This window comes from Budorcas taxicolor, chromosome 13 (assembly GCF_023091745.1).
Source record: "Budorcas taxicolor isolate Tak-1 chromosome 13, Takin1.1, whole genome shotgun sequence".
NCBI lineage: Eukaryota > Metazoa > Chordata > Mammalia > Artiodactyla > Bovidae > Budorcas > Budorcas taxicolor.
The window spans coordinates 21,558,467-21,630,555 of NC_068922.1; positions in this window are offsets into that span (position 1 = coordinate 21,558,467).

Consider the following 72,089-nt stretch of genomic DNA (forward strand, 5'->3'; position numbering starts at 1 on the left):
ACACTACCACGTGCAAAACAAACAGCAAGTGGGAAGCCGCTGTATAGTGCAAAAAGCTCAGCTTGGTGCTCTGTGGTACCTAGAGTGGTGGGGTGGGGGCAAGTGGGGAAGTCCAAGAGGAAATATATGTGTACATATAGCTGACTCATGTCGTTGTACAGCAGAAAGCAACACAGCACTGTAAAACAGCTATGCTGCAATTAAAAAAAGAAAAAATCCTGGAATCAAAGAAAACAAAGTAAGTAAAAAGGACTACTCTCCCCTTTTTTGCCCCCAAACTTTAATTCCTATGAAGGGAGTCATAAGCATCTGAGCCATCCACAGCAGACAGAAAATGAATAAAAGATTGCCAACTTGTATCCCTATTTTCAAACTGATTAGAATGGCAGAGACAAAAATGATAGGGATTATTTCCCCCCACATTACAATACTCTGCTGTGATTATGGTTTATTTTGCATAATGAAAGGATAGCATCTACTTGAGTGGTCTAAATTTACACTTGCATGTTTCAAATATCAGCATTCATAATTTATGGTCAACTGATTTATACTTCTTCATTTGAGGAGACAGAAAATGCTTCTCATAAAAAATAAATTCCTACACATGAAAATTTTATCTTTTCTTTTTCCATGTTTTTTTCATAGTCATTGGCTAAATGTTGCCACAAAATCTAATTTTAAATTGATACATTTTTATGTCTTTATATTAAATTTTGAAAATATATCCTATATCTGGGAATATTATGGTGGAAACAAAAAACTGAAATACAAAATGAAGCTATTGCAGATGCCTAACAAGAAAATATGGACACAGAAATACCCTCATAAATCTCAGTAAAGTATAATTCAATTTTGCTCCAGATTAAAAAATCTTGCTTGCTGGTTTGAGCTGAAGTTATACTGGCCCCACCTTGCACTACTCACTTTCCATGGAAAGCAATCCTGTTGTCTGTCTTTTTTGACCCCTTGGTATGCACAGCTGCGGTGGGGCCACTACCAACTTGTCACTTCAGACAATGCTTCCTTCTGCACTTTCTTAGTTTATCCCCCGTAGACCATGGGCATGCAATCCAAGGCTTTGCAACATCCCCTGGCTTCCAGGAAGATACGGACTAACCAGGATTTAACCATCCCAGGATTTTTCTGGTTTGCTGGGAGGGGATTCTAAGAGTCAGGATATCATCACAGGCAAGCAGAACTGTTGGTTTTAATTCAGTTCAGTTCAGTTCAATCGTTCAGTCATGTCCGACTCTTTGCGACCCCATGGATCGCAGCACACCAGGCCTCCCTGTCCATCACCATCTCCCGGAGTTCACTCAGACTCATGTCCATCGAGTCAGTGATGCCATCCAGCCATCTCATCCTCGGTCGTCCCCTTCTCCTCCTGCCCCCAATCCCTCCCAGCATCAGAGCCTTTTCCAATGAGTCAACACTCCACATGAGGTGGCCAAAGTACTGAAGTTTCAGCTTTAGCATCATTCCTTCCAAAGAAATCCCAGGGCTGATCTCCTTCAGAATGGACTGGTTGGATCTCCTTGCAGTCCAAGGGACTCTCAAGAGTCTTCTCCAACACCACAGTTCAAAAGCATCAATTCTTTAGCACTCAGCTTTCTTCACAGTCCCCCAACTCTCACATCCATACATGACTACTGGAAAAACCATAGCCTTGACTAGACAGACCTTTGTTGACAAAGTAATGTCTCTGCTTTTCAATATGCTATCGAGGTTGGTCATAACTTTTCTTCCAAGGAGTAAGCGTCTTTTAATTTCATGGCTGCAGTCACCATCTGCAGTGATTTTGGAGCCCAAAAAATAAGGTCTGACACTGTTTCCACTGTTTCCCCATCTATTTCCCATGAAGTGATGGGACCAGATGCCATGATCTTAGTTTTCTGAATGTTGAGCTTTAAGCCAACTTTTTCACTCTCCTCTTTCACTTTATCAAGAGGCTTTTTAGCTCTTCTTCACTTTCTGCCATAAGGGTGGTGTCATCTGTATATCTGAGGTTATTGATATATCTCCTGGCAATCTTGATTCCAGCCTGTGTTTCCTCCAGCCCAGCATTTCTCATTATGTACTCTGCATATAAGTTAAATAACCACTTTCAATTAGATCACCTTTAATTTTATGTCTTTATCTGAGAGTTCCAGATACCATCTCATTTGAATATGAGGTTCTCCCTTTTCTGCCATTATTATTTGTTTTAAATTGTCATTTTGCTTTTATATTTATTTACTTATTTTAGGCTGTGCCAGGTCTTAGGTGCAGCATGATGGGTTCTCTCCAGTTGTGGAGTGCAGGATCAGTCTTTGCAACACACAGGCATGTGGGATCTTAGTTCTCTGACCAGGCGCTGAACGCAAATCCCCCTGCCTTGGAAGGTGGATTCTTTTTTTTTAAACTTTGTTTTAAATATAAATTCATTTATTTTAATTGGACTGCCAGGGAAGTCCCTTCTCTTCCTAAAGTTCCTTATAAGCACAGCGTTATAACCAATTCAGAAAATAGGAGGCAATGATGATATTCTTTGATGTGCTTTTCATTGAATCGTAGGAAAGCTTACTTTCCAGATCTATCTGTATATATCTACCTACAACCTTCCATTTTTAATGTAGTTGCACACACACACACACATGCATATATATAGGGAGTGCTCAGTGACCTGCCAGCAATCACTCTGTGTCTTTCTTGAGTCAAATTGTTTATTGCAGAAATTTTGTAAGAGATTAATTGGTGATTGAAGAGATCACATCATTTCATCTGTTATTGTCTACCCATCAACTCACCCCTCAGCCTTCCATGCACTTTTGATCAGAACTATTTTGTCACTAATGCTGATGGGCATCTCACAGATGTAGGGAAAGATACTGCAACTGCCTTTTCTTCCTCATGTTTGTACCTTTATGAGCCTTCATCTAATATTAGGAGGCATTAATTTGTACACATTGGTGGTATCCAAGGACATACTTAATCATTGTTCTTTAAAATTCTCTGTAAAAAGAAAGCCTCCTCTATTGCAGCACACAAAGGAAGGCAAGAAGTAAAAGTATCTTCTATTTTTTGGAGATCTTGATCTCTTAAAGAGGTTTTATGTTGGTTAATTTATGTAACAGTCACAAACACTTTGGTATGAATAGCATGCATGCTAAATCACTTTCAGTCATGTCCGACTCTTTGCTACACTACGGACTCTAGCCCGCCAGGCTCCTCTGCCCATGGGATTCTCCAGGCAAGAATACTAGAGTAGGTTTCTGTTTCCTTCTCCAGGAAATCTTCTGGACCCAAGGATTGAACCCACATCTTCCTGACCCAGGGATGGAACCCACATCTTTTTCGTCTCCTGCATTGGCAGGGTGGGTCTTTAGCACTAGAGCTACCTGGGAAGCCCCTTTGGTATGAAGCCGCTATGCTACTAAAACAAAGGAAATGATTAAACTATGAAAAGAACTTTTTTTTTTTTTAACAGCAGATAACTCTAAGAATCACCCTTTCTATGTTTTGACCACCTCGTTGTTGGAAGGTGAAGTCTTAACAATTGGACCACTAGGGAAGTCCCTTGAGAAGATTTTAGATAAGTTGTGAGTCAAATAAAATGCTCTCTTTTTTACTTGTTGTCCTTCACGTAAGTTGAAGTTGCCATAGCTGAATTGGTTGAATCTCTAAATTCCCCTGTGACCTTTTCATTTGCTCTTTAAAGTTAGCTTTGTGGTTTAATTTCTAGAGCATTATTGTCAATTATTAAGCCTTTACTGCTCACCCTTCAGGTCTCAGCCTAAATATCACTTCCCCACAAAACATTCCTGAACTCTTTTGCCTGCCTTTGGTCACCTGGCAACATGCACATGCAGAGAGTGGCAGGTTTCTTTTAACCCATGTTTTGCAGCTTTTTAAGTGACCTATTCCTTTCTTCTCTAATAAAGTGCAACTTCCAGGAGTGGGGAGTATGCCGCATTCACTAGCCACAACCTCAGACCTAAGATAACAGCCAGTGGATACCAGAGGCAACATAAATTTGGATAAATGTCAATGAATGCAGGATGGCATGGTGGCCACTGAGGATGCCAAACTCTGGAAGCATCTCAGGGATTCATTGTCTAGTCAGGCATGCAGGACAGGTAAATGTAAATACAAACAATATGAAGCTAAAATGAAGAATAATCAAAAGTGTAACAGAATTTTTTTAAAGCTACATCTTCAGTGAAGTTGACAAGGATTTAGGGGAATGAAGACTGTGGCTTGGGACGACCAAACAACCAGAGGATAAAGCAATTTAGCTCTTGTGGAGAGGGTGTCGCCTTGACCACAGTGAAAAGACTCAGGCCTACTGGACTCTGAGGATGTATCTGCAGGTTTTCATTTGCTTCTGTAGGATATGGAATATCATATTCTCTCTCTCATTCTCTTTTTAAAACTTTTTTAAACTGGTTGAGGGTATTCCAAAGTAGTCATGTATGAATGTGAGTGTTGGACCATAAAGGAGGCTGAGTGCCAGAAAAGTTGACGCTTTCAAATTGGGGAGCTAGAGAAGACTCGAGAATCCCTTGGACAGCACAGAAATCAAACCAGTCAGTCCTAAAGGAAATCAGCCCTAAATATACACTGGAAGGATTCATGCTGGAGCTGAAGCTCCAATACTTTGGCCAACTGATGTGAAAAAAGCAACTCATTGGAAAGGACCCTATGCTGGGAAAGATGGAAGGCAAAAGGAAAAGAGTAGTGGGGCAGAGGATGAGATGTTTAGGTAGTGTCACTGACTCAAGGGACAATAGTTTGAGCACACTTTGGGAGACAGTGGAAGACAGGGAAGCCTGGCGTGCTGTAGTCCATGGCGGTTACAAAGAGTCGGACATAACTTAGCAACTGAACAAGTTATTACAAAATCAAACCATTGAGGAACATTTAACGTGAAATTATGTAGAGGTAAAAAAAAAAAAAAATGGGAAGGAAAGGAGTTCACTTTTGTAACAAAGGCATAAGAGGGAAAAGAGTAGCCGGAGAGAAAAGCCTTCCTTCTGTCCTCTTGCGTTCTGTGGCTGAGCCTAAGAATTACACTGCGGTAAGACAGATTACAGGAAAAAGCCTTATACGTGTTATTTAATATAGTCTGCACTTAAACAAAGCAGGTCTGAACTTCATGGCTGCACCTATAAGCAGATTTTTTTTCAACATAGATGTGATTGGACTACAGGTTCTTCAGGTGGTAGATGTGGAAGCACAGATATGAAGGGTGGACTCTAAGGTGATTTTTGTTTTTGTTTGTTGGCTGAGCCCCATGACATGCAGCATGTGGGATCCCCAAGGACCCCCAGCCCCTGCAACAGAAGCTCGGAGTCCTAACCACTGGGCTGCCAGGGAATTAGGGTAGACTGTAAATTATCAGAGGATTTGCTACTGCACAGAGGGTAGCACTCCTAACCCCTGCACTGTTCAGGGTCAGCTGTATTTTTACAAGCACACTGAGTGTTGATAAGGAAAACGAAGATCTGAAGAAGCAGGTAGGACCAAGCCCTTAGAAGTTTTCTAAGCAAAGAAACAATATATTTGGAGAGTGACAAGACAAAAAGGCTTGAACTGGGACAGTGAATTGTGGGTGAGTGACCAGGAAATAAATGGGGAAAACGAGTGGAAGATCAGGGTTGTTTAGGTTGTTTGTACCTATTCAGTTTGGGGATGACTCCCAGTCTCCAGTGATAAGAAAGAGCTTCTCTTACTGGTGCCTTGAGGGCAGATTTCTCAGCGGAAATCATACGACCTGCTCTTAGGGAGAGAGGAGCAGGGCCAGGAGAGCCTCTTGCATCAGTAGTTTCTCAAGTGACTTGGGCTCAAAATAATATCCCCAAATGGCAATATTTATGGGGTGGCATGTCTGAACCCCTTTGGTGGGAAGGAAGAGACAAGGACCAGACCATCAGGATCTGATGCTGGATTGGATGGAAAAGCAGAGGGGAGTATCTTAGAGGATGCCCAGATTTTAAAGGGATGTGAAGAACAACAGTAGGGTATGAGAGAGTGAAAGAGAGAGAGAGATAGGTGAGGAAGGTTGGCTACTTTTTGTCTGAAGTGACAACAGCACAGCCCAGCTAGGAGAAACAGCTTGCAGAGGGTGCGATTTGTTCTGCCAGCCTGGAGAGCTTAGAAAGAGAGTCTTTAATTGGAGAAGAAAAATGTTAATGTACTGGCTTTGCTTTTCAATCTCAAAGACAATAATAAAAGTCGTTCTCTCGTGGAGACACAGAAAGTGATACTGATCTTTCCTGTTCAAAATTTGCACACACCATCAGTGACTTCTAATTGTCATAAAAAATTGGAACTATGAGTATAGTTTAAATCTTTGGCTATATTCATTACTACCGACCTCAGATGTTAAAGGTAAAAATCCAGTGATAAACATGATGAATGTTAAAACCAAACAGATCACCAAGGCCAGTGTAATGACATCATAAATATGAAAATTCCATGCAATCGTTTACCATAAAAGAAGGGCTTCTTATAAGAAGTGAACTTTTGTAGCATGAACTACTCTGCACAGAAGAAAAATTGGCTTTGGTTTTTCAAACTGAAGAGCTAAATGTGCAAAAAATGAGCCAAAATAGCTGCAAAGTGTCAGGACTGTAAAAAGAGTTCTGCAACTTTTCCCAGTAGTGTGGCCTTCAAGTCATCTGGGATGTACAGCGTTGTAGTGGTTGGGTGGGTTTGTACTTGGATGGGTTGCCGATTCTTTAAGAAATTAACAGATAGTCAGCAACCACAGGGCCAGCTATTAAATTACACCAATTTTTATTGCTGAAAAGTTGACCCTTCTGTGAATGTGCCAGAAGCAATGATGAGACTGCAGGTCAAAACTGGACTGCCAAGTCCCACCTCATTAGGCTCCCATCTGACTTTCACATATTCTCTGCAGCCTGCCTTTATCCAACACAGGAAGCCCTCCTGACACTTGGCTATAGGTATTGGGAGCCATATTGAGAAAGCCAAGAGTGTGACCAGATGGTAGCTCTCTCTTGGACTTCTTCAGAGATTTATTTTTTTTCCTATGAAGCAGAGGGAATTGGGCCAGTCTGCCAAGCACATGGCCTTTTTTGTACTTTCATTATATGAGGAAGCCCTGGCTAGTCTTTTGGCAGCTGAGAATTTGGCAGGCTGGCAATCTTGGCAAAGCTACACAGCTCACGGACTCAGGGGCCCTTCAGACTACAAAGCAATTCTTGCAATTTGCAAAGTTCCTAGATGAAAGGTGGGGGTGGGGGGTGGGCTGGATATCATTCACTGCAGGCACCTAAAAACATTCTGGAAATATGACCAGCTCTGCCAAGATTGAGAGTGAAGAGATTGTACTTAATAATTATTTCCAAAAGAAGCCTTATTTTGAAAGTTTTTAAATGCATAAATGATGATGGGCATTATAGAAGGCCATCTATGTACTGATTTTCCCACATTTTCCAGAATCATCTCAGACTTCATGAAATTTATAGCGAGGATGCAAACTTGTCATTTTGTAATTATTATTAGTTCCATATTTTAAGAAAAAGTTAACAAGGACACTAGAGGGTTGTATGTGTCCACCCTCTAATCTTTAACTGTTTTTTAGAGAGAAGCAGCGTTAAGGACTTCCCTGGTGGTCCAGTGGTTAAGACTGCACATTCCATTGCAGGAGGTGTGGGTTCAATCCCAGATAGGGAAGCTAAGATTCCACATGCCTCGGGCCCAAAAACCCCAAACATAGACGAAAGAAACAATGTTGTAATGAATTCAATAAAGACCTTAAAAATGGTCCACATCAAAAAAATCTTAAAAAAAAAAAAAGGAAAACAGCTTTATTGAGATACAATTCATGTGCCATCTAACTCACCCATTTAAAATAAAAAATCACAGTTTTTATTACATTGAATTATTAATTTAGTTAAACTGGTAAGATATATATAACATAATTTGCTATTTTGACTCTTTATAAATGTATGATTCAGTGCCATGAATTATATTCACAATGTTGTACAAACATCACTACTATTTCCAAAACATTTTCATTACCCCAAATTGAAACTCTGTAATGAGTACGCAAAACCTCCCCATTCCCCTCCTCTCACAAGCCCTTGGGAATCTCTAATCTACTTTCTATCTTAATGAATCTGCCTATTCTAAATATTTAATATAAATAGAATTATTCAATATTTCTCCTTTTCTTCATGAATTATTTCAATTAACACAATGTTCTTCTGGTTCATACATATTGTAGTATGTGTCAGAATTTCATTCCTTTTTATGGCTAAGTAATATTTCATTGCACATATGTATCACATTTGTTTATTTATCTGATGAATGGACACCCAGGTTTTTTCGACTTTTTGGCTAGTGTGTTCAACTGATTTTGTCAATTGAATGACATTTCTATAGTGATTATGTGTCCCAGATGCATGTAGGAATGAGCAGCACATATGCTTTTAATACCTTGCAACAGTAAATACTCTAAGGACAGCCATCCCATAATGGGCATCCCCGTGTCCAGTACCAGAGAAGATTGGCTGGAATGAATTGCATTGATATAGAAATAAAGAGCAGATCACTAAACATTTTTCTGAACATAATCTATTTGGAAAAAGTAATGTGATTCTCTTAAGCATAAATCATGCCTGACTAATCCAATAGACTTCTTGGAGGTGATACATATTTATGTGGAAAAACAGACACAGAGAATACAATTTGTTTAAACTTTCAAAATGTCTTGGAGAAAGTTGTTCAGCAAGGCTATTATGTTTTAAGAAAATCAACATAGAACTGTTTTACCATTATAGAAAATTGACATTTAATTTGATGAATATTTATTACATGCTTAGTTAGGAACTATGGAAAATACAAAGTAGTATATACTCTACCAAATCCACAACCCAACAAGAAAGGAAGTACAAAGAATAAAATAAAATGTGTGTGACATAAAAGGTCACACTTACATAAGAAAATATGTAAACAATGGAATTTCATAGAGAATCAGATCTAAGATCAGTTCTATTTGAAACATATTTCACATAAAAAGTGGTGGAGACTGTATATGAGAAAATACCCAGGTTTGCATATGCCAATAAATTTTTCCAGGATAGAAAGTCATGGATGAATTTATGCTTCATGAATGAAAAACAATAAGAAAAAATGACTAATACTTCCCAATTGAATATTGAATAATATTATTTAATTTAATATAAATTCATCCTAAAATTAATTTTACTTGTCAATTATGCTCCATCAAATGTGAACTGGGATAAGTGACTAAATATGTTTACCCAAATCAAAATTATTATATTGAATCCACATGATTTAAAAAAAACAGCATAAGGAAATAATAGCAAGATTATTCTAGAACAAGCCAGAAAACATCTCATAATCTAATTATAATCTTGGAAGAGTCACACCTAGTCTGGGAATTAGATGTTTAAAGTTATCAAATTACAGAAGGTATATAACCCTGCAGTTTCAAAAGGTCCATTTCATTGAAAACATCAACTTTATAAGATAATACAAATCTCACTACTAAAAGAAGCAGAACTCTGTGTGTGTGTGTGTTTTTTTAAAGAAAAGCATCCCTTAGATTCACATTTTGCACAAGACATGAACAATAGTGTGGTAGGAATTATTAAAATAGTTTTGTTTAAATTATGTTAAACAGCATTTCAAGCAAAAACTCAAAAACTCAAAAAAACACATCAAAATTGATCCGAATGATGAGAAACAGGCATTCCGCTTTTAGCAAATGTCATTTTCATTGTCAACAGCTTCCAGCGTATTACCAGATGGTAAAGTCTGAGTTACCTAGTGGTAGAAATTGTATAAAATAATATAAGAACATCATTAAATTAAAGAGAGTTGAAAACATGTCAGAATACTCAACAAATGCCAAACTTTAAAAGTTTATGCCACATAACAATCATTGATCTAAATTAATGATGGGGCTTGTTACATATCCAGCTCTCCCTCTTTTTTTTTCTTGCTTAAGATCACAAAGTTAATAGATCTATTATTGTAATGGATAGAATAAAACTGACCTGGAAAAGATCCAGAGAAAACAAGTAGAATGATATCAGAGTTGTGGTGAGAGATCTCAAGGAAGACAAATGAAAAAGTTTAGAATTGCAGTTGGAAAGATAAAGACTGAGTGAGGTTATTTTTTATGTTAAAAATTGCAAAAGCTGAAGATGTGAATGAAGAACATCAGCTAGTTCATCAGATCCTGGGATGTTAGTGCAAGAAGGCAAGCTCTTCAGTCTTTCAGGAGGAGTTTCAGGTTAATATCAAGAACATAACACTTCACCATGCCATGTGAGCTAAGGTTCCAAAGTCTAAACGTGAAAAGAAAATGATTTAAGTCAACTCAAAAATTACCGAGTTTGATGAAAGTTAAAGAGGAGAGTGAAAAAGTTGGCTTAAGGCTCAACATTCAGAAAACTAAGATCATGGCATCCAGTCCCATCACTTCATGGCAAATAGATAGGGAAACAGTGGAAACAGTGGCTGACTTTATTTTTCTGGGCTCCAAGATTGCTGCAGATGGTGATTGAAGCCATGAAATTAAAAGATGCTTACTCCTTGGAAGGAAAGTTATGACTAGCCTAGACAGCATATTAAAAAGCAAAGACATTACTTTGCCAACAACAAAGGTCCATCTAGCCAAGGATATGATTTTTCCAGTGGTCATGTATGGATGTGAGAGTTGGACTATTAAGAAAGCTGAGCACTGAAGAATTAATGCTTTTGAATTGTGGTGTTGGAGAAGAGTCTTGAGAGTTCCTTGGTCTGCAAGGAGATCCAACCAGTCCATCCTAAAGGAGATCAGTCCTGGGTGTTCATTGGAAGGACTGATGTTGAAGCTGAAACTCCAATACTTTGGCCACCTGATGTGAAGAGCTGATTCATTTGAAAAGACCATGATGCTGGGAAGGATTGAGGGCAGGAGGAGAAGGGGACGACAGAGAATGAGGTGGTTGGATGGCATCACCGACTCAATGGACATGGGTTTGGGTGGACTCCAGGAGGTTGATGATGGACAGGGAGGCCTGGTGTGCTGCAGTTCATGGGGTCACACAGAGTCAGACACAACTGAGTGACTGAACTGAACTGAATGTAAGAGAACAATTAGAAGATAGTAGAACCTAACTTTATAGCCAATGACTATGCAGTCAAACCATCCATCTTCCAGAAATACATCGCTGCTAAGCTGGATGTATACAATAACTTCAATCCATTCTTTTGATTCAAGCTCTAGAGATGAGATCAGAGTGTGCTTTAATGAAAAATTAAGCAGACTGCATAATCTAAAAAGATAGGGACTTTCTCCCTGGGAGCCTGGGAGCCTAGAGCCATGCCTAATTTGGAGCCATTATACAAAAAGCTACTACACTACACTGTCCTTATTCTTTCACTCCAAGAGAAGAGGTAAAGAAATCTACACACTTTAGAGAAACAATGGGGAGAAAATTCTGAAACAATGAAAATTTTGAAAATATACAAATGTGACATCATTATACCAAAGTTGCTAGAATTGACTCGTGAGATTCTTTCCTTTTTCATCTGGAATGCCCGGCAGTGAGCAGACCAACATGTGTCTTAAATTGCACTTGCTCCTGAGAATGCTCTTTATGTAAGATTAAGTCATATTTTCTTTTTTTCTATTTCCAAGAGTATTTTTTTTCTGGAAAACTATTAAAGAATCTTACAATTTACATTTATTGTTAAAGTATTATTGTTACAATCACAATATTTATCTAACTTCACACCTTTGCTTGCCTGTGAAATGAGCTGACCTGTAGATCTTGCCATTTCTAAGTCCTTTTTTTTTTCAATTACAACTAAACCCAAGTTGAAGAAACATAGTCTCAATAAAAATAGGCTAATCTGTCTTTGGCAAAACAGATATTAGTTCACATGTAATTTGGATCAGGATTCACCTGGTTTCATGAACATTCCAATAACTGCACCTAAAACAGGGGAAATAAGCCAGGAATTTATCAGGACAATAAATAAATTATATCAGTAAAATGATAATTCTTTACCTTGTAAGGAAGTCACCTCTAATCCTAAAATGTTCCAGCTGGAGCTAGAACGATAAACAGATGACTACAGGAATTTAGTGATAAAATAATGGTTAACTTAATTCAATTCAGAAACTATTGCCATTTATCTGTTTAGGAACAGATGCACTAGGAACTTCCAATTATGGAACTAGGATCAGAACTCATTCTTCCCTCCAGTAAAAAAATTTGAAAGTAAAAACAATGTCTCTCTTCTCTAGTTGCAAATGTCTCTAGGTACTTTTTCTGTGGGGTAATGTATTGGTGAAAAATGCTAAGTATGCTTCAGTTGAACTGCTGTATCAGAAAGCATCACCACAAGATCCATTATTCAACAGCTTCACACCCGGATCATGTGGGAACACCGGCTGCTCACAGACCAAATGCCAGAAGCTTCAGGAAATCTACAATGACACAGGAAAAGAGTACTCTCCACCCCCACCCCCACCCCCCATGAGCATACAGTAGTTGATATGTAAATGTTTTGTCATCTGGAGAAGTCTGTAAGGGAGCTAGGGACGGTGTCAATGCTGTGTCAATATGAGGGCAACACTCTTGATGAAAATTTATTGAAGTCAAATCGCCAAATTTCTTGAAGGTGGACCAGATGTCTAGAATTGAGTGTCTCTGCATGACTCGTGAGATTCTTTCCTTTTTCATCTGGAATGCCCTGCAGTGAGCAGACCAACATGTGTCTTAAATTGCACTTGCTCCTGAGAATGCTCTTTATGTAAGATTAAGCTTTCCTGTTTTCCCTTACAAGTGATTTAGCTATGTAAACTGACTTAGAGAGGGTAACAGGCAGAAAGACTAGCTGCGAGTGTCAGACATTTTTTTCTCTTATGCGGCAGAAGGAAACAAACTACAAATGTCAGAATTTTTTTTTTTTCCTTCTCTATACAAAATTAAAAGGAGGCTTCTCTTAAAATTCTCTATTGCCATGACAACACCTGGCACCACCTGAACTTAACTTTTGTCAAACCTTGAGCTAACCAATGCGTTTTTCTTATGGAAATGTTTTTCTTAAGCTATATTAGTGAACTATGTATTTACCCTAGACTCTGTCTTTCTTTAAGTCGGTTCCACTTAAGACTCAGAACCAATAAGGGCTCAACAAACTTGTATGTTTTACTCATGCATTGTTCTTCTAATCTATGTTAATGAAACTATATATTTACTTGGAAGCCTGCCTTTCTTCAAGATTCATGTCAATCATTTTATGGCCCAGGATGACTCACTTGGTGCCAATGTTATCTCACAATTCATGTTGTAAGTGAGGGGCCTGGTGCCACTCTGAGTTTTGAGATATCTTCTTTCTTTAATTAACAGTTACTGATAGGTATACAACATATTGCTAAAGGCTAGCAGGGAGCACTCTTTCTGCCCCCTTCTGATGTCTATGTCAGAAACTTTCTCTATCTCTTTTATACTTTAATAAAAATTTACTACACAAATGCTCTGAGTGACCAAACTTTGTTACTGGCCCCAGATTGAATTCCTCTCCTCCAGAGGCCAACAATCCTGGCGTCTTTCACAGCTCAGCAACAACCTTTCAACTTCACTGACAAATTGTGGCTTTCATAAAAATGTTTTAACTGCCTGTGTTTAACCCTTCACAAAATTCACCATTTGATTTGTCTGAATTTTCACCTTTTGAATCTGGGAGTTGAGAAAGCCAGTGTTGCTCAAAATTAAATTCTGATTCAGTTATCTAATGTAGGCCTTGATGGTCTGCATTTCTGACAAGCTCCCAAAACAGGCTGTTACTGGTGGTCTGAAAAAATGCAAAATGGGATTCCCTGGTGGCTCAGCTGGTAAAGAATCCACCTTTAATATGGGAGACCTGGGTTTGATCCCTGGGTTGGGAAGATCCCCTGGAGAAGGGAAAGGCAACCCACTCCAGTATTCTGGCCTGGAGAATTCCATGGACTCTATAGTCCATGGGGTCACAGAGAGTTGGACACGACTGAGCGACTTAACATTTTTTTTTTTTTTTTTTTTTGCACTGGTGGTCTGACGATCACACTTAAGACAGCAGAGTTAAGCAATTATTACTTAAGCCATTAGTGAAAACACTTGGGTGTATTCTGAAGATACTGTATTCTGAAGATACTGTATTCTGACAGTGCCATTGAAATTCCATTTTTACATTCCAAAAATAGCCACATTTCCACTCAGGAACTGATTCTAAGTCTGCCTGGATCATTCATCATGTAGTTCCTATCTTGAATTTACAAAATCAAATCACACTTTCAAAGGACCATGCATAACTCAAATAAGGTCACCCAAAAATTGAGAAGAGCTTCTGAGTTAATAAAAGTTATTTTTTTCATTCCAGAAACTTTGCATATAAAGAGTGAAAGCTGTTTTCCACTCTTAAAAGCTTCTTATCAAAAGGAGTGACAGTGACAATAGTTTTGAAAGGTCAAGAGATTTGCTTCGGATTTCTACAGCTGAAGGCTTTCATTACTTTTTCTGTGGGGTGTTGAGCTGTTTGGACTTTGAAATGAAATATCTACTGTTTCAAAAATTGATCTCAAGTATTTCAGTTGTTCACAGGTAAGTTTCTAGCTAGGAAAGGTCGTGAAATGCTGGATGACTCATTGGACATTGCCACAGGCTATGGAAGGATTCAGGCAAAACCTTTAGAAGCATAAATAATGACATAAAACATAATACATAAGACACTGCCTTAACAAAATAGGTTGAAAACATATATAATTTAATAAATGTAACAAGTTGCTTTATGAAAGTAAATTATAGATTTCTTAGGAAAAGACACATATCAGTTGAAATTCCAATCAAATAACACATTTTAGTAGTAAACATGTAGGAAATAGGTAAGGGACAATCGAAGAAATGTAAGTGAACATCAGTCAGACATAACTTGCAGAGATTCAAGTGAAATAAATCTTGAAACCTCCCACCTTCTGTCATACTCAGCCCCCCAGATTATATGGTTATGGTTTCCTTTACATTCAGTTCAATTTAGTCACTCAGTCATGTCTGACTCTTCATGACCCCACGGACTGCAGCATGCCGGGCTTCCCTGTCCATCACCAACTCTCAGAGCTTGCTCGAACTCAAGTCCATGAAGTCGGTGATAACATCCAACCATCTCATCCTCTGTCATCCCCTTCTCCTCCTGCCTTCAGTCTTTCCCAGCATCAAGGTCTTTTCCAGTGAGTCAGTTCTTTGCATCAGGTAGCCAATATATCTGAGTTTCAGCTTTAGCATCAGTCCTTCCAAAGAACACTCAGGACTGATCTCCTTTAGAATGGACTGGTTGGATCTCCTTGCAGTCCAAGGGACTCTCAACAGTCTTATCTAACACCACACAATTCAAAAGCATCAGTTTTTCAGTGCTCAGCTTTCTTTATAGTCCAACTCTCATATCCATACATGACTACTGAAAAAACCATAGCTTTGACTAGATGGACTTTTGTCAGTAAATCAGTGTCTCTGCTTTTTAATATGCTGTCTCAGTTTGTCATAGCTTTTCTTCCAAGGAGCAAGTGTCTTTTAATTTTAAGGCTTCAGTCTCCGTCTGTAGTGATTTTGGAGCTCCCTAAAAAAATAGTCTGTCACTGTTTCCATTGTTTCCCCATCTATTTGCCATGAAGTGATGGAACCTGATGCCATGATCTTCATTTTTTGAATGTTGAGTTTTAAGCCAGCTTTTTCACTCTCCTCTTTCACTTTCATAAGAGGCTCTTTAGTTCCTCTTTGCTTTCTGCCATAAGGGTGATGTCATCTGCAGATCTGAGGTTATTGATATTTCTCTCTGTAATCTTGATTCCAGCTTATGCTTCATTCAACCCAGCACTTTGCATGATATACTCTGCATATAAGTTAAATAAGCAAGTTGACAGTATACAGCCTTGACATATTCCTTTCCCAATTTGGAACCGGTCCCTTGTTCCATGTCCAGTTGCTTCCTGACTTGCATATAGATTTCTCAGGAGGCAGGTAAGGTGGGCTGGTATTCCCATCTCTTTAAGAATTTTCCACAGTTTGTTGTGATCCACACAGTCAAAGGCTTTGGAGTGGTCAATGAAGCCGATTTTTTTTTTGGAATTCTCTTGCTTTTTCTATGATCCAATGGATGTTGGCAATTTGATCTTTAAAATTCCAAAGTTCTTAATGTATAGACTGCTGAAAGATAAAAACTGATAAATAGATAAAGGAAAAATATGTAGTTAAATGCATATTACACTGATTTCACAGGCTCCATTCAAAATTGGAAACCAATGAATTAACTGTAGATATTAAAATATCTTATTTTTTAGGCTAAAGTGCTTCTATAGGTAGAAAAGTATTAATTTTAAATATCTTATAGTATATTTTTATTTTGTTGAATTGGCTTATTAATTTGGAAGGCAAATAAACTGTTCTCTTCATATAGATCAACATAAATGAATGGTTCCAATAAGTGAAGGTGACAAATAATATTTAGTAGTACCTGACGTGAATAGCTGACTCATTGAAAAAGACCCTGATGCTGGGAAAGATTGAAGGCAGGAGGAAAAGGGGATGACAGAGGAAGAGATCACTGCATGGCATCACCAACTCAATGGACATGAGTCCGGGAGATAGTGAAGGACAGGGAAGCCTAGCATGCTGCCGTCCATAGGGTCGCAAAGCGTTGGACATGACTAAGCGACCGAACAACAGCAACAGAAAATTTTAAAATAACGGAAAACATATACAAACATTCACTACACCTTAAGAATTAGATTTTAAAGTTAAAATAGCAACTTCCCTGGAAGTCCAGTGGTTAAGACTTTCTATGCCTCCAGTGCAGGTTTCGAGGGTTTGATCCCAAGTCAGGGAACTGAGATCCCAAGTACTGCTTAGTACCACCAAAAAAAAAGGTTAAAATAAATGTGGCTACAGAGTCTGCTCTCTCAGCATAACAATACTGCTAATTGTATAATTGGTAGAGAAATAATAAGAGAAAAGTTGTAATTTGGACAATAATAGAAAGAAAGGATTAAAGATGGTAGCAGACAGGATGGAGAAAATTCCAAAGAAAGTATTAACTTGTTGCAAGCACATACACAACACCTTGAGGCTCATATCCCCAAGAAATACTTATTTCTATTTAGATTTGGCAGTGAAGAAATAAAGGAAGTACCCTTAACACAATGCCTCTTTAAAAGAGTCTCTCCCACTATAAAAACTGAGGTGATGGTTATGTTAGATAACAGATTATTGGCAATATTGTGCTTTATATTTTAAGATATGCTTCTCCAAATGTTTTTAAACTTAATTTTGGTTGTTTGGGCCTTGGCTGATGGTTTAACTCAGGCAAGAGTTTCCTTTTGTTATGCCAAAATTCCGTCTAGTGGAAATTTAGGATTACTCTTAATGCTTGGCTGTTGGGAGGAAGAGGATTTGTTTAATCATGATTTGAAGGAGGGAGGGGGTATATGGAAACTCTCTAATTTCTGCTCAATTTTTCTGCAAACTTAACACTACTCACAGTCCTTCCCAGTGAGGAGGACTTCATCTTCCAGTGCAAGGGTGGGAGGGTTTGATTCCTGGTCTGAGAGCTAAGATCCCACATGCCTCACAGCCAAAAGACTAAAACATAAAACAGAATCAATATTGTAACAAATCCAATGAAGAACTTTCAAAATGGTCTACATCAAAAAAAAAAAAAGAAAAGAAAACTTAAAAAAAATTAAGTGTATTAACTTTAAAAAAAAGGAAAGGAAAGAGCAATGCTATCCCTGAAACAAAAGTCACATAAAAATACACAAAAATAAAAATAAAAAAAAATAGAAGCCTACCTTTTAGAAGAAATCATAAGACAAAAAACCAAAAGTGAAGTGAAGCTCCTAATGGAATTTATACAATTTTCAATGGGACTTTATATTTTTCATTTATTTATTTCAACTTTTTATTTTGTTTTGGGTTATAGCCAATTAACTATGTTGTGATAGTTTCAGGTGAACCCTGAAGGGACTCAGTCATACATACACCTATATCCATTCTCTCCCAAACTCCCCTCCTATCCAGGCTGCTACATAACATTGAGCAAAGTTCCATGTGCTTACACAGTAGGTCCTGTTATTTATCCATTTTAGATAAAACAATATATACATGATTATCCCAAACTCCCTAACCATCCCTTCAATGGGACTATGATTTTTAAATGTAGATACAGAAACAGCAAACCCAAGATAAAATGATCAGGGGGATTAAGTCTCACATTACCATCAATAGCCAAATCCCATCAGGACCTCAAAATTACATGGTTATGCTCAGTATTCGAAAAAATTCATTTGTCTATTTTGGCATATGCAGTTTTCACATTCAACTCTAATTGATATTATAGTAATTAACAGTCCAGGAGAGGGGCCAACTTAATTTAATTAAAGTTTCTCAGGGAATCATCATCATACATTAATATTTAATGTATTATATGCTGCAAAAGGAAAATAACAGAATCATAATTCCATTTTATCATGATTCCTGACACCCTCATGAAATGTGAAGAAAAGTTATTTTCCTGTTGCATGATGGTATATTGGGAAATGAAAGGGGGAAATGATGCAGAATTATAGATGATGGCCTGAAGACTCAATAATATACAACTATTTATAGATATTGGCAAATGATATAGTATTTAAGTAGCCAAATATAACCCTGTGAATGAACATAATACCAAAGAGGAAAATTGGGTTGGCCCTGAAAGCCAAGAAGTAGTATAATTACCACTTTGTTTTGGGAGGGTTCCTTGGGCATTTGTTGCTATAATTTAGAGTGGTATTAGCTATTGGCAATGAAATACTCTCCCTTTAAAGGCTTGATTGTTACTTGATTATTATTTATGATGAGGTCTTTTCTGCCTGTCAGAATGAATTTTTTTCTAAGTGAAACTGTGGATAGTGTAACTGACTCTCAAGTAAAAATCACAGCATCAAATTTGCCCTCCATCTCTGAGACCAAACATAAAAACTTTGTGCTTCAAAAGACAGAGTGATAGCTAACTCAATATGGGCTGTCAACCATTTTTCCTGGGTTTCACATATCTGACAAGCTTTCTTTCTACCGTGACATAGACGAAATAAAATGTCACCATGTTTCTAAGGCTATAGAACAGAGATGTTCTGTCACAGTTTCACTGAGTGATAAGCGCCATTTGCAGTAGACATCTCCATCTGCTTAGAACTGTTGAATTCTCTTACCACTCCTGTAGGGGCAATAGTCCCATCAAGAGGGCTCCACCCTGAAGACCTGTTTACCTCCTGAAAGGCCCCACATCCAAATACCATCACAAATGGTAACTTTGGGCTTCCCTGATAGCTGAGCTGATGAAGAACCCACCTGCAATAAAGTTCGATTCCTGAGTTGGGAAGACCCTCTGGAGAAGGGATAGGCTACCCACTCCGGCATTCTTGGGCTTCCCTCGTGGCTCAGATGGTAAAGAGTCTGCCTGAAATACAGTTTGATCCCTGGCTTGGGAAGATGCCCTGGAGGAGGGCATGGCAACCCACTGCAGTATTCTTGCCTGGAGAATCCCCATGGACAGAGGAGCCTGGCGGGCCACACACTATGGGGTTGCAAAGAGTCGGACATGACTAAGTGACTAAGTCGTGACTAAGCACAGCACAACACATGGTAACTTTATGTCTCACATTTTGAAGAATGGTCAAGCTAGTTTTCTAAATGTCCTGAACCATGTTAAAGGTCATACAGCCATGTCTGAGAGTTTTAGTTTCTGCACATTCTCGCCAACACTTGCTATTTTCTTTTTGATTATAGCCATACTAGTCTGTGTAGTGGTAGCTTACAGTGGTTTGATTTTTGTTTTCTTCATGACTAAAGATATTAAGTATCTTTCCATGCGTTTGTTAGCTATTTTCATTGTCTTAGGGCAATGTCTGTTCAGATCCTTGGCTTTTATTAACTGGACTATTTGTCCTTTTAACTAATGAGTTATATAACTTTTTATATGTTCAGGATGCAAGTTCCTTTTCAGGTATATGATCTGCAATTATTTTCTTCTTTTCTGCTGATTGCCTTTTCATCTTGTTGATGGTAGACTTTGCAGCAAAAAATTCCTTAATTTTGGTGATGTCCATTCTTATTTTTATTTCAAGAATGAGTCATTAAGATAGGTGTATAACATCCTGAAGGACTTTAGGTCCATGTCGTACAATGAGCACTGCATAGTTTACTTAGGATGACAATTTTAATAAACAGTGAAAAATTTTTTCCAGGATAACTTTACTATAGAAAAATTTGGGGAACATTTCCTATGTAACTATCTGATACAGTCATATTTTAGTAACCATTCTGAAGTAACCATTCACCAGAGCAATAAAACTTCTCTGATCATTATAACTACTAAAGCACTTAATGGATTTGTTTTGTACAGTTAGCTTTAGTAGAATTAGCTTCACAAAAGGGAACTTTCAGTTTGATTAAAATATCTGTTAATTAAAGAAATTCTGGTGCTGTGATGCCCCATGGGACAGGGGCTCACTGTTACACATTCTTGTACCTCCTAAAAATCTGCAGATAAAAAAGAAAGAAAGATAAGATTTACCAAGCTCAAAATATGTGTCAGATACTTTATAAGACATTCTGTGCTGTGCTGTGCTGTGCTGTGCTGAGTCGCTCAGCTGTGTCTGACTCTCTGCGGCCCGTGGACGATAGCCCATCAGACTCTTCTGTCCTTGGGATTTTTCAGGCAAGAATACTGGAGTGGATTGACATTTCCTACTCCAGGGGATCTTCCTGACCCAGGGATCAAACACACATCTTCCTGCATTGGCACCTGGGAAGCCCTATAAGGCATTCTGCTACATGGTAAGATAATTTATAATGGAGTCATTCAAGAGAAGGTCAGCAGCCACAACTTATGGCCCTCCTTTGTTTCCCTTGTCCCTGCAACACAAAAATGAAGAAGTCATTTAATTGGATCATGAGAAGTTTGCTAAGTTCCTACTATGTGCCAAGTATTGTACTGTAAAACAACAACATTGTAAGGAAACCCAACTGAGCTGATGCCATGTGTGTGCTCAGGTATGTCATTGTTCCCAGGCAATGCTACATGAGTGAGTTGCCATGCCCTTCTCCAGGGGATCTTCCCAAGCCAGGAATCAAACTTTCGTCACTTACATCTCCCGCGCTGGCAAGCAGATTCTTTATTGCTGGGCCACCTGGGAAGCCCAAGTATTGTACTGGATATTACAATTACAGATTTGATCTATTTTTCCTCAAGAGGGTGGTATTTTGGGAGGGGTGAGGAGAAAAAGGTAAACAAATAGATATAATGAAATGTTACTGGCAAAATAAGTATCTATAGGACACAGAGATCAAAATACTAGCAAATATAATCCTGAAAAGCAGGTATTTCATTTCCACTTCACAAATGAGAACTATATGGATCAAGAAAGTTAAACTTTCAAAAGTTCAAAGAAAATGAATAAGTATCACAATAGAAAGTCAAACCGAGTCCTCCTGTTTATTTTCCCAGTTTGTGAATTAGCTTCTCAAAGACTCATTCTGCTTATCTCTTCAGTCAGGCTAATCACACAGAGGTCAGAGAAGTATAGACCCCAAACCACTAGACATTCTGTCAGCATATCTGTCCACATGTGTCTAGTGAGGATTATTATAGTCTCAAAATCACTCTTCTTTACATCTAGAGTCACCCTGCAATGCTGCTGGACTACAAAAGTTATCAGGAATATCTAATAACTGAAGAATTGTTTTCAAACAAGGCAAGTTGCAGCCCTTATTTTTATCTGAAAATGATAAGCTTTGTGGTAAATTGAATCATTGTTCAAAATTCTTTACTTTCGGGAATTTCTGTTACAGTCCAGTTGTTGGGACTCCGAGCTTACACTGCAGGGGGCCCAGGTTCAATCCTCCTTCAGAGACCTAGAATTCCACAGGCCCCACAGCTCAGCAACCCTCCCCCTCCCCAAAAAAATTATTAAAATTCTTTACTCACACTCCTCACCCCCCTCCCATCCCAGTGCCTTATATATCTACAAACTTTGCCACATGCTTTTTTAGTATCAGTGGCTAAGGTAGGCAGAGTTTAGTGTCCAGTCCCATTGACATTGTGTTTGGCCTTATTTGAACGATGGAATAGGAGCAGAAATGATTATGTGCCAATTCCAGATGAGCCTGAGGAGGGAAGGGTACCTCCACATGAGAATGTCGTTCTGTCATGAGCATCATGATTGTGATATGAAGAGGTTCTTCTGTAGCTGCTGCAGCCCGCACCTGATCCCCATAGTAGACACCTTTGGACCAGACCAGAGCCCAACCTGCACTGAGAAGCCCAACCTAGATCAGCTGAACCCTAACTATTGCACAAATGCGTGAGAAATAAATGCTTATGGTCACATGCCACGGAGATTTTTGTGGTTATTATACACACTACAATAGCTAACAGAGACAAGTCTCATCTTCTTGCTCATGGGGGAATTTATAATATGAGCATTCTGGATTTATTTACCCAATTTAAAACTCCACTGGGCTGCATCAATCTTAACAGCTCAAAAATCAATTTGTTTTCCCCACTTAATGTATTCCCCCCACTTTGGTCTCCCCATCACAGAAAATACCACCATGGTTTGGCTAAAAACCCAAGTCATCCTCAACAATTCAGTGTCAATGCTCACCACATCTCATCACCTGCAGTTTTCCCACAAATTTTCTGGGATTCATTTACTTCTCTCCTTGGCCCTATTCAGCCTCTACTCTGCATCTGGAGCCATGATTTCTTCTCATCAATACATACAAAGAAGAGAGTGAAAGACAAATCCCCCACAAATGAACACAAAGATATGCTACTAACCAAAGGTTGCTATAAGGCTAAAGTAGTGGTATCCAGTAGAAATATAATGTGAACCACAATGGCAATTTTAAATTTTCTAATAGTCATATTCAAAATGATCAAAAGAAACAGACAAAAATAACATATATTTTATTTACTCTACTATATCAAAAATGTGATCATGTCAACAAGTAATTAGTACAGACTGGTAATAAGATAGTTTACATATTTTCATACTGGTTTCAAATTCAATTTTTATGTTAAACTTACAAAACATCTCAGTTTGGACAAATCACATTGCAAGTATTCAATAGCCACATGGCTACTACAGCAAGCAATAAGATCTAGAATATTCAAATGCTTATAAAACAATAAGAAATAGTCCCGAAGAAAATGGGAAAAAGACATGAACATAAAGGTAAGTACATGCAGCCTTCTTCTACTCTGTTCATTTCAGTTCAGTCATGTCCAACTCTTTGCAACCCCATGGACTGCAGCACACCAGGCTTCCCTGTCCATCACCAACTCCCAGAGCTTGCTCAAACTCATATCCATAGAGTTGGTGATGCCATCCAACCTTGTCATCCTCTGTCGTCCCCTTCTCCTCCTGCCTTCAATCTTTCCCAGCATCAGGGTCTTTTCCAATGAGTCAATTCTTTGCATCACGTGGCCAAAATATTGGAGTTTCAGCATTAGCCCTTCCAATGAATATTCCAGACTGATTTCCTTTAGAATGGACTGGTTGGATCTCCTTGCAGTCCAAGGGACTCTTGACAGTCTTCTCCAATACCACAGTTCAAAAGAATCAATTCTTCAGTGCTCAGCTTTCTTTATAGTCCAACTCTCACATCCATACATGACCACTGGAAAAACCATAGCTTTGACTAGACAGACCTTTGTTGGAGAAGTAATGTCTCTGCTTTCTAATATGCTGCCTAGGTTGGTCATAGCTTTTTTCCCAAGGAACAAGCGTCTCTTAATTTCATGGCTGCAGTCACCATCTGCAATGATTTTGGAGACCCCCAAAATAAAGTCTGTCACTGTTTCCACTGTTTCCCCATGTATTTCCCATGAAGTGATGGGACCAGAAGCCATGATCTTAGTTTTCTGAATGTTGAGCTTTAAGCCAACTTTTTCACTCTCCTCTTTCACTTTCATCAAGAGGCTCTTTAGTTCTTCTTCACTTTCTGCCATAATGGTGGTGTCATCTGCATATCTGAGGTTATCGATATTTCTCCTGGCAATCTTGATTCCAGCTTGTGCTTCACCCAGCCCAGCATTTCTCATGATGTACTTACTCTGCATAAAAGTTAAATAAGCACGGTGACAATATACAGCCTTGATGTTCTCCTTTCCTGATTTGGAACCAGTCTGTTGTTCCATGTCCAGTTCTAACTGTTGCTTCTTGACCTGCATACAGATTTCTCAAAAAGCAGGTCAGGGGGTCTGGTATTCCCATCTCTTTCAGAATTTCCTACAGTTTGTTGTGATCCACAATCAAAGGCTTTGGTGTAGTCAATGAAGCAGAAATAGATGTTTTTCTGGAACTCTCTTGCTTTTTCCATGATCCAGCGGATGTTGGCCATTTGATCTCTGGTTCCTCTGCCTTTTCTAAAACCAGTTTGAACATATGGAAATTCACGGTTCATGTACTATCAAATACTGGTTTGGAGAATTTTGAGCATTACTTTGCTAGCATGTGAGATGAGGACAATTGTGCGGTAGTTTGAACATTCCTGGCATTACCTTTCTTTGGGGTTGGAATGAAAATTGAACTTTTCCAGTCCTGTGGCCACTGCTGAGTTTTCCAAATTTGCTGGCATATTAAGTGCAGCGCTTTCACAGCCTCATCTTTTAGGATTTGAAACAGCTCAACTGGAATTCCATCACCTCTACTAGCTTTGTTCGTAGTGATGCTTTCTAAGGCCCACTTGACTTCACATTCCAGGATATCTGGTACTAGGTGAGAAATCACACCATCATGGTTATCTGGGTCATGAAGCTCTTTTTTGTATAGTTCTGTGTATTCTTGCCATCTCTTCTTAATATCTTCTGCTTCTGTTAGGCCCATACAATTTCTGTCCTTCATTGTGCCCATCTTTTCATGAAATGTTCGCTTAGTATTTCTAATTTTCTCGAAGAGATCTCTAGTCTTTCCCATTCTGTTGTTTTCCTCTATTTCTTTGCATTGATCACTGAGGAAGGCTTTCTTATCTCTCCTTGCTATTCTTTGGAACTCTGCATTCAAATGGGCGTATCTTTCCTTTTCTCCTTTGCCCTTAGCTTCTCTTCTTTTCTCGGCTCCTCAGACAGCCATTTTGCCTTTTGCATTTCTTTTTCTTGTGGGTGGTCTTGATCACTGCCTCCTGTACAATGTCACAAACCTCCATCCATAGTTCTTCAGGCATTCTGTCTATCAGATCTAATCCCTTGAATCTGTTTGTCACTTCCACTGTATAATTGTAAGGGATTTGATTTAGACCATACCTCAATGGTCTGGTGGTTTTCCCTACTTTCTTCAATTTAAGTCTAAATTTGGCAATAAGGAATCCATGTTTATAGACAAAGTATAGTTAAAGTGTTTTTTCTGAGACCAAACTGAAACACCACTGGGGGAAAGGGGAGTGTCTTATCCTCTAAAAGGAATAAAAATGGCTACAGATTAATTCTCTTTAGTCACGATTTTGCTTTTACAGATTAAACAGACAGTCCACATTAGCACTGAAATCTAATGTTTAGTTCTGCTGCTGCTGCTGCTGCTGCTAAGTCGCTTCAGTTGTGTCCGACTCTGTGTGACCCCATAGATGGAAGCCCACCAGGTTCCCCTGTCCCCGGGATTCTCCAGGCAAGAACACTGGAATGGGTTGCCATTTCCTTCTCCAATGCATGAAAGTGAAAAGCGACCCCATGGACTGCAGCCTACCAGGCTCCTCCATCCGTGGGATTTTCCAGGCAAGAGTACTGGAGTTTAGTTCTATTATAATATAATGATTATCCATGTTCTTAAAATTCTAGTTATCCAAGATAATTTTTATCCAATTTTATTTTTATTGGCTATACAAGCTAGTCAGTTCATTCCTCTTAGGGAAAATTAAGCTTCTACCTAACAGAATCTTCACCATCAGCATAACAACCTCCTCATAATGAATGAGTGAAAGGAAAAAAATCATAAAGGTGTGCAAATATTTTCCTTAAGTCACAGAAAAGAAACTAAGTAACCAAGTTTAGCTTCTAATTCGTTGCAGATAGCATTCCCAATAAAAGGATGTTTTCTTATCTCTTAAGAACATTCACCTTGTTAAGTCCATTTCTTTATACATATCAGAGAGTTCTGTCCTTTTAAAAGAACAATTTTCATAACAATTCTACTAGATGGCTCATAAGAGTTCTGAAAAGTTTATCCATTTCATAAATGCAACTATTAGACTTTCTGAAGCTCTTTGTTCATAGAGTTCCCAATAAGCCTCTTCAGAGACACAAGAGAATAAGGGAAATAATTACTGATGCCTAGGAATGAAACTTTTGAAAGTCTGGGGTGGGAAAATAACTTATTCTGGGAGTGGAGAAGGTTAAACATTGGAGCCCTTCCTGGGGTGCAAGTTCATTCTGAATAGAGAGGAAGTTACCAATCCTGCATCCTATGATCATACCATGAGATCTAGCATGGATTATCTCAGAACAGAAAGCAAAGGAAATAAAAGTCTTACTTGACAATACAGTAAAACAATAAAACCATAAGAACTATAGCAACACGGAAAGAAAAGAAAAAAAACCTAGCATGGGCAGGCCACATGCTATATTGGCTATAGGCTAAGGAAGAAGAAATGACACCAGGGACAAATACGGTGACCACACAGGAAGCCTGTGAGTGATGGTAATATAAGGGTAACCACTGGGTCCAAGCCAATCAGCGCTCTCATATGGGCATTAGGATAAGCATTTCCATGAAACCAAGAGGGGGCTACATCCACCACTGCAAGGGTAAAATAAATTTGGCAGTAGAAGCAGGAGCGTTTTGGGTGAACCTGCCAGATATTCCTGCCAAGGTAAGGAAAGGTGTTGAGTGATTTGAGAGCCCAAAGAATGTTTTGTGGAAACACAGGGGGACAAATGCTATTTTCCTTTCACTGGAGTCCCCATCCCCACTCTGTGGTACACTGGAGATTGTAAGCTCCAGGTCAGTCACATCTTACTTGTTTTGTAGAAGTTTTCAAAGTTTCCCATCAGCGCTTTTTAAAACCTACTTACCAATTTTATAGACTACGTATTGTGTGTGGTAGGTGATTTATAATGTGAAAAATCCCAACCAGTCTAGTTTATGACCGGGAAGATGGTTCTGCTGAGGTTTGGAATCGTTGTGCCTGTTCTCTGAGCTATAATATATAGCTCAGGTATTTCTGGGATATTGCATCAGAATCCAAAATTTGAGCTGGAAGAAAAAACAAGAGCTTTATTTTAAATGGAGTCTTTTTAAAAACCATGTTTCCCCATTTTCTTCCCTTCTTTCTCAATTTTCCTCTAGGCAGTTAAAAAGGAAAGCACTATTTCAGAAGATACGCTTTTAACGAACATTGTGGGGGGCGTGTATTTGAATCTAAAGCACCCTACATTACCTGTCCTTTAACAAAAATCAGATCTTGCACTCCCTGAACTAGTTTCATTTATTAATGAGAGGTGCTCAAAGAGCACTCCATAAATATTAAAATTCAGGAACTTGAACTAATACAACTCTGTTTGACTATACTGTCACTGGATGAAACTGAAAGTAATAAAGCTAATAAGTACAGTTAATAAACTACCTTCACCTGGATTAATATAGATTAATGGATTAATTTACCTGATTAATATGGAAAGATGATCTGATAAGTTAAAGCAAAACATGCATTTTCTTTTTAGTAGCAAAACTATTTTTAATTAAAAACACATATTGGAGTTCTCTCTACCCCCAATTTTATATTTTAAGAAATTCTAAGCCTACAGGAGATTTATAAGAGTAAGACAGTGACCATTCATGTCATTTACGCAGATTCATCAACTACCAACATTTTGCCTCATTGGATTTACTTCTCTCTCTCCTTTTTATTTTCATGACCTTTGTAAGAATCAGTTGATATCTTGACATTGCACATTTAAATACTTCAGTCTTCATTATCTGAGAACAAAGGTATTTCACAATTTAATAATCCTACTCAAGAATTTTAACATTGATCCAGTCTATCTACTAACATTGAGTCCACATTCAAATTTCCCAAAATTTTCCAGTGATACCCTTAATAACATTTTTAAATCAAGGATTTGATAAAGAACCACACAGTGAATTTAGTTGTCAAATCCTCATGTATTTTATTTATTTTTTTATTAAAAATTTGTTTTTATTTATTTGGCCATGCCAGGTCTTAGTTGTGGCATGCAAGATCTTGTGACCTACAACAGTTCACCAGGTGTAAATTCCTATTATTTTTTTTTCTACCCAATTTTGAGAGGAATTTGCAGATATTATGCATACATAATTTAGTATAACTTTCTAAAGAGAAAAAGTATTCCTTTATAGAAATACAGTATGAGTTTTAAAATCAGTAGTTTTTATCATTAAAATTGGTTACTTGTTTTTATTAAAAAAACACATTATTAGAAAACACAAAATAGTAGAAAAAGGGAAAAATCATTACCTTCCCCTAGTGAAAAAGATGGTGACTATTTTGTTACACTTCCTTTTAGTCATTTCTTTATAAATTGTTCCTTTGCATATTTGTTGATTTCACATTATTTGGGAGCAATATCCTAACAGAAAATTTTAAATAATATATTTTAACTTCCGCTTAATAGCACCTCTAAAACCAGAATAATACAAACCATAGCACAGCTGGAGCAATGAGATCAGAAGCTTCAGGCTAAAAACAGCAGAAGCCAATGTCAAGATCCTCTGGACTCCAAACACTGCATGGAACTGTGGCAGTAAATTGACATCTGAAATCTTTCCATTATATTATTCTTTAGAGTTTCAAGGTAATTGTAATCAATAAAATGGTAACTTCAGCCAGACTAATCTGAATTCTAGAGTTTTCTACTGTGACATCTAATTGAAAAACTTCAAGTGGATGAGAGAGTGTATGATGGTTGAGTGTTCCTTCAATTGCATGATTGTAAATTACCCTAATTCCTCTTTAAGAAGTGTCTAGAGGGTATTACCAAGATAAAAGTATAGTTTTAAAATGAACTCAGGAGCAGTAAAGGGCATCTAAAAACGTCATAAAATTTGAGTTGATATAGTCTTGGAACAAATCCAAAACCTTCAGCATTTCACTAGATTTTCCTCCTTCATCATCGTGACTGTACTTTATATTTCCCAGAGGCAAAGAGTCCTCAGAACCATTCAGAATATATTTCAAAGAAATGAGGATATAATATCACATGTATATTGACCTGAAGAGGCCCTCAGAGACTAGTGATACCACCTGATTAAATAAGAGTCTAAGGTTTTCTCCAGTGTTTCAGTCAAAATGCTATGGGGAGCCAGACCCAGACAAGTGAGATTAGAATACTGCTCAAAGCATATGCAGTTCTTATCAATCTGTAAGAGGTTCATATTCATGGTTGATGAAAATATGACAAATTTTTAAATAACTGGACTTCTCTGAAAGAAAAGAGTAAGCAAGAAAAAAAAAAGTGTAGGAGTCCTTGGTCTCTTTTAACTACAAAGACATAAATGTTAAATGAGAGAAATTTATTAATTTCGAGTCATATACAGTTTCCTTAAGGGCTTCCTAGGTGGTGCAGTGGTAAAGAACCAGCCTGCCAGTGCAGGAAATGCAAGAGATGTGAGTTTAATCCTTGGGTCAGGAGGATCCCCTAGAGTAGGAAATGGCAACCCACTCCAGTATTCTTGCCTGGAAAATTCCACGGACAGAGGAGCCTGATGGATTACTGTCCATGGGGTCGCAAAGAGTTGGACATGATTGAGGGCATACACACCACGATTTCTTTTTTTCAGAAGTATTTATGTACTTTGAACATTTCTAAAATAATTTTATGTGACCTCTTTTCCCTTCCTTGTTGAAAGGAACAATTCATTATTTTATGCATATAAAATTAAAAGAATAATTAAAGTGATAAATTATAAATAGTGATAAATTTATAAATAAAAGAGCTGTTTGTTCTCTGAGAAAGAGAGTTATTTTTCTTTTTGGTAGCTTTACAGCTAAAAACAAAGTACATTTTTATGATATCATTAAATGTAATTGATATTCTTGATTTTTCCTATTATGTTTTATTTGTTTATTTTAAAAAGGGACTATCCATTTGTTCATATTAACACATTCAGATAGTTCTCATAGCCGATATAAAAATTAGATACCATATATTTTATATCGATCTACTCTGAAAAATCCATTTGTAGTATAATAGTTTGGTACATTTTAAAATGCAAATATAGCTATTATTTGTTACTATAATGTAGCTTAAAAGCCAGAGAACACTTCAGGAATTAAAGTAACTTTAAAACCCTAGGTGCATAACTTCCATATGAATGTAATAAAATTCAAACTTAAATTTTATTAAGACAAGTTGTATATATGTAAGAATATATATATATGTATATGAGGGGGAAATTCTATAGGTTTTCTCTGATTGTCAATGTCAAGAAGCAATAAAGAAATACATTCTTAGAATGAATCCTTACCCCAACCCACAGTGCATGCCCTCACACACACAGTACTGCTGAGAATTATCAATCAGCTATGTGAATGAAGATAAAACATAAATGTGTGCGTGTATCATCTTTTCACAGATGACACAATTCAGTTTACATAAAGGACTGTCTAAGAGTATTGTCAAATTATTTCCACTAAATAAAAGAAAATGTCCTCTTAACACAGAACCATCAGGACTGAACAACCAGACACTTAGAGACAACACTTCCTGAGATGTGTATCATCCAAATGGAGAAATCCCTACTAAAAAAGAGATTATGCATTGATAGCAGTACTCAGATGCTAATCGTTAGATTCACGTCAAATGCATGAAATTTGAAACCCTTAGGTTAGATGCTGCAAAAGGTAACAGAGTAGCTGCTAAAGGAATCAGAAAGTAAGCTTCACACTGCAGAGCACTGTGAAACAGGTGGGACGGCATACGTGCTGGAATATACCTCATCCGTCCTAACCAATAGTCATTGCTGAAGTAGAATGTCAGGGCCGTCATGATGGCAGAGGGACATTCATTTGGTAGGGCATAAGATGCTATTAGGGATTTATATCTCTTCTTCTATTTATGAAAAGGAATTTGCTATTCAAAAACAGCAGCTATTTTAAAAGGGTGAGAACCCAGCTGCTTCCAGTTTCAACAGCAAAGATCACCATTTTGAGTATAAATGTGCTTTGAACCCAACCATTTCTTAACAGATGTAGCTGTCTGATTCTCCCAAGCACCTGCAGGGGTTGAAAGATGTATTGGATTAAATTCATGTCGATGTATGGCAAAAACCACCCCAACCCAATAGGATAAAGTAATCAGCCTCCAATTAAAATAAATTAATTAATTTTTTAAAAAGTCAGAAGCCATGGGTTCAAGTCCAGAAGACAACACCTTGCTAAGTACTTTCATCTACCTTATTTAATATTTGCAGTGATTTGATGTGGCAAACGTTATCAATTAATTTTCACAGGAGCAGAAAATTTCAAAACGAGTAAGCTGCGTAACTGGACTGGTTCAGCTGGAATTCTCCCGTCACCTCCACGTGCTATTCATTCACTCCTTTGCAGTATCACGCTTTGTGCAGTGGCTCCCTCATGGCTGAGCCATCCTTGTACCATGAACATAGGTGATGCCCATTAAACCTTTGCCCCATAAAGAAAATATACTGAGCAACACATGCTGGGCACAGGTCTTGACAGAGAACAGTCAACAAAGCCAAACCCTAATCTTGTGGAATTCACGTTATAGAGAGGAGAGGCATAAAGCCTTATGAACAAATAATTGCATATTACAGGGTGATCACAGCCTGGCAAAATAAAATAAAACTGGACAAAGGGAGAGAGGAATAGAGATGTGCCATTGTAAATGGGATGAGCAGAGAAAACCTCTCCAAAGCAGTGGCATTATGCAGAGGAGAGTGACATGGAGGAATGAACCATTCAGAAATCTGGGGGAAGAACATTCCAGGCAGACGAAAGTGCAAAGTAAGTGCAAAGGCCAGAGTCAGGGCCAGCACACTTGCTGTGTTTGAGGGAAAGTAAGGGTTCCTCTGTGGTTGGAACATCATGAAGAAATCAAAAGTGTTTGGAGATGATGTCAGAGAGAAGACTGGTTTGCAGATCAAAAGATATGTGGTGGGCATGTGAGAATTTTGGATTTTACTCTGCATGACATGAGAAAATAACCAGTGTGACATAATCTAACTGTAATCTCACTTCAGCTAGATCCCTTTGAATCAGGGAGAATTGTGAAAGGCACGCGTGGAGGATGCTGGGATTGAAGCTGGGAGCCATCAGAATAAGTCCAGAGAAGCAACAGCTTATTTGTTTTGCTTGCTTTATTTTTTTTTAATGGGGGAATAATTGTTTTACAATGTTGTGCTGGTTTCTGCTGTACAACAATGCAAATTAGTCACAATTATATATATATATATATATATATATATATATATATATATATATATATATATAAAATTATTGGACAAGGCAATGGCAGCCCACTCCAGTACTCTTGCCTGGAGAGCCCAGGGATGGTGGAGCCTGGTGGGCTACTGTCTCTGGGGTCGCACAGAGTTGGACACGACTGAAGTGACTTAGCAGCATGTATAATTATGTATATACATATATATATCTCCCTGGTGGCTCAGACAGTAAAGAATCTGGCTGCAATGCAGCAGACCTGGATTTGATCCCTGGGTTGGGAAGATTCCCTGGAGAAAGGAATTTCAATCCACTGCAGTATTCTTGCCTGGAGAATTCCATGAACAGAGGAACCTGACAGGCCACAGTCCATGTGGTTGCAAAGACTGGGAGCCAACTGAGCAACTAACAGTTTCACTTTCATCCCCTCCCTGTGGAGCTTCCCACCCACACTCCTATCCCACCCTTGTAGACTGACAGGGAGCAGGGGCTGCAGATGGAGGTGGTGGAGAACTGCTCTGATGTTTGGGATTTCATGACTTTTTCTATTTGAGCCAGTTAAAGGGTTTACTGGGTCATTTTGGACGTTTCTTTGTTCAGAAAGCAGAGATTGTTCTTTAGAGGATGGGGAAAAGCTTGCTTAATTTTGGGGTGGTCTGTGGGTATAATTAGGCTGAAAGAAGGAATTTTCTAGCACCCACAGCATCAAGACAGCCAACCTAGGGCTCCTTATTAAATAGATATGTGGTTAAGCTTAAGGGACTTGGCGAATCAAGCTTATTGAAAACCTACTTGACCTATTGTGCAATTTAATTAAGAATTGGATTCTTGCTTGATGGACTTGTGGCTTCTCCATGGTATCATCTTAAAGGCGGGGCGGGGAGGAGGGGAGTGGAAAGGCCAGATCCTTTAACATGGCCTAAACAAAAATGGAGACGCTTCATCTCCATGAAGAGAACTCTCTGACTATCACAAGTGATTTGATTTTTAATACATAGAAATCAATGCCTTCCTTCCAGAGCAATTATCTAAATAGATACAGCTGTGCTTTGAAATTGTCTCATTTTCTGGACACGATTACTGTGACTTTGTCTCTGCCATTCTGAAGCCCAGAGTACAATCATCTTTGATAGCCAGGACAGTTTTTCAGGTGGATTTCCTTTGAAAAAGAGTTTTTCTCTAGGTTTCCATTATAAGAAAATTAAGTTGAATTGGATTTTCAGGTGCCATTAATTGATGTAACAGAGGGAACAGAAATCTGATGATTTGCCTCAAGGCTTTTTTTTTTTTTAAGAAAAAGACTTCAATGTGGAAAGCCTCCAGGCCTCAAATGTCAGCCTTCTTGCTGCTTCCACAGCAATACCTGCAGCAAACAAAGGAAGCAATGTGCTTGATCATTTCCTTGGAGAATGCATGTTTTTACCTGCAGTTTCTATATACCATATTGCAGAAGAAAACCCAGAGACAGTTTATTTATAGCAAAAGTATGTTTAAGAGACAGAAACACTGAACAGTGTACAAAAGAACCTAAAGTACATTTCACTTTTTTCCCCTCAATCTAAATTTTGTTTTCTAGTATTTCTAATGATTACATAAAGAAACCTTTATTTGGCATGATTCTGTATGTGCCTTATAGGCTGACTGAATAATTAAAAGGCTCCTCACTTGTGGGCAGTAATGAATTGGGTCAAGGGTGGATTCTCTAGATTAAAAATAAATGTATTTTGTTAATTTCTCATTTTGAAAATGTGCATTGAGATCCACAGGTGTATCTGGAAAATTTGTTATAATCTACTAGGAATTTCTCATCTGGAAGGATATTGAACACTGGCCAAAAACCTCAAAGGCAAAGGGAGATGATGGGAGAGCTGATACCCAGAGCCTGTGTTCCCAGAGGGGTGATACTGCCCCCAGTGGGGTGAAAAATGCTTCTCAAAATGCAATAAAATGTTAGGTATTACAGTGGTTCGTGGCCTTCTATGGCAGCCAGAAAAATGTCCCCCTAACCCTGGCCTTGGCCCATCAAAGAAGTCTCTGCCCTAATCCCTGGAAACTGGGAACATGTATGTCATGTGAAACATAGGAATTAAACTTGATAATTTGCTGTCTTCAGAATGGGGAGATTACTTTGGATTATCTGGGTGGGGCCCATGTAATCACATGGGTCCTTAAAAGTACAAGAGGAAAGTAAGACAAGGAAGAGAAGTCACAGATGAAGTGTTTGCTTTGCAGGTGGAGGAAGAGGACCCCAGCAAAGACACGTGTTCAGTTCAGTTCAATTCAGTTCAGTTGCTCAGTAGTGTCTGACTCTGCAACCCCATGAATCGCAGCACGCCAGGCCTCCTTGTCCATCACCATCTCCCGGAGTTCACTCAGACTCATGTCCATCGAGTCAGCAATGCCATCCAGCCATCTCATCCTCTGTCGTCCCCTTCTTCTTCTGCCCTCAATCCCTCCCAGCATCAGAGTCTTTTCCAATGAGTCAGCTCTTCTCATGAGGTGGCCAAAGTACTGGAGTTTCAGCTTTAGCATCATTCCTTCCAAAGAAATCCCAGGGCTGATCTCCTTCAGAATGGACTGGTTGGATCTCCTTCAAGTCCAAGGGACTCTCAAGAGTCTTCTCCAACACCACAGTTCAAAAGCATCAATTCTTCTGTGCTCAGCCTTCTTCACAGTCCAACTCTCACATCCATACATGACCACTGGAAAAATCATAGCCTTGACTAGATGGACCTTAGTTGGCAAAGTAATGTCTCTGCTTTTGAATATGCTATCGAGGTTGGTCATAACTTTTCTTCCAAGGAGTAAGCGTCTTTTAATTTCATGACTGCAGTCACCATCTGCAGTGATTTTGGAGCCCCAAAAAATAAAGTCTGACACTGTTTCCACTGTTTCCCCATCTATTTCCCATGAAGTGATGGGACCGGATGCCATGATCTTCGTTTTCTGAATGTTGACATGTGAGTGCCCTCTAAAAGCTGGAAACAGATTCTGCATTAGGTTTCTATAAAGGAATGCATCCCTCCCTCCAGCTTCATCGTTTTAACATGGTGAGTCACACTTCTATTACTACAGACATGTGATAACACACTTGTGTGTTTATACTGTTAAATTTGTGGTCATTTGTTATAGCTGCAACAGAAATCTAATACATCCCCCACGGGCCATGGAACATAAACATATACACAGTGTATCTATGGTATTAATCGGTAAGCAATTGGGGCAATTGTCTAAATAAGGGCAATAATGGGGGAAAATGAAGAAACATTGCCCTGGAAGGTGACATTCAGGCTCTTATGCTTGTATTTAGTAACAGCAGACATAATCAACCTTCAGATGCTGCTGCTGCTGCTAAGTCGCTTCAGTCATGTCTGTGCGATCCCTAGACGGCAGCCCACCAGGCTCCCCTGTCCCTGGGATTCTCCAGGCAAGAATACTAGAGTGGGTTGCCATGTTCAGATGAGTGAGTTTTATAACACTGGAATCTTTTGCTTCCTATGCAGAAGATCAGAAAGGTAGCACAAGTAGGTGGTGGTGGTTGAGTTGCTAAGTCGTGTCCAACTCTTTCCAAAGTCATGAACTGTAGGCTGCCAGGCTCCTGTGTCCATTGGATTTCCCAGGCAAGAATACTGGAATGGGTTGCCATTTCCTTCTCTGGAAGATCTTCCCAACCCAGGTGTGGAATCCACTCCTGCACTGCAGATGGATTCTTTACCACTATGCCACCAGAGAAGCCCAGCACAAGTGGAGTTATTTCTAAATACAAAGAACTAAGCAAATGTTCTTCAGAGAAAATATGGAGGGAAACAAAATAGCTCATGTGAAATAGAAAGCTGAAAAGCACTGACATGGAAAACTGCCTATATGTACATTTTTGATGGAAAAAGATATTTGAGAGCTTTTAGGCCAAAATGTTAATAGTGAGTTTTCTTGGTGGTCATTCTCTGTTTTGCTGCTGTTTTTTTTTTTTTTTTAATAACTTTTCTACAAGAATTATATATTACAGGAGGTTTTTACTAGATGACAGTAGTTGGTACCTAGGCGGGGTCAAAAATTTCTTTGTAATTATTTTTTTAATTCAGTTTGTATAAAATAAGCTACAAGGATATATTGTCCAACACAGGGAATATAGACAATATTTCATAATAACTGCAAACTGAATGTAGTCTTTAAGAATTGTGAATCACTATATTATACTCCTATAACTTATATAATATTGTACATCAACTGTTCAGTTCAGTCCCTCAGTCATGTCCAGCTCTTGGTGACCCCATGGACTGCAGCACTCCAGGCTTCCCTGTCCATCACCAACTCCTGGAGCTTGCTCAAAATCATGTCCATCAAGTTGGTGATGCCATCCAACCATCTCATCTTTTGTAGTGCCCTACTCTTCTGCCTTCAATCTTTCCCAGCATCAGGATCTTTTCCAGTGAGTCAGTTCTTTGCATCAGGTGGCCAAAGTATTGGAGTTTCAGCTTCAGCATCAGTCCTTCCAATGAATATTCAGGACTGATTTCCTTTAGGATGGACTGGTTGGATCTCCTTGCAGTCCAAAGGACTCTCAAGAGTCTTTTCCAACATCACAGTTCAAAAGCATCAATCTTTGGTGCTCAGCTTTCTTTATAATCCAACTCTCACATCCATACATGACTATTGGAAAAACCGTGACTTTGACTAGATGGACCTTTGTCAGCAAAGTAATTTCTCTGCTTTTGAATATGCTATCTAGGTTGGTCATAACTTTTCTTTCAAGGAGCAAGCATCTTCTAATTTCATGGCTGCAGTCACCATCTGCAGTGATTTTGTAGCCCAAGAGAATAAAATCTCTCACTGTTTCCATTTTTTCCCCATCTATTTGCCATCAAGTCATGGGACCAGATGCCATGATCTTCGTTTTTTGAATGTTGAGTTTTAAGACAGATTTTTAATTTAAAAAATCCAGTTTGACTTGAGTCTTTATTTTCAAAAATAAGACAAGAATTATAAAAATAAATCTATTTTATCTTACATATCATGAAATGTATGTTGCAAATAAAGCTATATTGTTGGGACTTCTTTGGCAGTCCACCGGTTAACATTCAGGTCTTCTAATGCAGGGGGTGTGGGTTCCATCTTGGTTGGGGAACTAAGATCCCACATGCCAAGCGGTGTGGCCAAGAACAAACAGCTATATTGTTAGAACTGTGTTCTTAGTATAGATTCTAGAAAATAAAAGTTGTGGTAATTTTGTTTTTTCTTTATTTGTATCATTACTTGATAAGATCATTCACTTCATGTCTGAGAGTCATGTTTGGAAAAATATTTGAAGCTTTCATCAGTTTTCCCAGGGGTTTTGTCTAATCCTTGTAAAATCAAATTATTCCCTTTTGAAATAACTATTCTGTAGTCAACTTTGTGCATTTTTTTCTCTTCCTCAATTTAATTGGTAAATTATGCCAGATTCTCATTTGTCAGTGCTGTGACCTGTAGTTGGAAGAGTTCAGCAACATTTCTTTTCATCAAATGCATCACTCGCATATTTTTAAACAAGATTTTCAATTTCATCCTGCATTGAATAATTAGATGTTTAAGAGTTAGGTGCAAAGAAGGAAAATTTGAATGTGTGCTAATTTTATAATTGTTTAAGCTCCTTAGTTGATAATGTTCTGATGATCTTTGTTTCTCTACATAACTTCAAGTTAGCAAGAACTCAGATAATGAATACTTCGATAATAAGGCCATCTTGTATGTGAATAATTGGACACTATTTCATCACACACAAAAATAAAAGCATATTCTGTACCTTATTTTCAAACATATGAGCATAGGACTTTTGAGAAATCTCCTGCCATACTTTTCAGAAAAAACTCAGCACCCCTTTGCGGCAATGAAACACGTGGCTCAGAGGGTTTTGTTGGTTTGTTTTAAATATTTATTTATTTGACTGTGTTGAGTATTAGTTGCAGCACGCAGGCTCTTTGTTGTGGCGGGGGGTGGGGGGGGTGTGGAGGGGGGGTGTGGGGGCTTAATTGCTCCTCAGCATGTGGGATCTTAGTTCTCTGACCAGGGATTGAATCTGCATCTCCTGCATTAGAAGGCAGATTTTTAACCACTGGACCACCAGGGAAGTCCTGAGCTCACAGGTTTTCAATAAGAATATAGGTATGCTAGTTTGATTTAACAACAAAAAGGGACAAATTGTGATAGTTTCAACATAGTGTGCAAATATACAAAATTCCTGTTTAGTCCATTCTGATTTTTGACAATCTCAGACAATGAATGTCTTCTCTAAAGAGTTGAGGGTTTCCAGGGTAACACAGTCCCCCTTTCCAACAGACTCTTCACTTGGCCCCACACTAGATATGTGTCCCTGGCCATTGAGGAGCATCTTATGATGGAGTCTTCATCCTTGTCTCCAGAGATGAGGTTTCACTCAATGGTGACATTCCCAAGAGCTGTTTTTCCAACCTCTACGTGTATTGTCTGAAAGCAAAGAAAGTTAGAATTGAGAGTCACCCGTTGACCATCAAGCCCATACATCTTCATTTCATGGATAGAGAAACTGAGCACCTTTGGCACTACTGGTGGTCCTGTTGACAGCAGAGCTCATCTGACATAAACACTCCCATGGAAGATTCCTCTGAGTACAGAGGCTGTGAAGATGTGATCGTCTGAACAAAACCTACACATGGCAAATTCCCCCAACCAGGGTACTCACACTGGTCAAAGCAGCAGAGCCCCAGAGGATGAATCAATAAAGAAAATTTGCCAGATCTTCAGAGGACTCCACATCCACCTGGCCCCTATCCATAGGCTCTCTGAGATGCCCTGGAGTGCCAAGGTAGAGAAGATGTTGTTGGGTGGTTTAACATTGTTTGCTTAAGCAAATAGGAACACCCTTCCAGGGTTGAGCTCTTTCAGATAAGTCAGAGAGGGCCACAGCTTTGGTCAGAACCACTGGTCCCATTGGAGCATTGCTGCCTCTGGGACCTTCCTCTCTATTTGCCCATAAGCCAGTCCTGAGGATCTGTAGGATTCATTCTGAGTAAAACTCCACCCCTCACATCCTCACACTGCTCCATACAACACTTTTCCCTTCCTACTGAACCAGGTGACTGGGGCTTACTCCCTCCAAAACCCCATGTCTATCAGTCCCTCTTCCAATCACTTTGGCACTCCCTATTTCCTTTAGGATAATTTCAAGAGTCAAAACTTTCCAGAAACTTCTCTAATTTATCCCATAATGCTCACCACTTTATCCTGTTCTCCCAGCTTTTGGAGAAAGATTTTTAGACAGATAGATAGACCTACAGATAATAGATACAGAAATAACGATTTGGTATCCTCTACTGGATTCTTTGGGCTTCCCTGGTGGCTCAGCAGTAAAGAATCTGCCTGCCAATTCAGGAGACATAGGTTTGATCCCTGGGTCAGGAAGATCCCCTGGACAAGGAAATAGCAACCCACTCCAGTATTCTTGCCTGGGAAATCCCATGGACAGAGGAGACTGGTCAGCTACATTCCATGGGGTCGCAAAAAAGAGTCAGACCCCACTTAACGACTAAACAACAACTGGACTTTAATCTCCTAAAGCCCAAATAGCACATTTTAAAATTTCTTTTATATTCTCCTTCTCCCATATTTCACTGTTGTTCCTTCCACCATTGCCTCACTCTCCTACTTAGTAACTGTTTTCATCTGTCCTTTGGAACTCAGAGAAGGTCTAGGAGGCTGAAAGCTATTGTCCTACAAACAAGAAATGGGGAACATAGAAAGGCTTTGTGCCTCGACAGGCCCTTTAGGGTCCTGCTTGTTTTCCCTGAAGCTCATGCCTCCCTAGGTGCCAATCTCTTTAACTTGAAATCTTTGCCTAGGTTTAGGTATCCTTGCCCCTTAATCTTGAATTTCCTGACATCCTGTCTTTCCTGGCTGCATCTCTGTTCTCTGAGTCCATCAGATTAGCTCACTGGCCCACCTGCTGTGGTCCTGACTGGCCCCAGCCTGCCGGCACCCAACCCTGTGATCTCCGAGTAAGTGGATTGCCATTGGGATGACATTTCAGAATGATGGCTGGAGTGAAAGTGAGGCATTTCTCTAACATCAGCTCTCATTGTTGGCTGGCCCTCATCTGGCCTGAGTTTAAGGCCATGCTCTGCTTCCAGAGACTAGAAATCATGTTTCTTGATCAACTTTAAGACCTTGGCTATCAGCTATGCTTTCTCTCGCAGGGGATCCATATTGGGTTTATGTTTTCTGGCACTGAAAGCCTCCATTCCCTAAAGCAAACTGAAAATTCAGAAATTTCCTCTGTCTGTTCTCAAAGATCCTCCTAAAACCTATCTTCCAACTTTTGTTATCTGACATCTGTTGCCTACACTCATACTCTCCATATCCACTTTCACCAACCAGACCACCCTTACTGCCAAAGACTTCCTAAAACCAAAGTCCAGAAATCTCTATCAGTTCCCAGGAGCCAGTCAGCAGCTTTCATCTTCCTCCCCTGAATCCGAGGCTCCCTCAACAAGGGCAGGGAGAGAAGAGAGCGGAGAATGTGAAGGTTTTATTGTGTGTTTCAGATTGTCTTGGTCAAGCGCCCTGCACATGTGAACTCACTGCAGACACACAATGTTCTGAAAAGGAGGCATTGTCATGTCCATTTGACAGAGTACAAAACAGATGCTCAGAGAGTTGGAGTGACTTGCACCAGAGTCACACATCCAAGATTCAGGTGGATCTGAACCCATGGAACTGAGCTCAGGGTTGATCCACAAAGGAGCAGGATCCATTATTTGTGTGAGCTCACTATTCCTCAAAGAATGGTACCAGGAAGAAAATCCCTTATTCAAGAGAAGGCCATCTTTGACCAAATAAACTTGGGGGTGATGAACTAAGATGCTCTCCAATGTAAACACAAGCTTGGCTGTCATCCTTAGATCACATTATTTTAGTTTATTCACTGTGATCCTTTAAAGAAGGTCTTTTTTTTCTCCTCCATGTTTAGTATCACTGCATCAGTCACTCCCTTGAGGGAAGTTAAGCTGATGGTGGGGAGGCTGAGCATGTCACCAATATTTCCAGCCATAACAGCAGTGAAAAGACAGTCTTGACTGCTAAGACCAAGGAAACAAATGTGTTGTCTGCCTCAGTCCAGAGAACAAGACTGGTGCAGATCATCTTCATTTATGAGTGAGATGGAAAATAGCCCATGTGCTGATTGTCCCCGCCTTCATGTCCCCTGCTTCATGCAGGCTGGCATGAAGCAGAAGCACTTCTTCCTACTGAAGAGATGCTGGACTATGCTGTGGAAGCCCTGCAGGGGCACAGTCAAGGTGACCTTTGCTCTTAAAGGACTCTTGAGAGGTCTGGGGCTCTGGATGAGTAACTGACTCCCTGAGTCTATGCTCCCTTAGCTGCAAAATAAGAGGTCTGATACCTCAACTCAGAGGCAAAAAAGTAGCTGATTTAAGAATACGATATTTATGACTGTTTTTTTTCTTTTCATTTCTGGTCAATACTAATGGTCTTAATACATTGGCAAAATGAGTCCTGTACAACATAAAGACACAGAATGCCATAAATATGTTGATAAAAGTTTGAGAAATATGCATTCCTATACATAGGATGTGGAATCATATTCTTTGGGGAGGGTAATGGACATTATGCATCAAAATTAAAAATCCTTTAGACTCTGCTCTTCTGTACTGTTACTATATAAGCGTGATGTGATATGTATGGGTATGTGTGTTTTCTAAATGTCCAACAATATCCATGTGTGTGTGTTAGTCGTGTCCGACTCTTTGTGACCCCATGGACTGTATCCTGCCAGGCTCCACTGTCCATGGGATTCTCCAGGCAAGAATACTGGCGTGGGTTGCCATTTCCTTCTCCAGGGGGGGTCTTCCCAACCCAGGGATTGAACCTGGGTCTCCTGTGTCTCTTGCAGTGGTAGGTAGAATTTTTACCACTGAGTCACAGGGGAAGATGTTCAACAATAGGGAACTAATTTTTTTAATGTACAACATGCAAATAGAGAAGATTATACAACTATTTTTAAATGAACACATTAATATGAAATGTTATCTAAAATGAATTAAATGCAAAGAAAAAAAGCTGGTACTCAGCCTCTGGTACAACATAAAGATACAGAAAGTATAATGTATAATGTCAACCCACTAATTAAGTATATATGCAAGCATATTCATAGACATTTTACACTCAAGTATATATTTATTTCTATATGAAAGATCTGAAAGGATGTCCAATATAGTGGGAATCTTCCCTTCCCTCCTGCCTCCCAAGTCCCTATATTTCAAAGGGATTGGAAATACTAGTTAACTTTAAGCCTGGCACAAGCCAACTAAAGACAACTAATGTAGGAGTTGAGGTATCTTTGTTGAAGAAAATACATGGAATTTATCTGTTTAGTGATTGCGTAGTACTTGTATTAAGACAGCCATAGTTATCATGTGTAAAATAGATGGCTAGCAGGAAGCTGCTGTATAGCGCAGGGAGTTGTTTGGTGCTCTGTGATGACCTAGAGGGGTGGGATGGGAGGGGCAATGCTCCAAGGGAAGAGATATATGTATACTTCTGGCTGATTCATATTGCTATACAGCAGAAACCAATACAACACTGTAAATCAATTATATCCCATTGAAAAAATAAATTAAAAAAAAGAAAGTCATAGTCATAATTCCCAGTCCCTAGAGTTTTCCATAGTCTTGGATACCTGGACCAATTGACTGCACACCAGGTGGGAATATCTAGAGCTTAAGTTTCCTGAAATGAAAAACAACACGCTGAGGGGCAGTCTCAGGGAAACATACGCGGAGTGGAGAGCACTCAAATCAGTGAGAAAACAGGACAATTGCTTCTCTGCTTCTTTCATCTATTAGAGATAAGCTTTGCCTACAGAAAGTAAGGACAAAGTTTATTAATGTTCTGGAACTTTTTATTTGACTTCTCAATGGGAAAGAAGAAATATTGTACCTAAAGCCTGGAGTTTATTACCCTGCAATTGTTTATGGCTTTTGCTACACCAAACTTCAGCAGTTGAACTGCATCTCTATATATTTTAAAGATGAATTTACTTAGATGATAGCTTATACAAGTTTTATTCCTGAACTGGCCTCCCTAATAGTGGAAAAGTACCATTTCTGATCTTCTTATTTTGATTATAGTTTTGATGGATTGAACATGAATGGGGGAGAAACTGGACTGGTTTAGCTGTGAAGGGCTATGGAACATGTACTTCTCTCTTGATGTTAAAAATGTTTTTGTATTGTTATGGGGTGGAAGAAGGGGCAAAGGGATAGTTAGGGAGTTGGGGATGGACAGGTACACACTGCTATATTTAAGATGGATAACCAATAAGACATACTATATAAAACAGGGAACTCTGCACAATGTAGCAGGCTGGACAGGAGGGGGATTTGGGGGAGGATGGATACATGTGTATGTATGGCTAAAAAAAAAGAGTGGATATGTGTATACGTATAACTGAATCACATTTGCTGTACAAAGAAACTAGCACATTGTAAATCAACTACACTCTAATAAAAATTAATTAAAAAATAAATAAGTTAGTGAATTTCCATCAGGAAAATAGAGTTTTTGGAACACTTTGAAGGCAGTGTCTGTATGTGTGTGGCAGGGGTGTATGTATGCATGTATGATATCACTTCACACCCCAGAAAACTGGCAAGGATGTGGAGAACTGGAACCTTCATCCACTGCAGGTGGGACTGCAAATGGTGTGGTCATTTTTGGAACACAGTTTGGCAGTTTCTTAAAATGCTACACATAGGCTTACCATATGACCCAGCCACTCCACACCTACCTGTTTACCCAAGAGAAATGAAAATATATGTCCACATAAAAATTTGCACATAAATGTTCATAGCAACATTATTCATAATAGCTAAAGAAGGAGAAACAAGCTAAGTTTCCATCACCCGGTGAACGGATGAATCTTCAGAATGGAATCCTAGTCATCAACAATGAAGAATGAAGTACAGACACAAGCTGCAGCACAGATGAAGCTGGAAAAGTGATGCTGAGTGAAAAGAACCGGCCACAAAAGACCACACAATTCACGAACCCAAGTGTGTGAAATGTCCAGAATAAGTAGGTAACTGCATAGAGACAGAAACCAGATTAATGATTTCCCAAGCATGGGTTTGATCCCTGAGTCAGGAAGATCCCCTGAAGAAGGAAATGGCAAACCAGTCCAGTACTCTTGTCTAGGAAATCCCATGGACAGAGGAGCATGGTGGGCCATAGTCCATGCAGTCAAAAAGCATCAGACACAACTTAAGCACTAAACACCAAAAAATTAGAGCATAGTTTCTTTGAGGGGGTGATGAAAAATGTTCTAACTCAGACTGTGGTGGTGGTGAAGTCTATAAATTTACTAAAACCCATTCAATTACACATGCCACATGAATGAATTTTATGATATATAAATAACTACTGAATAAATCTGTTTAAAAACATATGGAAAGGTTACCAGTGTGCAAAAGATACTAGCAAGAGGTCAAGACCATGGTTACTGGGGAGGTCTGGACTAGGTGTAAAACCAAAGGGCCTTGTATATAATATTTTACATACAGAGTCTTTATTTTAACAGGACATGTGTTCAGAGAACCTGTAATCTTTAGCTGGAAAACATTTTGCTGCTGAGTTTTCTTTGAAATAATGTTGTGAGGTGAGAGTGCTATTGGAATGTTCACCTTGACGGACTGCTTTTCAGATTATTTTTCCTTCAGAACAAGTCGAGTTGTTTTCTTCTTTTTTAAAACAACCATAAATAAATGGAAATTTTTGACACACTGTACAACACAGTTTTTTTTTTCTTCTTTAGAGACCGCAGGAAATGTTTTAGATTTTATTCCTTGTGGAATTCACAAACAAACAAGAAACAGAACAAGAAAAACCTGTCCAGTCTTACCCTCTCTTTCTAACTTTCTCTGAAAGCCAGCTAAGATACACCAAATCTGATTCTCTTTTTATCTACCCAAGGGCAAGGTTCCTCATTAGCAAGGAAAAAGTTTGCAAAGCTAAGAAAATTGAGTGAAGAAGTTCAAGGTCATCTCACCAGAACCTAAAGTACTCACTAGGTGTCCCGTAATTAACAGTAAGAAGCCAAATGTCCCTGGAGTGAAACAGAACACATTTCAGCACTCAACTTGGACCTTCCTTGATCCTTTTCCTAAAGGTTCTGTTAATGAATGATTACAGGACATCAGAATGTGAACAGGAAAGGAGAGGTTTGAATCTTTGCTTTAATCACTATGATGGCAAAAATAGTGCTTTAGAAACCTTCACTTCTACTCCTTTCAGATCCAAAATAGCATTTATTATCAATCTGATCATCAATCCAACATGCAAAGCACATCAGTACACAAAGAACTTTTAGACCTCACTTTCTCATATTTTAAACAACTTTACTGAAGTACAATTTACATATCATAAAATTCATCTGTTTTAAGTATAGAATTTAAAGACTTAGTAAATCTACAGAGTTGTGAAGCCATCACAATTCAACTTTTTCTATAGAGAACATGGTTAGACTCTGAAAATTTTAAAGTTATTAAAGAAAGAACTTGCTTGTGTGCTAAGTCATGTCAGACTCTTTGCTACCCCATGGACTGTAGCCCTCCAGGCTCCTCTGTTCACTGAATTTTCCAGGCAGGAATATGTGAGTGGGTTGCCATTTCCTGCTCTAGGGGATCTTCCTGACCCAGGGATTGAACCCACATCTCCTGTGTCTCCTGCATTGGCAAGCGGATTCTTTACCACTGAGCCCTTGGGAGGGTATAAAGAAAGGACAGAAGATGAAATGGTCTGTCAAGAGTAAGGTATACAACACTCAGGGCTTCCCAGGTGGCACAAATGGTAAAGAACCCGCCTGCCAATGCAGGGGATACAGGAGACAAGCGTTCAATCCCTGGGTCAGGAAGATCCCTTGGAAGAGGGAATGGCAACCCTCTTCAGTACTGTTGCCTGGAGAATCCCAAGGACAGAGGAAACTGGTGGGCTATAGTCCATGGTTGCAGAGTCGGACACGACTGAAGCAACTTAACATACACGCTCGAATACTGACTTCAAGAACTCTTAAATGAAAAAAAGAAATGATACCATACATACCATTACACCAAATTATAACATTTTAAAATGTTACACCTTTTAAGTTCCTTACTTCTTATTTTAAAATTGGGGCATACTGTTGTTGCTATTTCAGGGATCTTACCAGAAATAATGGTGTGCTATTTTGGTGCCATCTCCGTTTGCTTCCAAAAATAAAAATCTTTGATGCATGAATTCTCAAAACATTTAAAAAATTTAAGTCTTTGAATTCCGCCTTTAAAGTAATTGAAAAAAAAGAATAAACTCTTGAGGGGGTATTAAGGGATTTTGCTGCTTCTAACAATAATGTCTTCCTTTAAGGAAAACAAAAAACAGATTCATAGAAGTAATCAAGGAAAATTGTTGGCCAAAATGGTAATTAGTCCCGTTAAATGATAATAAAGGGAGCTGTGATTAAACAAAAAAAAATGAAACAAGCAGTTTCCTTTCTTCTTGATGTGTATTGACTGGGTATGGAATGGAATGTGTTTCTCCTGAATTCCCTGATCACCTGCTTCATTAAAGAAGCAAACAAAAAACTTATCTTTCGATTCCCATCCCTACAGAGCAAATATACGTTCAATCCAAAAATGGCACAACCAGCTCCAGACAATAAACACTGAAATGGACAAAACATTGAAATAAACACAGTGCCACCAGCCACAAACCTTGTGTGCAACTGACAGTGATGCTGGAAGGCAAAGTCCTTGGGCCACCATCAAGATTTCTTCATTTCAAAGTTGTCTATGATGGCCAAGAGAATTAAAGAGTTATGGTAATATTCCAATTAACTGTATATCATTATTAGAGTAATGAAAGGGAGTTTGAAAGTGAAAAGTGAAAGTGCAAGTTGCGCAGTCGTGTCTGACTCTTTGTGACCCCATGAACTTTACAGTCCATGGAATTCTCCAGACCAGAATACTGGAGTGGGTAGCTTTTCCCTTCTCCAGGAGATCTTCCCAACCCAGGGACTGAACCCAGATCTCCCACATTGCAGGTGTATTCCTTAGCATCTGGGCCACTAGGGAAGCCCAAGAATACTGGAGTGGGTAGCCTATCCCTTTTCCAGTGGATCTTCCCGACCCAGGAATAGAACCAAGGTCTCCTGCATTGCAGGCGGATTCTTTACCAACTGAGCTATTTGAGAATCCTTAAATCATTCTGTACAACATCTGACAGTGACCAAATCATCTGGAGAATAATATAGTGTTAAACCACATAGATACAGTTTTATTCATTCACTCAATTACTCAGTCGGTCAACTGATATTTACTAAATTTTTATTGTGCCTCATAGAGTTGACATAGGGTGAGTCTTTTTATTTGGTCCAATGTATGAAGGCCATAGAAAGAATTTCTTCTGAACAGCTTTACTTTTCTCTATAATAACATATGTTTAATATGTTTAATAACATATGTTTAATATGTTTAATAACATATGTTTAATATGTTTAAAATAATGATATGTTTAATAAAACATATGTTTAATAATGTGAGGGAATTATCTGGCAGTCTGGTGGTTAGGACTCTGCGTTTCTACTGCAGGAGACATGGGTTTGGTCCCTGATTGGGGAACTAAGATCCCATAACTTTGATGTAGTATAGCCAAATAATAATAATAGTTTTCAATGCACCATTATCTTTATGTAAAGAAAATTCACTGAGTTACCCTACAGCTAATAATCAAATAAGTCTGTTGATTAGATTTAATCCAAATCCACCTCTTCTCCACTATCAAGTTCCTCCCAAAGACATGTATTAATAATTATTTCAGTCAGTTTCAAGCAGCCCTAACTTTTAGAACACTGCAGATGGTGAGTGCAGCCATGAAATTAAAAGACGCTTACTCCTCGGAAGGAAAGTTATGACCAACCTAGATAGCATATTCAAAAGCAGAGACATTACTTTGCCAACAAAGGTCCATCTAGTCAAGGCTATGGTTTTTCCAGTGGTCACGTATGGGTGTGAGAGTTGGACTGTGAAGAAAGCTGAGTGCCAAAGAATTGATGCTTTTGAACTGTGGTGTTGGAAAAGACTCTTGACAGTCCCTTCAACTGCAAGGAGATCCAATCAGTGCATTCTAAAGTAGATGGGTCCTGGGTGTTCATTGGAAGGAATGATGCTGAAGCTGAAACTCCAGTACTTTGGCCACCACATGCGAAGAGTTGACTCATTGGAAAGACTCTGATGCTGGGAGGGATTGAGGGCAGGAGGAGAAGGGGACGACAGAGGATTAGATGGCTGGATGGCATCACCGACTCGATGGACGTGAGTCTGAGTGAACTCCAGGAGTTGGTGATGGACAGGGAGGCCTGGCGTGCTGCGATTCATGGGGTCACAAAGAGTCAGACACGACTGAGCAACTGAACTGAACTAAACTTTTATAACACTTATTCTTTTCCAAATGTTCAAAGACATAAAATCTATAGCAGCAAGTTGGAGAGAAAAGTTAGCTTCCGCCTAACTTTTCTGGACTTGCTAAGTGAAATGCAAAAAAACAATAGGTACTTGAAAGAGCCTAAGGAGGAGAACCAGAAATGAGGTGATGAGATGCAGGGGGCAGTCTCTTGCTTCCCCAGTTTCAAAGGCACATGATTGGTCACCCCCAGGCACAGTTATGCCTGTAAGGATAATGTACACAATTTAAGTGATCCCAAAATATAAGACATGCCTCTAGGTGACTGATAGGAGCCAAAAAGCTCTCATCTCACATAAGCCTTAGAGAAACAGGAGGTGACACACTTCAGACTGGAATTCACATGCAGTCAGAGAAATGAAACCAAGACCATGCAAATGCCCTCTCCAAGTTGTGGAGCAAGCCAGCGTGTAGGCCAAGTCAACCCGTCCTCAATGTACCGTGTAAACTACTAAATCCTACTGTCTGCATGGAAAGCCTTAGACTGACTCTCTGGGGAATCATCACCTTTTCCAGATAATGCTCTTTGTAGTTTTATAGAGATTAAAAAATCACGTTGCAGTGTTTTTTTTCAGTTGGGTTTGATGGTATTTTTGCAACTTATTTACAAACCTGGATCTGAAAACGCTTTGTGGATTTGAGTTTCATTGATGAAAACGTTTCTATTCTTAATAATAAACAATAACAGACACATTTTGTTATGCATCATTCTTAGCTTTCACTATGATGCATATCGACAAAAGAATAATAAATGTACTTACATTTTTTAGAAATCCATCATTTTTCTGTATGAAGTTGCACAGAAATATAAACAAAGTACAGTTCTCAATTAAACATGCTTCATTAATGGGGATAATGTACTAACATAAAAAGTCTCATCTTTGCTACTCGAGACCCATCAAACTGCTAAAACTGGCTCAAAATCAGAACAGTTGTTAAAAATAACAACTATTTTTGGGGGGTGGAATGAATTAGGAGATTAGAAATGACAGATACACACTAACATGTGTAAAACAGGTGGGTTGTGGGCAGCTGCTGTATAGCGCAGGGAACTCAGCTCGGAGTTTCGTGATGACCTGGACGGGTGGCGTGGGAACAGGAGTCAGAAGGAGGTCCAAGAGGAAGGAGATTTTCGTTTACATACAGGTGGTTCACTTCATGGTAGAGCAGAAACCAACACACCATTGGAAAGCAACTGTACATGCTCGGTCCCTAAGTTGTGTCTGACTTTTTGCGACTCCATGGCCTGTAGCCCACCAGGCTCCTCTGTCCATGGAATTTTCCAGGCAAGAATACTGGTGTGGGTTGCCATTTCCTCCTCCAGGGGATGTTCCTAACCAGAGATGGAGCTGGTGTCTCCTGCATTGGCAGGAGGGCTCTTTACCACGGCACCGCCAGGGAAGCCCTAAAGCAACTACACCCCAATGTGAAAAAGAGAGGAAAAGAATAAGACTCTGTTTTGATTCCTGAGTTTTCCAGGTGGTGCTAGTGGTAAAGAACCCACCTGTCCACACAAGAGACATAAGAGCTGCTGGTTCGATACCTGGAGAAGATCTCCTGGAGGAGGGCATGGCAACCCACTCCAGTATTCTTGCTTGCAGAATTCCATGGACAGAGGAGCTGACAGACTACAGTCCAAAGGGTCACAAAGAACCAAACACAATGGAAACAACTGAGCCTGCTCACATGCACGTTTTGATTCCTACCTGCCTGCACTCTTCTAGGACCATTGCTCCATACGGAGATCATCAGCCCGATAGCGGCATTTGGGCATTATCTAGTGGGATGTGTCCCCATTTCTATGTCACTTCCAGATTCGGGGCAGAAGATCAGGTTCGGAGCATTTTTCCCATTTCCTATCCACCCTACCATCCTCGCACCTGCCTCTCCCAATGTTCACTCACTCCTGGAAAAAAGGCTTTCAAAGATAACGCACATTTCTGGATAACACACTAAACAGCAACAATTCTGGGTTGAAATTTTCTACCTACTCTGTACTCTCTGTCCTTCCCTTCTGCCCTTCAAGATATGTGCTTCCAAGACGCCTCGTGTGAAATCCTCAAGACCAAGTATTAGAGGTCATACAGCTTTCTTTCTAAGCCACCAATGAAAAGTAAGTCTCCAGGTATCTCCCTGGATTTGTGTCATTTCACTAAGTAATAGAAAAAGAAGCCCAGTACACAAAGGACCAAAATGCCTATGGAAGCTCCTCGTCACGTTACTGTCTGGAGCATTCAAGTTACTCTTGCTAACTAAGATCACCTTACAGAAGCCAAGATTTACAGGGAAAAGAATTGTGAAAATAAAGTATTAGAAATCTTTTATTTAAAATGTACTGGCCTCAGGACTTCCTTGGTGGTACAGAGGTTAAGACCTCCTCTTCAACTGCAGGGGCTGAGGGTTTGATCCCAGATCAGGGAGCCAAGATTCCATACACCTTGTGGCCAAAAACCCAAACCATAAAACAGAAACAATGTTGTAACAAATTCAGTAAAGACTTTTAAAATGGTCCACATCAAAAAAAATCTTAAACAAAATGTACCGGCCTCACGTAAATAGGCTTTCTTCTTTCTCTTCCTTCTCTTCTCCCTTGTTCCTTCTTTCTTTCTCGCAAAGATGCAGTTGTATTTATTGAGTACAATAGATTGCTCTAAAAGCTTGTTGAATTAAAGTACAATAATGAGATACACCAAATAAATTCTCTCTAGCAGAGGATTACTGTGGATGCTCAAGATGACTACAATTTAAACAAGAGCAAGCCAAGATCTAGATAAAGCCCTTCTGAGCTTCAGAAATCAGAAGCGGAAGCTGCAAGTTCCTTTAATAGCAAACACTGTTAATCGTAGCTGAGTAAATAAGGATGAGAAGCTAAAAAAACATGGACATTTATCCAAGACTGATGTGCTTGTTATACCGGTTTACAAATCCTTGCATCTTCATTTTGGGACTAGTAGTTTTTAAATCTTTTTGTACCCTGGAGAGGAAAAGAGAGTTATTTGGCAATGCGAAGGATACGTCAAGATAAACTGCTAAGACATTTATATCCTCACTCAGTCTCATCCACTTGAGTGAGATGCAGAGTCATCTCAATGGCTGTAAAGTTGTTATGTTAAATGTGTTTCATTAATATTCTTCATGCACCAACACCAAATGAAAGAAGCACAGGCATCAAATGGTACCATTTTGAAATACCCCAGATGGGAGTAAGGCAACTGAGCACTGCAACATAGCTGTCCGGATGCTCTGATGCACCACTACACCTTAAGAGATCGTAATACTGAGGACTATTTGACAGTTACATTTAGAATATCTTATAGCTAAGATCCAATATAAGCTTTCTACTTAATTCCATTGTATTGTGGTCATCTTTTGTAATCTACATCTCAGTAATTATGAGATGCCTTTACAGCCTCACACATTTTGTGCCATGAATCCATCTATTAGAACTTGGATCTTAACAAAGTATATAGTCCAAGTGAAGAAGAAAACATTGTCCTGACTTTGAGCCCCTGCCAGACATTCCAGTAGGGATGGTGGTGATAACACAAACTGGCAGCTCTAGACCCTTTTGCCAATGAAAGTATTATTTAAGTAGTATTTCTTCAAAGGAAAAGCCTATTTTGTGTTGTGGAGTTCCTTTGCCTTTGAATATACTTCGTGCTTTTAAACTGGCTATACTGTCTGGTATGCAAAATAAGAGGTGGTGAGTTAGAGGTGTGTCAGCTGTTGCAACTGTATTACTTGTGTCTACTCACCAACGTTACAGACACCACAGTTTCCACAGCTCTCCAGTAGAACACACCATGACTGATAAGAAGCAAAGATGATTCCACGCTTTATTGATTAAAAAAGGAAATATCTTAAAAAGGCAGTATAACAATGCAATCTTTGCAACAATGTATATATAGATTGAATCCTCCAGGGTTTTCAACTTCTATGGCTCTTCTTCACATGCTCTCCCGGCTCTAGAAGATCCAGCCCACTTGGACACAGCAGCGGACGATCTTGTACTTGGAGGTCCCTGCAATAGCTTTCTGTACCAGATGCATGTAAGTTGCATTGCTTCTGTTGTCTTTAAAGCAACTTCTTCAGGAATTTTATCTAACCGATTCTCGCTATATGACCCACTCAGCTCAACTGAATGGCTTTATGATAAGGCATTCTATAGCATTCTTTCCAGTCTTCTCAGGTGGTAAAGAATATGCCTGCCATGCAGGAGACGCAGGTTCAATCCTCAGGTTACAAAGATTCCCCTGGAGAAGGAAATGGCAACCCACTCTAGTATGCTTGCCTGGAAAATCCCATGGACAGAGGAGTCTGGAGGGTCCACGGGGATGCAAAAAGAGCTGGACATGACTTAGCGACTAACACAACAATAAGCATTCTTTTCACAGGATAACTCATGAAAGTCTGCATAGCAACAGCAAGATTAGCGGAGTTGAACTTTTTAAGCATTTGGTGTTGATTATCCATGTAAAGACACTTGGGCACTGAAACTTCAAAGACACAGACACCCTGCTCTCTTGGGTTATCCCCACAGTTTAAAAATTCATCATATATCTAAGCTCCTGCAGCCCGAGATCCACAAGTCTGATTTCTAAATGAAACTTTTTCTGACACTCTACTGCCATTCAAAGCCTTGGACATTTTTACCCTGAGGAGTTTTATCTTGGGAGAAATGGGGCAGTGGAATATTGATGAAGCATTTGAAGGTGTCTTCATGGAAATGAATTTCCTTCTGAGATATTCCAGAGGCACATCAAAAGGAAAGACCAGGCACCTCATGGACTCAGTCAACTTTGAACCATTTCTCTTTCAGGGTGGCTGATACCAGATATTAACTTCAGCATTAGAAACACAAAGTCGTTCTCATTCCATTTGTGATTTTATACCATCACAAATAAATTTGGCTACTGAGAGACATTTTACTTTTCGGGAATGAAAAGTAATCTATCATACTTTTTAAAAAGTAACAAGAAATAGAAAAATGATTACCTTTAATTTTATTACCCAAAGGAAATTATGGATGACATTGAAGTATATTTTTCTGCCCTTTTTCCTATGAAATTTTAAAAGACTGAGCTCATACAGCATACACAACTTTGCGGCATGCTTTCTCAAACATTTCATCATGCTTTTTTCTATATAATTAAAAATCTTTCAGGAAGACTACATGTTATTTCATAAACAAATGCATCATAATTCATTAATCACATTTCCATTGTTTTAATTAAATTATTTATAATTTTTCTCAATTATTAATAGACTTTAGTAAACATCTTTAGATGTAAAACCATGATAAATTCTCAAGTTATTTCCTTATGAAATATAGATTTGAAAAATTTTAATTGTGGGATTAAAGTTATAATCTTTAAAGCTCTTCACACATTTTGCCAAATTGCTTTTCAGAAAATAATTATCCCAATTTAAACTCCCTCAGGCTGGGTATGAGAATAAACACTGCGCTTTCTGTTATTTCAGGTCATCTCATTTTTTAAAATTTTTGCTAATTTGATGAATGAAAATAGCATCTATCCAAAAGATACCAGTCTTCTGAAAATTGCTGTATGGATTCAAAGCAATTCAATAGAAGTTCTAACAGAATTTTTCATGGCACTTGAGAAACAATTCTTTAAAAAGAATTATTTATTTATTTGGCTGCGTCTGGTCTTTGTTGCAGCATGCCAGCTCTTAGTTGTGGTATGCGGGCTCTAGCTTCCTGACCAGGGATTGAACCCAGGCCCCCCGCATTGGGATCATGGAGTCTTAGCCACTGGACCACCAGGGAAGTCCCAAGAAATGTTTTCTTAAATGTATATGGAAGAGTAACAGGCAAAGGAGAAACTAAATATTTTAGAAAGATAATGGGGGAATTCCTTTTTATTTGATATCTGCACTTACTTTGAAGCTCAAGTAACTAAGATGATGTGGGTGTATGTGGAGGTAGACAAAGTGACCTATTATAGGCAGGATAGAAACAGACTCATTAAAATATAAAAACTGGACTCATGATGGTGATACAGGGCAGGTCAAGAGGAACAGAACAAATTTTTCAATGATTAGAGCTAGATAAAAAATTACACATACTAAAAAAATAGAATAGGATCCCATTTTTTCCAAATACAAAAATAAATTCCAGACCGATTAGGACTTCAATATAAAACTTTGAAACTTTTAGTTTTATTGGCAAATATCTTGCTGACCTTGGGAAGGGTACAGATTTTTCAATCGAGACTCAAGAAGCATTAGCTAGACATAAGACACTCATGAAAAAAGAATGATGAATCTAAATACATTAAAATTAAAAGCTTCTCTTCAATATCATGTTATTCAATACTTTGAGCAAGTGATTTAATTTCTCTGCACCTTTGCTCATCTGTAGAATAAAATAATAACAGTACCTACTTCTTTGGTTCTTTCTGCAAATCAAGAGTTAACTCATGTTCTCATTCAGAACAACTATTTGATATTTAGTGAGCACTCAATAGTCATCAGCTCATTATTACTGTCGTATGAAAGGTTTATATATTTTGTATAATAAAACAAAGTTATCTTTATTATTTTCTTAGTGATTTTATTGTTTGACCTTAAAAATATCCCTATCTAGTTCCCATGGAGATATAACATTCATGAAAAAATATGCTTAATTTTTATATACTGATTATTATTAATACATCTCATTTTTTCATAATGTAAAAATTTATTTTAAGGCATACTCTGAAAAATGGACAAACTAATTATCCAGGCATTGTGCTTCATAAACCTTTACTCTCTCACTGATTCATGAAATTTGCATGATAGAATATTAATTTTGCCTCTTTATTTGTATTTGCATTAATTTATTCTTTTTAATTCTGTATTAATTAGCTGGAGGTGAATCTTTTTAACAATTTATCAGGGAAACTACTCATGTCTCTTACATCATTTTCACATGTATATAACATAAAATTGATTTTTGAGGCTCCTTCAACTTTCTTTTTTTTAATCTTATTTTCTTTTTTTTTTAATTTTTTTTTTACTTTATTTTACTTTACAATACTGTATTGGTTTTGCCATACATCAACATGCATCCACCACAGGTGTACATGAGTTCCCAATCCTGAAACCCCTCCCACCTCCCTCCCCATACCATCTCTCTGGGTCATCCCAGTGCACCAGCCCCAAGCATCCTGTATCCTTCATCAAACCTAGACTGGTGATTCATTTCTTACATGATAGTATACATGTTTCAATGCCATTCTCCCAAATCATCCCACCCTCTCCCTCTCCCACAGAGTCCAAAAGTCTGTTCTAAACATCTGTGTCTCTTTTGCTATCTCACATACAGGGTTATCGTTACCATCCTTCTAAATTCCATGTATATGTGTTAGTATGCTGTATTGGTGTTTTTCTTTCTGGCTTACTTCACTCTGTATAATCGGCTCCAGTTTCATCCACCTCATTAGAACTGATTCAAATGTATTCTTCTTAATGGCTGAGTAATACTCCACTGTGTATGTACCACAGCTTTCTTATCCATTCATCTGCTGATGGACATCAGCAGGTTGCTTCCATGTCCTGGCTATTATAAACAATGCTGCGATCAACATTGGGGTACATGTGTCTCTTTCAATTTTCCAAGCCTTTCTTCCAAAAGGCACAAAATAAAACCTCCAGAAGTCATCTGCTGCTGCTGCTGCTGCTGCTGCTGCTAAGTCGCTTCAGTCGTGTCCGACTCTGTGCGACCCCATAGATGGCAGCCCACCAGGCTCCCCCGTCCCTGGGATTCTCCAGGCAAGAACACTGGAGTGGGTTGCCATTTCCTTCTCCAATACATGAAAGTGATAAGTGAAAGTGAAGTCGCTCAGTCGTGTCTGACTCTTAGCGACCCCATGGACTGCAGCCCACCAGGCTCCTCCGTCCATGGGATTTCCAGGCAAGAGCACCGGAGTGGGGTGCCATTGCCTTCTCCGCCAGAAGTCATCTAGACTTGTAATTATAAAACCAATACCGATTCACATTAGTCAGTTAGCAGGAAGCCCAAGTCAGGCCTCTCTAGTACAAAAAGCAGTTGTAAAATATACATCAGTATTTGACAAGTTCAGTCTGGACCTTTTCTGCAAAAAGACATCTTATTATTTTGCAAAAAAAAAAGAAAAAGTTACATGATTGCTTATCATCAATCTTTGTGAGATTTAAAATCATCATATAAGCCCCAAATTATGAATGTATAAAACATTGACTGTGTGATGATCTTTTGGAACTAAGCTCACCACTGGGATGAGAAAGCCTGACTTCCTTCTAGGCAGCATATAATGCAGAACAACAGCAGTGGGCCTAAAATAAATATGCTTGGATGTGCTACTTTCTTAGACATTTATTATAAGTTACCGTTTTACAATCTGAAGTTTCAAGAAGTTTTTTTTGACATAATTGAGGACAGACATGAAAATAGCTATGTTGTAAAATCTATATAGCTGAGATTCTTTTTTTTAAGGCAATACGTAGTTTATCAAAATCCTTGGTTGGTCTGATTAAAAAGCCGACCTGCCTAGAAATGTAAGGAAATGAAGTTAGCCTGGTGAAGCTGAGGAATGTGCAAGAGATGGGAGAAAAACCCTTAAAAACATTAATGCCCTAAATAAATGCAGAAAAAAAAAAATAAAAGCTTTCACCTGAAGTGATCAACCTGCGTTCTTTTTCCACCTGTTTTTTATTAGGTTTGGCGACACCTTGCTTCTGGAAAGTGGCATAATCTATTATGTGCATGCATGCTCAGTAGTGTCCAACTCTTTGTGACTCCATGGCCAGGCTCCTCTGTCCATGGGATTTTCCAGGCAAGAATACAGGAGTGGGTTGTCAATTCCTCCTCCAGGGGATCTTCCCGACTCAGGAATCAAACCCACATCTCCTGAGTCTCCTGAATCGGCAGAGCTGTTTGTTTATCACTGAGCCACCTAATCCATTATAAGCACCTAAATAAAATGAAGACTTAAAAAATGTCACTTGCCTGGACTTATTACCAAATGTCTCTGTTTCAACGAACTTAAAGTGTAATCCTTGCATGGTGTAAAAAGGCACCTGATTAAAAACAGAGAACCTCATGTATAGCTCATTCTCGGCCCCCTGAGACCTTGAGTCACTTAAGCCGAGTTATATAACTTTTTTTGCCTTCATTATCCTCATGCTTAAAGTCAAGGGTCCAAACTAGATGCCATCAATGTTACAGGGTTATCAAACATATAAAGTGCTTAGAGCATTGAGTCCCTAGTGAAAACACAAAGAATTGTTCTTTTCATCACTGAAATGTATGATTCTCTTGTTCAGAGCCTCCTCAGCATCTCCAGCCATCTTCAGAAATCCAGTTTATCCTAATAGAACTAGCCATTATCTTAAGTCCTTTGTGATCCTGTCAACCCTTGGAAATCAGAATGGATTGGTTCTCCACAATATAGGCATGAATAAATCTTTCCTGCCCACACCAGACTTTAAGACATATTCTAGAGCAAGGAGAAGAAAAGAGAGTATCTTCTCAGGGACACCCTAACTTCTCTGTGACTTGTTAATATGTTCTGCAGTTTTCCAGGAAAATATCACCCATAACCCTTCTCTGTGCGTCCCATTGGCAATACCCCTCCATGCTGGAATTAAAGCCGAGCAGTATGAAATTTTAGAAAGTTCTTCCTTTTCTGTGAATCCATTGTTTCAAATCTGCATATTAAATTATTTCACAAGAGATATTTTATTTGGTAAGTAAATGCATATTGTTATATGATAGAGAGATAGACAGTCAGAAATGAACATGAACTAAAAGGAAGTCTGCCAATAAAACTTTCTTGCAATGAGCATCAAATTGGGAACTTGGTTTTATATCAATTCCTTAGTGGGACATGCTGATGTTTCCCTAATCTGAAAGAAATAGGCGTGTATATGTGAGAGAAGAGGAGGGAGGTCTTTGGTGAGCCATCAGTATCCATCAGAATTTTTTTAATCCAATTTAATTTTGGTGGCTTAATTATTCCTGAGGTCTGGTAATTTTGACAAACTGCTAAAATACATCAAATACAAGTGGCAGAGCTGAAGACAAGACCCAGTTTGAGACTTATAACTAGAAAATGATAGAACAGTAAAGGCAAAGGACACTTCCTGGAAGAATTAAGAAACAGAAGTGCAACTCCAGACTTTGATCCTCAATGAGGGAGGTTTGGGCTTCCCAGGTGGCGCAGTGGTAAAAAATCCACCTGCCAAGCAGGAGACGGGGGTTCGATCCTAGGTTGGGAAGATCCCCTGGAAAAAGAAATGGCAATCCACTCCAGTATTCTTGCCTGTTGGGCTACAGTCCATGGTGTCTCAAAGAGTGGAACATGATTTAAGCGTGCACGCATGAGGGCATTTTAGGTAGAGGTGTAAACAGATGTCTCAACTCCTGAAATCATGATTGTTTCAACTGCTCATTAACATATTCCTCTAGATAATTTTAGGTCTGTGAAGCAAAGAGGGGTAAAAAACTTAAAAAGAACTTTGGGGCAGACTTCCTGAGCCCCTTAGGATTTGCCGAGTGTCAGGGTGAGAGGCTGGGCATACTTTTTTGCTAAATAAAAAATTTTGTTGCCAGTGAGTAAGCCGGGAACCTAAGTGTTCTCACCACTCTGCTGTTCAGCACGGGGCAAAAAGACCAACAAAATCTGCAGCACTGGAGAACTTCATCAGTAAATGAAGTGCTATATAAGGCAATAATGCCTATTTTTTTCTGGCTTGGAGGACAAAAACTGTCCTGATCTTATTATAAATAAGATTGTTATTAGCAGAATTTGTGGGCTTCCCTGGTGGCTCAGAGGTTAAAGCATCTGCCTGCAATGTGGGAGACCTGGGTTTGATCCCTGGGTCAGGAAGATCCCCTGGAGAAGGAAATGGCAACCCACTCCAGTATTCTTGCCTGGAGAATCCCATGGACGGAGGGGCCTGGTGGGCTACAGTCCACGGGGTCGCAAAGAGTGGGACACAACTGAGCGGCTTCACTTTCACTTTTCACTTTCACTTTTAAATCAATGAAGCTCAGACTTTAGAGCAAGTAGAATATTAAAAATACACATTCTCTTTCACTTAATGACATTATTTTTGTGTGTTTTTCTTATAAAAATACATAGGTCCTTCACGAAACTTTTGGAGGATTCAACCACGGGCAAGGAATAAAATACAAATGTCCTGTAACCCCAAGACCTAGTGATGTATTCAGTTAACAGCAAGCATCCTTATAATGCAGTGTGTCCTTGTGACACAGGATTGCTTTTTAGCAATAAAGCTGCTATCTAGTGACATAGGAAGGGGGCAGCTTTAAAAGTCAACACTTTTATTAAAGTTCTCTTACCATTTGTGGGAAAAATTATATTCATACATATTCATAAGTGTTGGATTAAAAATGTCCTTCTGATACCAGAGAAAGGATTCACTTTCTCAGTTGTTATTTGTGCAATGTTCTGTGAGATTTTTTTCTTTTTTAACTAGCTTAGCTTAGTTTCTGTGGTTTGGTGGGAATCTAATCCATTACTAAAACATATGATTTATTTCAATTTCCTTATTTCTTCCACCAACAGCAAAATTGCACACCATCATCTGTTAGCAGAACTATGGCAGTGATTATTTAATCTGGCCAGTAGAGTGATGAGTGAAAGATTGCAGACCTGTTACTCTCAAGTTGATATGCTGCCATGTGATAAAATATCACACAATCCCACCTAGTATTCAAATCACTGCAGATGGTGACTGCAGCCATGAAATTAAAAGACTCTTACTCCTTAGAAGAAAAGCTATGACCAACCTAGATAGTATATTCAAAAGCAGAGACATTACTTTGCCGACTAAGTTCCGTCTAGTCAAGGCTATGGTTTTTCCTGTGGTCATGTATGGATGTGAGAGTTGGACTGGGAAGAAGGCTGAGCACCAAAGAATTGATGCATTTGAACTGTGGTGTTGAAGAAGACTCTTGAGAGTCCCTTGGACTGCAAGGAGATCCAACCAGTCCATTCTGAAGGATATCAACCCTGGGATTTCTTTGGAAGGAATGATGCTAAAGGTGAAGCTCTAGTACTTTGGCCACCTCATGCGAAGAGTTGACTCATTGGAAAAGACTCTGATGCTGGGAGGGATTGGGGGCAGGAGGAGAAGGGGACGACCGAGGATGAGATGGCTGGATGGCATCACGGACTCGATGGACGTGAGTCTGAGTGAACTCTGGGAGATGGTTATGGACAGGGAGGCCTGGCGTGCTGCGATTCACGGGGTCGCAAAGAGTCGGACACGACTGAGCAACTGAACTGAACTGAACTGATTCAAATATGGAAGTGCATCAAAATAAGTTTAATTGAATGTTTCATCTTTCTTCTTCACTTTCGTACTTAATAGAGGCAAATAGGAAGAAAAATAACTTTTTGTTACATTCTAGAAATAGTCACAAAATTTCACTGGGACATTCCATTAGACTTCCTGATGAGAGAGAACTCCGGTAGAGAGAAAGGGAGAGAAAACAGGAAAAGTGAGAGAATAGTGACATCATCCAAAAGGCGAGAGACAAACCAGTAATGTTTCCTTGGTAGAGTTGTCAGTTTTGTAAAGTTGGTTCAAAATGGAATTGTTTTTCACTATTTGGAGGCACACTGGTTCCCCTCCTACACACCGGGACCTGTGTGTCCACATGGCCCCGTCTGCTCACAAGGCCCTCACGCCCATATCAGTTGTGCTGCTGCTATTAGGATCTATTTCTACCCAGAGGGTCCATTCAACACTGACTCTGTGGGGCTTTCCCACACCAACAATCACTTCTCTAACTCTCCAGACGCCAACTGGGTATCCAAGGATTCTATCCCGTTGTGACACTAAACACTCCCAGGGCTCAGTCCCATGGGACCACCCCCACCTCAGACATCAGCCGCAAGTCTGGGTTCCCTGTACTCCTGGCTGCTCCACTATGAGGCCAGGGACAGCACCATCCTCTCCTCAGGTGTGATAATTTGCTGTAATGCTTACAGATCTCAAGAAAACAGGTTAGGTGCTATTCCTGCTTTATTATTAAGGACACAACTGAAGAATAGCCAGATAGAAGAGATGAATAGGCCAAGGCATGCTGGCTTTTTAGACACTTTTGATATTTGATATTCTGTAATGTATTTGATATTCTCTAATATATCCTTGCTGGAGAAAGGAATGACAACCCACTCCTATATTCTTGCCTGGAGAATCCCATGGACAGAGGAGGCTGGCGGGCTACAGTCCGTGGGGTCGCAAAGAGCTGGACGTGACTGAAGCAACTGAACGTGTAATATATTCTTGGACTTCCCTGATGGCTCAGATGATAAAGAATCTGCCTGTGATGCAACAGACCTGGGTTCTCTGACTGGATCTTTCAGGCAGGATCTGGAAGATCCCTTGGAAAAGGAAATGACAACCAACTCCAGTATTCTTGCATGGAGAATTCCACGGACAGAGGAGCCTGATGGGCTACAGTTCATGGGGTCGCAAAGAGTTGGACAAGATTGAACAACTAACACTTTCACTTTCACTTCACTTCACTTCGATATTTTCTTGAATATATTGAATATGTTCAGTATGATTGTATTCCCATATTATCTCCTCCAGATTTATTACACTGATAGCTATGTCTTTATGTCATATTAAATTCAACATTTTAGATTAAATCTAAACAATTTAGATTAGAATTAGATCTAGTGCTTCCAGTTTCAGTTTTTTTGTTTGTTTCTACGTTTTAAATCTGGGAGATTTCTAACTTCTGAAGGAATATTTACAAATGGAATGATCTTATCCATCATGTTCAATCATATAGTTCAATTAAATATTTAAGTTTCAATGGGTATCCTTATTTAACTATGCTTCAAGTTTCTGAGAGAAATTCATTATTCTTGCCACTAAATGATTCACGGGGTGTGATAGTGTGTCAGTGTGTTGCTGCATTGGGTCTGAACACCTGGCAGTAAATGAGAAGGATACGTAACAGAACTGGACCGCAGGACATCAGGACTAGAAAGAACCTTTGGAAATTTCCTAGTCACGTTAAACAGAACATAAAACTCAAGACCACAGCATTGTCTAACTCAATGAAACTAGGAGCCATGCCGTGGAGGGCCACCCAAGACAGACAAGTCATGGTGGAGAGGTCTGACAGAATGTGGTCCACAGGAGAAGGGAATGGCAAACCACTTCAGTATTCTTGCCTTGAGAGGCCCATGAACAGTATGAAAAGGCAGAAAGACAGAACACTGAAAGAGGAACTTCCCAGATCGGTGGGTGCCCAATATGCTACTGGAGATCAGTGGAGAAACAACTCCGGAAAGAATGAAGAGATGGAACCAAAGCAAAAGCAACACGCAGTTGTGGATGTGACCAGTGATGGAAGCAAGTGCTGTACCGAGCAACATTGCATGGGAACCTGGAATGTTAGGTCCATGAATCAAGGCCAATTGGGAGTGGTGAAAACAGGAGATGGCAAGAGTGAACGTCGACACTCTAGGAATCAGCAAACTAAAATGGACTGGAATGGGTGAATTTAACTCAGATGACCATTATATCTACTACTGTAGGCAAGAATCCCTTAGAAGAAATGGAGTAGCCTCATAGTCAACAAAAGAGTCCAAAATGCAGTACTTGGATGCAATCTCAAAAATAGCAGAATGATCTCTGTTCATTTCCAAAGCAAACCATTCAATACCACGGTAATCCAAGTCTATGCCCCGACCAGGAATGCTGAAGAAGCTGAAGTTGAACAGTTCTATGAAGACCTACAAGACCTTCTAGAACTAACACTAAAAAAGATGCCCTTTTCATTATAGGGGACTGGAATGCAAAAGTAGAAAGTGAAGAAATACCTGGAGTAACAAGCAAATTTGGTCGTGGAATACAAAATGAAACAGGTAAAAGGTAACAGAGTTTTGCCAAGAGAACGCACTGGTCAGAGTATACACCCTTTCCAACAACACAAGAGAAGACTCAACACATGAACATCATCAGATGGTCAATACTGAAATCAGATTGATTATATTCTTTGCAGCCAAAGATAGAGAAGCTCTATACAGTCAGCAAAAACAAGACCAGGAGCTGACTGTGGCTCAGATCATGAACTCCTTATTGCCAAATTCAGACTTAAATTGAATAAAGTAGGGAAAACCACTAGACCATTCACGTATGACCTAAATCAAATCCTTTACAAGTATACACTGAAAGTGACAAATAGATTCAAGGGATTAGATCTGATAGACAGAGTGCCTGAAGAAATGGATGGAGGTTTGTGACACTGTACAAGAGGCAGGGATCAAAACCATCCCCAAGAAAAAGAAATGCAAAAGGCAAAACTGTTGTCTGAGCTCTTACAAATAAATGAGAAAAGAAAAGATGTGAAAAGCAAAGGAGAAAAGGAAAGATATTTGAATGCAGAGTTCCAAAGAATAGCAAGGAGAGATAAGAAAGCCTTCCTCAGTGATCAGTACAAAGAAATAGAAGAAAACAACAGAATTAGAAAGACTAGAGATCCATTCAAGAAAATTAGAGATACCAAGGGAACAATTCATGCAAAGATGGGCACAATAAAGCACAGAAACGGTATGGACCTAACAGAAGCACAAGATATTAAGAAGAGGTGGCAAAAATACACATAAGAACTACACAAAAAAGAGCTTCATGACCCAGATAACCATGATGGTGTGATCACTCACCTAGAGCCAGACACCCTGGAATGTGAAGTCAAGTGGGCTTCAGGAAGCATCACTACAAACAAAGCTGGTGAAGGTGATGGAATTCCAGTTGAGCTATCTCAAATCCTGAAAGATGATGCTGTGAAAGTGCTGCACTCAACATGCTAGCAAATTTGGAAAACTCATTAGTGACCACAGGACTGGAAAAGATGTTTTCATTCCAATCCCAAAGAAAGGCAAAGCTAAAGAATGCTCAAACTACCACACGATTACACTCATCTCACACCCTAACAGTAATGCTCAAAACTCTCCAAGCCAGGCTTCAACAATGTGTGAACTGTGAACTTCCAGATGTTCAAGTGGGATTTAGAAAAGGCAGAGTATCCAGAGATCAAATTGCCAACATCCATTGGAGCACTGAAAAAGGAAGAGAGTCCCAGAAAAACATCTATTTCTGCTTTACTGACTACACCAAAGCCTTTGACTATGTGGATCACGACAAATTGTGGAAAATTCTGAAAGAGGAATACCAGACCACCTGACCTGCTTCCTTAGAAATCTGTATGCATGTCAAGAAGCAACACTTAGAACTGGACATGGAACAACAGAGTGGTTCCAAATCGGGAAAGGAGTATGTCAAAGTTGTATATTGTCATCCTGCTTATTTAACATATGCAGAGTACATCATGAGAAATGCTGGACTGGATGAAGCACAATCTGGAATCAAGATTGCCAGGAGAAATATCAATAACCTCAGATATGCAGATGACACCACCCTTATGGCAGAAAGAGAAGAACTAAAGAGCCTCTTGATGAAAGTGAAAGAGGAGAGTGAAAAAGTTGGCTTAAAACTCAGCATTCGGAAAATTAAGATCATGGCATCCAGTCCCATCACTTTATGGCAAATAGAAGGGGAAACAGTGAGAGACTTTATTTTCTTGGGCTCCAAAATCACTGGAGATGGTGACTGCAGCCATGCAAGAAGTCTTTCTTGCTCCTTGCAAGAAAGTTATGACCAACCTACACAGCATATTAAAAAGCAGAGACATTACTTTGCCAGCAAAGGTCCATCTAGTCAAAGCTATGGTTTTTCCAGTAGTCATGTATGGATATGAGAGTTGGACTATAAAGAAAGATGAGCACCGAAGAATGCTTTTGAACTGTGGTGTTGGAGAAGACTTCTGAGAGTCTGTTGGACTGCAAGGAGATCCAATCAGTCCATCCTAAAGGAAATCAGTCTGAAATATTCACTGGAAGGACGGCTGCTGAAGCTGAAACTCCAATATTTTGACCACCTGGTATGAAGAACTGACTCATCTGAAAAGATCCTGATCCTGGGAAATATTGAAGGTGGGAGGAGAAGGGGGTAACAGAGGATGACATGGTTGGATGGCATCACCAACTCAATGAACATGAGTTTGAGTAAGCTCCGGGAGTTGGTGATTGACAGGGAGGCCTGGTGTGCTGCAGGCCATGGTGTCGCAAAGAGTCGACACAACTGAGCAACTGAACTGACTGAAAACTCAAGAAGACATGTTTCCAAAGCCCGCAACATTTGTTTGCAGGCTGGATGTTTATTTAGGTTAAAATACAAGTAAGGGTGTACATGGGGACTTTCTTAGTGGCTCAGACAGTGAAGAATCTGCTTGCAATTCAGGAGACCTAAGTTTGAACCCTGGGTCTGGAAGATCCCTTGGAGAAAGGAATGTCAACCCATTCCAGTATTCTTGCCTGTAGAGTCCCATGAACAGAGGAACCTAGGGGGTACAGTCCATAGGGTCACAAAGAGTCGAACATGACTGAGCAACTAACAAGGGTGTACATAATAGCATGATACTTAGGAACAATCCAGAATATATGTTATTTTTAGAGCTGTTCCTCAAAGTGGGGATCACAGACTTCCTGAACAAATCACAAGAGGTGCTTGTAAAATATGTAGACTCTTGTCCCATCGTTGAATAAGAATCTCTGACTGTACAGTTCAGAAACAGGCTTTATTAACCATCTCTGTAGATGACTTTTGGACAAAATCGACTTGAGAGCAATGGTTGATGGCTTCAACCAGGAAAGAGTTATATCACTTTCCTGAACTTTGGAGTGTGTCCAGTTAAAATATACTCTTTATTTCCTGAAAAAGAAGCAAAAATCCCTAAAAGCACAGAAAGAGAACCAGAGATCAGAGAAGGATAACACAGATTGACTGACCCTCTGCTTCCATTTAACTCTAACCAGAGAGTTTTCATTTGTGTTGGGAATGTCTTTGCTTTGGACTATACCAAGGAAATAACTGTGATAATAGTATAGAATCACCTGTATATTTTTTCCTTTATGGTCTATCCAGGCTCCTCCATCCATGGGATTCTCCAGGCAAGAATACTGGAGTGGGTTGCCATTTCCTTCTCCAGGGGATCTTCCCAACCCAGGGATTGAACCCAGATCTCCTGCATTGCAGGCAGATGCTTTAACCTCTGAGCCATCAGGGAAGCCCAAACAATGACATACTTTTCTTCAAAGATCACAGGGATAGAAATGTTGTCATAGGATGGAAAAATGTCTTGGCCAGGAAACGAGGATAAAAGAACTCCTGGTGGAAGTGTTCATTGGTGTAACTGCCATAGAGAGCAGTGTGGTGGAATCTAGAAAAGCTGAAAAATTGTTCCTTGTGCTTTGGAAATTCCATAATCAGTTACATTTCTAGGTAAACTGTTCTTAATATACATGAGTAGACCTCAAAATGGCTGACATTGAATAAGACTCAGTGTGGTAGCTGTTATAACAATCACCCAAGAAACAGATGGGTTTTATTGTAGATGAATTGCTGCAAGTTGGGTAGGATGCTAAACTCATGTGGCTAGCACACGGACAGTCAGGATCCCACCCAGGCAGGCACCCTTGCTGGGAACCCCTAGTCTAGACTGCCTCCGATGGTATCCTCGCATGCCTGTGTGCTGTCTCTTCAGCTGTGTCCGACTCTTTGTGACTCTACAGACTGTAGTCTGCCAGGCTCTTCTGTCCATGAGGTTTTTCAGGCAAGAATATGGACTGGGAGACATGCCCACCTCCAGGGAATCTTCCCGATCCAGAGATTGAACTCTCTTCTCTTACATTTCCTGCATTGGCAGGCAGGTTCTTTACCACTAGCACCACCTGGGAAGCCCAATGGTATCTTTTTTAGCACTGAATTGTGTCCTCCCCAAAATCCATAGGCTGAAATCCTAACCCCAATACGCCTCACAATGAGACTCTATTTAAAGATAGGGTCTTTCAAGAGATAAAGTTTCATTTTGTTATAGGGGTGGGCCCTGATCCAATATGATTGGTATGATTTTAAGAAAAAGGAGAGACACCAGGGATGTATGTGCACAGAGGAAAGGCCACCTGGGAACACAGAGAAGTCAGTCCCAAGCCAAGGAGGGAGACTTCAAGAAAAACCAAACCTGCTGACACTTTTTTCTTGGACTTTCAGCCTCTAGAATTGTGGGAAAATAAATTTGTTATTTAAGCCATCTAGCTATGGTGTTTTGTTTGGTAGCCATACAAAGTGTATGTATATAACAGAGATACTTAAAAAGATAAACATAGGTTCTCTATTAGTAATGAGCTATAAGAAACACACCCAATAACCAACTACAGGGAGAGTCAGAGGAAGGCGGTATGTTGATGTGCTGAAGCCCTATGACGGTGGTAAACAGGATGGGCTAGAGCTTGATGTGATAATATGAGTAGACCTCAAAAACCATGTTAAATGAAGAATGATGAATATCAAGTATGAAACCGTTTATGTGACTTTAAAACATGCTAACCCAACACACTTGTATAAATCAATGTAAACACATGATATGATTTTTCCATATCATGTGGGATTGCTCCAAGAGATAAGAAAGAAATGCATCCTGGCATGCAGGACAAGCAGGAGTTGTAGCTTACTTGGCAGAATAAAGTTTGCCAGATATAGTAAGTAATAGAAGATGTCTTTAAACATATATGAAATGTTAACAGTTACCATTCTGGGCTGTGGTTATGCAAGCCTTTTTATTTCTTAAACCTAACATAGTCTTAGAAAAAGAATATTCTAATTCAGAGGTCGTCAACCTCCAGGATCTAATGCCTAATGATCTGAGGTGGAGCTGACACCATAATAATAGAAACAAAGTGCACAGTAAATCGTAATGTGCTTGAATCATCCTGAAACCATCACCCCCACCCTGCTCCATGGAAAAATTGTCTTCCACAAAACCGGTCCCCAGTGCCAAATGGTGAGATTCTAAGAATCTAACTGGTGTTAGATAAGAGTGGTTCAGACATTCCTGAGGAGACATGAAACATACAGGCTTGGTCCCTCGGGTAGTCTGTGGTGTAAAATATGCAAGTGCTCAGAATAACGCCCAGTACATTCTTAGCCTTCCACTATGGATTTGCTCCCAGGATTATCATCACATAGTTATCCTAGGATTAGAAATAATACATGAAAAACATGTGGCACTCAATTGGAATTTTATAAGCAACAACTCTGCAGCCCTAATTAAGAGTACTGTATGATTTGAGAAAGACAGAAAGGAAAGTTGGTGTAAAATTAACAAGAGCCATCATGGATCCAAAAGATCTGGATGAACCCTCTTTCCCAGGCCTTAAACTCTCTTCTCATCTTTTAATCAGGTTTCTCCAGACATATGGCATTAACTCTCTTGCTGTCTCCAAAGTTGCCTTTCACACATGAAAATGACATCAGTCTCTGTTACAAAAAAAAAAGAGTTTCAAAACCTCCAAATGAGAATGTACTGATCCAAGCAGTCCATGTTGGATCCTTCTGGGATTAGTTTGAGGTGCTGCAAGTTGTTGAAAGCCGATAAGTCTCTCTGAGAAGTCGTCATTTACAATGCCCCTGTGGCCTGGCAGAGTCAATGCAGCCTTCAGCAGCCCCTAATTATCTTCTGGAAGTAGTCTGAGCTCTGGGATAATCGGACTAAGAACACACAAAGAGGTGAGGCTGCTAATTACCCCCAAAGAGCATTTTTGGCTTCTTGTTGGTGTGGTGGAACTATATGCCAGACCTAACTCTAGCATTTTTCTGTGTGACCTGCTGATCCAAAGTTCAATCCCCAGATTTAAATGCATGGATCAATGGGAGATTAAAAGAAATCCAGATAGAAACACAGTTTGAGATTCCAAGTTCAGATAAAAATGAATTTATCCCCCTGTAGAACTCCAATCCATTCTACACACATTCTGCTAGTAACTTAAAAATGACACAGATAAAATTTTGAAGCCCAGCATTATCACATACAGAGAGTAGTGAAGCGGTTGAAACAGATGCCGTAGCCAAACTATCTGCTTTGCCGTCTGCATCTCGGTCCCTTGCCACACAGCTGTGGAATATTTATGCAACTTCTCGATTCTTCAGTTTACTGATAAGAAACACAAGGATAGTCAAATAGCTTGTTTCTGAGATTGTTATAAGTCTTCATGACAAAAAAAGCACCTAGAACACTGCTAGGTGTTCAAGTTCTATATGAGTGTTAGCTTTTGTTATTACTGTACGAAATCTGGAAAAATGGTACCAGTGAACCTCTTTTGGGGGCAGGAATAGAGATGCAGATGTAGAAATGGACTTGTGGACCCAGCAGGGGAAGGATAGGGTAGGATGAATTGAGAAAGTAACACTGACATATATTCACTACCATGTGGGAAACAGAGAGCTAGTGGGAAGCTGCTGTATAGCACAGGAGTCCAGGCTGGGGCTCTGTGATGATCCAGAGGGGAGGGATGAGGGGACGGAATGGAGCCTCAAGAGGGAGAATCTATATGCATATATCACTTCAGTTCGGTTGCTCAGTCGTGTCTGACTCTTTGTGACCCCATGGACTGCAGCACGCCAGGCCTCCCTGTCCATCACCAACTCCTGGAGTTCACCCAAACTCATGTCCATGGAGTCAGTGATGCCATCCAACCATCAAATCCTCTGTCATCCCCTTCTTCTCCCACCTATAATCTTTCCAAGCATCAGCGTATTTTCAAATGAGTCAGCTATTTTCACATCAGGTGGCCAAATTATTGGAGTTTCAGCTTCAACATCAGTCCTTCCAGTAAATATTCAGGACTGATCTCCTTTGGATGGACTGGTTGGATCTCCTTGCAGTCCAAGGGACTCTCAAGAGTCTTCTCCAACACCACAGTTCAAAAGCATCAATTCTTCGGTGCTCAACTTTCTTTATAGTCCAACTCTCACATCCCTACATGACTACTAGAAAAACTATAGCCTTGACTAGACAGACCTTTGTTGATAAAGTAATGTCTCTTCTTTTTAATATGCTGCCTAGGTTGGTCATAACTTTCCTACCAAGGAGTAACTGTCTTTTAATTTCAAATTCCATGGCTGCAGTCACAATTTGCAGTGCTTTTGAAGGCCCCCAAAATAGTCAGCCACTGTTTCCACTGTTTCCCCATCTATTTGCCATGAAATGATGGAGCCAGATGCCATTATCTTAGTTTTCTAAATGTTGAACTTTAAGCCAACTTTTTCACTCTCCTCTTTCACTTTCATCAAGAGGCTCTTTAGTTCTTTTTCACTTTCAGCCATAAGGGTGTTGTCATCTGCATATCTGGGGTTATTGATATTTCTCCTGGCAATCTTGCTTCCAGCTTGGGCTTCATTTGGCCCGACATTTTGCTTGATGTACTCTGTATATAAGTTAAATAAACAGGATGACAAAATACAGACTTGACGTTCTCCTTTTCCTATTTGGAACCAGTCTGTTGTTCCACGTCCAGTTGCTGGACGTGGAATTAACTGTTGCTTCCTGACCTGCATACAGATTTCTCAGGAAGCAGGTCAGGTGGTCTGATAGGCCCATCTCTTTCAGAATTTTCCACAGTTTGCGGTGATCCACACAGTCAAAGGCTTTAGTGTAGTCAGTAAAGCAGAAATAGATGTTTTTCTGGAACTCTCTTGCTTTTTCAATGATCCAGTGGTGTTGGCAATTTGATTTCTGGTTCCTCTGCCTTTTCTAAAACCAGCTTGAACGTCTGGAATTTCACAGTTCACGTACTGTTGAAGCGTGGCTTGGAGAATTTTGAGCATTACTTTACTAGCGTGTGAGATGAATGCAATTATGTGGTAGTTTGAACATTCCTTGACATTGCCTTTCTTTGGAACTGGAATGAAAACTGACTTTTTCCAGTCCTGTGGCCACTGATGAGTTTACCAAATTTGCTGGCATGTTGAGTGCAACATTTTCACAGCATCATCTTTTAGGATTTGAGATAGCTCAACTGGAATTCCATCACCTTCACTAGCTTTGTTTGTAGTGATGCTTCCTGAAGCCCACTTGACTTCTCATTTCAGGGTGTCTGGCTCTAGGTGAGTGCTCATGATGATCTGGGTCATGAAGCTCTTTTTTGTATAGTTCTTCTGTGTATTCTT